Source organism: Pinus tabuliformis, chromosome 8, assembly GCF_031772625.1.
Source record: "Pinus tabuliformis cultivar Carrire ecotype Pingquan chromosome 8, CPIR1, whole genome shotgun sequence".
In the NCBI taxonomy this organism is placed as follows: domain Eukaryota; kingdom Viridiplantae; phylum Streptophyta; class Pinopsida; order Pinales; family Pinaceae; genus Pinus; species Pinus tabuliformis.
The window spans coordinates 1,425,082,789-1,425,154,877 of record NC_142294.1 but is presented as its reverse complement, the minus strand read 5'-3'; positions in this window follow the sequence as shown (position 1 = coordinate 1,425,154,877).

Here is a 72,089-nt window from a genome sequence, read left to right as displayed (position 1 = left end):
GAAGCTTCTAACAATAAATTGTTACATAAATTTTATGAATCAGGTAAACTGACATAAGATTTTAATATGCTTGATCAAATGGTGGAAAAACATCACATTCCCAATGCTATAACTTGCAGCAAAGTTATTGATGCCCTATGCAAAATGGGAAGAACAAATAAATCTAGCAAGGTACTGGATATGTTGATTATATTTGGGGGTGTTCTTGATATTATATAATATAATGTTTTGATTAATGGATTAAGAAAAAAAGGCTAGATGGAATGTGTAATGCCTTAAACAATGTAAACTTTGAAACGGGAACTCATACTGTTACCCGTTTTGTAGAGATAGCAAAAAGGTGACCCGATTTTGAAAAGGGGTGATGCAGAACACACGTGTTTTTTAGAGCTTAATTTTTGGCACTATAAATTTTTTTATGTACATTGCGTTTTATAATGGTAGTGTTTTTTATGCTGATTTAAAAACGTGGTAATTCTACACCAGGCCTTTTTTTTAAAAGGCTTTTTTTTTTTAATATATGAAATGTAAATAATTATTTTGTAAATTTAATAATTTTTGAAGTGGTCTTTTTCTTCATATTTTCTTGTTTTTATTTTAATTTTATTTTTTTTGTAGTGAGGTTTTTATTGTTTCGCATATTTAAAGAAGAAGGTCGATATTTTGAATTTTCGATATTCTACATATTTATACATCGTTAATTAATTTTTCAATCCACAAGAAATAATTGTTTCTGAAAAACAATATTTTTGGACAATGGACATAAAAATAGCCATTTTTAACATAAATATAATTAAAAAACTACAGGTTTTGATAATTTTTTGCTACAATTGACATGCAAAAATCACAATTTTTATACGAAAATTTTAACTAAAAATAGTTAAATAATAGTTTTTTTTATGAATTTCATGTCAAAAAAATAATAATAATCACTTTTTTTTTTCAAAAAATAATGATTAACTTAAAAATTAATGCGAAAATCACATATTACAAATATTGAACGCATAACAACCTAAATTGAGTGTATATTCCTCTCATAAAATGTCAAAGTCAAAACATTGCAAGTATAACTACTTAATAGTTACAAAAAATGAGCTTGATTTCCAAGCATAACTTAAATTTAATCAACAATGTCACGTAATCCAAACTCTTCATCCTCTAGAGTTTCATCATTGTCTTCTTCCACAATATTTTCTGCTTCCTTTTGCTCATTTTCGTCTTCTAATGGATCTTTGATATCTGCGAAGCTCCCAATATATGTCTTTCCAAACATCCCATGTGATGGTGGTTGAGGTTCCTTTGCCTTTTTTGCCACACGTGATTCACTAAAGTCCCCTTTCTTCAACCCAATTTCTTGCATTGCATCTGGAAGAAATTGAAGAGCATTAATTCTTTGCTGAATGAAATTGCACTGTAATGGATCTTTTTCAATTGCAATGCAATTTCTTCCTTTTTGAAGGCAGCATGCTAGTGTTGTACCTAATTATCAAGCACAAAAGAAATAATGAAGTAAATTAGTACAATGACATATTAATTAAAAAAATAACATATTGAAATTCAATTCTATATAATAAAACTTACCTGAGCCAGAATATAAATCCAGAACCCAATCTCCTTCAATTGAACATATGTCTATAAGATAGTTAATCAATAATTGTGGTTTTTGATAAATGTTAACTATCTCTCCTTTTGCTTCTTAGTCTTCATATGCTAGTTTTCTCACAACAGCATCATAAGTCAATATTTGGTTATGACTCTTTCTGTCTACCTAATTAAAAATCATAGACATATAGGTATCATCTTTTGCCCAACTATCAATATGAATGAACTCACAATCATTTATAAATACTTGATTGTCACGATTAAGAAGATTTGACTTTTTCCTGTAACATGAAATAGTAAAAGTTCAATCAACTTGTACATAAATGAATTTTTCAACATTAATCAAATATACATTTTAAACGTCTTACCATGTAAGCTGCATCCTTGAATTTGTTTTCCCTTTGAAGCTTGACAATATCATTGCCAATTGTGTATCTGAATGATATATCACAAATCTCCATAATGGTGATGACGTGACTTCTACAAATCCCGCAACCACTTTACTAAGAGCTTGATAAGTATAAGGGTCACTATCATAGTCAATGTTTGGAATATTGAAACCATGGGGAATATCTGCAATAGCTAGGGCATACTCCCTTTTAGGTATGAGTTTAGCAATGTCTGCACAATCGCCTTGTATTACTTGATATTGAACAGTGTTTATCCCATTCCAAATAAAATGAGTAAGAGTTGGATCAAGTTCAACATTCTTAACACGTTGCTTCCTCAGTCTTTCAATCTTTATTTTTTCAATAAAGGTTCTGAAGCTAGTTGGCGCTCCATTATCATCCTTCTTCATCTTTTATAAAATAAACAAATATATGGGTAAGTTATAAATAAAAAATAGTACACAGATGAATAAAAATGAATGTGTAAATCAAGATACCTTTTTAAATGCAAGATAAAAATCTTTTAATGTTGATGTAGAACTTGAATCTGGATAGTTGTGTACAACATCATCCCAACTATCTTCATTCAACAATTTAACCATTTGTTCTTGAATTTTCATGTAAACTTTCTGACTGCATAGATAAAGTAACAAAAAGTTAATATAATGATATGTATAACAAATACTACCAAGAAAAACATGGTTTATCTAAAAGAAAATTATAATCTAGAAATAAATAAAAATAATTCAACAAACTTACTTTTGAAATTCCTCAGACATTTCCTCCAATGATAATTCCCCTGACTTCACACGAGATAATATTGTTTTGATAATTTTTTCATCTTTCACTCCTTGCATTGCTCTCCAAGGTGTGATAGTCATATCTTCTGGAAGCTGCTTCAATTCAATGGTTATGGCTATCACAATTGCTGATTTACTGCCACCACATATCAATGGCTTAGACTTTTTGACCTTTTGGTTTTTAATGCCAATGTTTTCCCACATGCTAAAAATCTCATCAATCAACTTCCAAACATCTCCAGTTCTAAATGCCAATTGGAAAATGTTATCAACACCTCTAAATATATCACTAGGAAGGTTGCGTTTTCCACCTTTTGAATTGAGTTTCTCTTCAATTTGATAGCCTATTTCCATACAACATTCCCTTCGAAAATCTGCAGTAACATTTATCCTACCCCCACCACATTTTTCTTGAAATTCACTATGAATAAATCTAACCCTTTGGATAAAAGTCATAGACATCCTATATTCATTATCTAAATTATGATCCCATGCCACTAACTTTGCTTCTGTATCTGATAAACCAACATAAATGATACATTTAATTGTTTCAAAACGTGGGTTATTGGGATATTCCTCCATCAATTGTCTTTGAGCTTCTACAGAATGGTTCCCCCCAAACACATAATAATTGTATTTAAAACATTTTGACTTATCAAATGCTTCTTTGTTGGGAACTTGAACTGGATCAACAAGAAGCACATAATTAACCACATGAGCATATGGATTGTACCTCATCAATGTCTTCAAGTTGTGAACATGTAGATGGTGTGGCTTTCTGACTTGATATTGACATTGTCCTTCACTTGCCTTATAGGTTTGTCTGACATTAAGCTGAAATGTACGACCACCATCAATTAAGTTTTTCTTTGTCAAATTCTATCGAATGGAATTTTGTTTTGTTTTGATAATGCCATCCTCTAAATCAGCTCCTGGTGTAACGATTTCTTTGCTTTCTTTTGAAGTTTCACTAGGTTCTTGACTGCTGGTAATGACTACTTCAAAATCTTCAACTTTACTTTTCTTCGTCATAACATTCTCAACAGATTTATTCTTGGGCATTTTTACTTTTTGTCTTTTACGACTCTTCTCAGTTCCAATGTCATCTTCAGTAACGACAACATATGCTTCATTGTCAGTTTCAACTTCATCGTCCTCAAAAGTAACTTGTCTACCCTTGCTAGATTTATCCACTAGAGGCCTTTTTTTCTGATCCTTTGGATGTAGTTTTGTAGCATCATCAATTACTACATTTTGCTTGTTTTCCATATCTTCTTCTGACACTTAGTAAAAAATGCTGACAACTTTCATGATATCATGCTCTATGAAATGAATGCCTCACAACCTAATTGAACAACTTTCAACAAAATTCTGCCAAACAAAATATCATATGTCAATAAAAACAAAATTAAAAAAATATAGCGAGACACTTTCAAGAAAGCAAAATACAAATATAAATAACAATACTTACGATGTTTTGTTTCATCTCATTTACGATTTGTTTACACAACTTTGTAGATACCTCTCTTGTGTCATACAATGAATATGATAGTTGATATTTAATCCTTTCATGTGACTTGGGAGCTTTTGTAAGTATGTAAACAACTTTAGTGTCCGGTACCGAACACATATCTATGACTCTTCCCATCAACTCAAAAATTCCATTTTCATTCGGTATATCAATATATAGATATATATTCACATTTTGGCTTTCTCTTTCTTTCACATACCAGATTCTTGACGGGAATTTCATTTCTTTTGAATTCTTCCAGTGTGAAATCATCTTCTTATCATTTGAGGCACTTGAAAGATTTGTAGCCATGAGCTCAGGTGGAGTTCGTTCACCAATGTTTTTTGAAGATGCACCTTTATGAGTCTTTGGTCCAGAAAGATTCACAGAAATCTTATTTGATGCCATTTTCCTGAAAAATAGAAACACATAAATCAGTAAATAATGAAAACATATTAACTTAAATCCACAACGAATATATATCATAAATTTTTAATTTGTATAATCAGATTATTGAAATTAAAAAAATATTAACACTAAGAAATGGCAGAAGCCCACCAAAACCACCCCGTCCATCTGCAGAGTGGCGGGCGATTTCGCCACCCCCTACCCCCCACACTCTCCCCTACCCCTCTTCCCCCCCAACTGACCCACACCACGCCACCCCACCCCACAATCGGACGACCATCCAACCCCACCCTTACCCCACTTCCACGCCGCCCCACTACCCCTCGCCCCCCAACCTCCACGCCACCCCACCCCCAACCACTTCCCCCCCACACCCCCTCTCCCCTCTTCCACCCCTACCTCCCACCGCCTGCCCCCCAACCCCCACGCTACTCCACCCCCTTCCCCCCCATCCCCCAACCCCCTATAGCCTACCCCCCCTTGCCCCCCTAACCGAGCCACCCCACCCCGCAATCGGACGGCCACCCCACTCCACCCTTACCCCCCTTCCACCCATTCCCCCTACCCCCCTCGCCCAACCCCCCAATCAAACCACCCCTCCCCACAATTGGACAACCACCCTACCCCACCCTTACCACCCTTCCACCTCTTCCCCCTACCCCTAACCCGTCCCCTCAGCACTCCCTCCTACCCGCCTCCCCCAGCCCAACTCACCCCTAACCCCACACCACCCACTTCCCCCCTAGCCCCCCAATCCACCCCGCTACCTCCCCCCCTCTCCCTCGGCCCTCCCTCCTAACCCCCGCTACCCCCCACGCTCTCCCACCCCCTCTCCCCCGGCCCTCCCTCCTACCCCCCTAACGCACCCCTTATTCCCCCCTCTCCCTCGGCCCTCCCCTGTACCCCCCTAACCCAACCCCCTCTCCCTCGGCCCTCCCTCCTACTCCCTCCCCTATCCGCTAACCGCCCCCTACCCCCTCCCCTATCCGCTAACCCCCCCCTCTCCCCCGGCCCTCCCTCCTACGTCACACCCCTCCCCCCTCTCCACCCCTATCCCCTATGCCGCCTTGCCCCTCCCTTTACCCCAACCCCCTACCCCTCGGCACCCCTACCCTACCCGGCCTACCCGTCCCCCACCTGCACCCCCTGCCTCCCCCCTCCCCACTCTCTCCCCCCCCCCGCCCCCCCCCCTCCCCCTACCCCACCTCCCTTACCCCCCTCAGCCCCTACTTGGCCCACCCACCCCACTGCCCTACCCAGCCCGCGCTCTGCACCCCCTTACCCCCCTTAACTCCCCCACCCTACACCCTACCCCCTACCCGGGCCACCTACCCGGCCCCCCTGCGCCGCCCCCCTACCTCCACCTGGCGCCCACCTACCCCCCCTACCTTCACCCTCTCTCCACACTCCCGTCCCCCCTCCCTTCCCCCTCCTCCACCCCACGCCACCCTCCACCGCCCCTTCTCCCACCTGTCCCCCGCCCTCACCACCACCCCACCCGTCCCCCCTTCTACCACCCTTCCCCACCCTCCCCACCACCCCACCCACTCCCCCTCTCCCTCGGCCACACCACCCCACCCTCCGCTCATCCCCACCCTACCCTACCCTCCGCTCCCCCTTCCCCACCTTCGCCCCCCTCCACCACTCCCCCGCCCACCCCTACTCCCAAAATCGGACAGCCACCCGGGCGGGCCGCCAGGGTGGCGCGGGGTGGGGCACCGCCGCGCACCCCGCGCCACCCCGGCGACCTGCCCGCTCGCTCGAGTGGCCAGCCGAGGGGGCGGAGGGCGGGTGGGGTGGGTGGAGGAGGGGGAAGGGAGAGGGTGCGGGTGTGGGCCGGGTAGGGGGGTATGGTGGGGCGCCAGGTAGGGGGGTACGGTGGGCGGCTGGGTAAGGGTTAGGGAGGCGGGTAGGGTGGTAGGGTGGGAGGCCGGGTAAGGGGTGGGGTGGGGGTGCAAAGGCGGGCAAGCGGGGCCGGGTAGAGGGGTAGGGTTGGGGCGCCGAGGGGTGTAGGAGGGCCGGGTAAGGGGGTGCGGTGGGGGTGCCGAGGGGTGTAAGGGGGGCTAGGTAGGGGGGTGAGGTGGGGCCGGGTAGGGGGTGGGGTGAGGGGGTCGTAGGGGGTAGGGGGGGATGAGTGGGGGGGCCGGGTAGGGGGTGGGGTGAGGGGGCCGTGGGGGGTAGGGGGGACGGCTAGGGGGTAGGGGGGGTAGGGAGGTGGGGTGGGATGGGGGTTGAGGGGTGGGTCTTGAGAGGGGGGGAGGGAGGTAGAGGGGAAAGGGGTGGGGACGTGGGGGGCAGGGGGTAGGGGGGAAGGGGTGCGGCGGGAAGGTGGGGGGGGTTGTTGAGGGGACAGGGTGGGTGAGTTTGGGGAGGGGGCCGGTAGGGTGTGCGGAGGGGGTGGGTGGTCGACCGATTGCAGGATGGGGGTGCCCCGGGCCCACCATGCTCACGACGAAAATATTGGTTAATTTGGCTGACAAAAAATATTAAGTTTAAAAAAAAAAATCTACTTCGTTAAACTAATTTAATATGAGAATTTTCAAGGAAAAAATTTAACTGACCTTTCAATTGTGAGAATTCTTCATTGAATATGTTGTTGATACCAATGTAGCTGCTCCACAAATTCACTCCAAGTCTTTCAACAAACCTTAGAAAACCTTGATGTAATGTGAGTAATAGTGATAATGGAATTTAGTATATAGGTGAAATTACAGAGATGTTTTACCGTACGGTGAATGCAGGATTAATCAGTTTTAATAAATTTTAACATGTTAATTTTTTTATGGAAATGAAGGAAAATATGATAAAATGAATATTATGGAAATGTTTTACAGCGGGGTGAATGTGGGATTAATTTGTTTCGGAATGTGTTATAAAAATTAAAAAAAACATTCAATTATTTAGTAAATATTGTATACTTTGACTATTAAAATAATCTAGGTAGAAGTTGTAGTTTACAATTTTAACTTTAATGATCTATTCCATAAAAAAAATTAGTTTACATTTTTCATTAAATTGTAGAATAAAATAATGAAGAGAAATAAATCTCACAAACTTTTAGGAGGGAAATATTTTCGCGAAATTTTTTAGGAGGAAAATTTTTGGAGGGAAATATTTTCGTGAAATTTTTGGAGGGAAAATTTCATTCTCTAAGCCATATAATATCTTTAGGGGACTCTCCATTTGTATCATTCAACATCTTCTATTTGAAAGGGATGGATTGTCCTGATAGTGAAGTTTCGATTTATACAGCATCAACATCTTCATCGCGTAACAACTCTATTCATATGGATGAATATAGTGGGAATTCTTCCACTATGAATAGGAAGTCAATTCTTCCACTTTTTCCTGATCCTAAGGACTATGAGAGTAGCACTGATGAAAGAGGAGATGGAGAATTTCAAATAAATAAAGAGTCACAGATTCCACTTAATCCGAATTCGAAGGACTATGAAAGCAACAATGATGATGAGCTTGATAACAAATTTCAAAAGAATGAAGTCTCACGGTGTCCACTTAGTCCTAATTCTAAGGACTATGAAAGCAACAGTGATGAAGAGCATGAAGGTGAAGTTCAAAAGAGTGGAGTGTCACGGTGTCCACTTAGTCCTAATTCTAAGGACTATGAGAGCAACAATGTTGAAAAGCATGATGACAAATTTCAAAAGAGCGGATTGTCACAGTGTCCACTTAGTCCTAATTCTAAGGACTATGAGAGCAGCAGTGATGAAGAGCGTGATAACGAATTTGAAAAAATGGAGTGTCAAAGTGTCCACTTAGTCCTAATTCTAAGGATTATGAGAGCAACAGTGATGAATTGCATGATGATGAATTTCAAAAGTATGGAGTGTCACGGTGTCCAGTTAGTCCTAATTCTAAGGACTATGAGAGCAGCTTTGATGAAGAGCGGGATGATGAATTTCAAAAGTATGGAGTGCCACGGTGTCCAGTTAGTCCTAATTCTAAGGACTATGACAGCAGCAGTGAGGAAGAGCAGGATGATGAATTTCAAAAGAATGGAGTGTCACGGTGTCCACTTAGTCCTAATTCTAAGGACTATGAGAGCAACAATGATGAAGAGCGTGATGATGAATTTCAAAAGAATGGAGTGTGACAATGTCCTCTTAGTCCTAATTCTAAGGACTATGAGAGCAACAGTGATGAAGGACAGGTTGATGCACTTAGTCCTAATTCTAATGAGTATAAAGGTAGCAGTGATGAAGGACAGGATGATGCACTTAGTCCTAATTCTATGGACTATGAGAGCAGTGCTGAAAATGCACATGAGGAAGAATATCCAATAAACATCGAGTCAAATTTTCCATTGACTCCGAATTCTAAGAACTATGACAGTAGCACTGAAGAAGGGGAAGATGAAGAATATCCTCCAAGTTAGTATTTGAAAAGCACAGTTGATTATAGTGTGGATAACATTCCTCTTAATGATGATGAAAATCCTTATACAAATGATGATCCAATGATGAATATGTTGCTAAGAAATATTGTATCGAGGAGTAGGAGCGGACCTTTTCGTATCAATGGAAGATGTTCTAGCTATACAAGGGGTAGAGCAGAATATCTGATGAGAAGAAGTTCTATCAGTGCACTCATTTCAAGTGAATGTTGCCAAAAAGATTGCTTGAAACATATGGATTTCAAATTTGCATTAGAGCGTAGGAAGAGATATTTGTCAATGTATAAAAGCATGCAAAATTCATATTTAGTTGGGTGCATGCAATCTACATTGTCAGGTTATGATTATCATATTAGGACTTTATTTATCTGTAGAAAACTTTTCAAAATGTTTCATTCGATTGGGAATTTTCGTCTCTCGAGAATTTAAGAAAATTTGGAAAAGGATCCCACATTTTATTCTGAAGTATGTCATAAAAGACAATTTGGGCCATTATCAAATACTGCAATGTCATGGATGAAAGATTTATTTTCAAAGCATGGAGAGTGTATGTCAAATAGAGAGACAATACATATTCCAGATAACATTTCAAGACAAGAAATCTACAACTTATACAAAGAATATGCAGAAGGTGTTGAGGGACATGGCCGGTTTATTACATATCAATATTTTGTGAAGGTATGGAAGAAAGAATTCAACAATGTCTGTATTCCTAAGAAGACAAGGATGGGGATTTGCAGTACATGTGCTTCTCTTAAATAAAAAAGGGACAAATGTGAAGGGTCAAAAAGAGGTAGGCATTCATAACTTTAACTTTTAAAATTGTATATTCATCAAGTATGAAAACATATTTCTTAATGGCTTTCTTTTATGTTGTGTAGATTCAATTGTCAAAGAACTTCAAGAGCATCGCGAAAAACAAACAAATGAAAGGAAAAAGTTGTACAAGCATCGAAAGAAGTGTTATGATAATCCAAATAAATATTTGGGTTTGATAATTGATGGTATGGACCAGAAGAAAACACTTTTACCACATTTTGTTCGCACACCCAAAAATTTACAGGAGGAAAATTTTATTCAGTATCACTTGGTCGGTTGTATGGTCTTCAATGGGAAAATGTTGCCAAAGGTGTAATTCATAGCTCCAAATATTCATAATGATGCAAATCTGACCATAACCATAATTCATGATGTGCTTTCTCATTGGTCTGGTAATCTTCCTAAAGTTTTGTATCTACAATTGGACAACACTTGCCGTGAAAACAAAAATCAGGTTGTTTTTGGATATCTAAACATGCTTGTTGAATTGAGAATTTTTCAGAAGGTAAAGGTTGGTTTCCTTCTTGTTGCGCACGCTCATGACCATATTGATCAGATGTTCAGTCATTTTTTAGTCACATTGAGGAGGAAGGAAGTTGGGAGCTTGCCATCATTAATTGAATGTATTAAGAAATCATACATGCCAGAGCCTACTTTTGATGTGTTGGAAGAAACTGTTGACATGCGAAGATTTATTATGGGATCATATGGTGAGGGGAAATGCATTGTAAAACTTAATGACATTAGCTTCCAACGTCAATTTCGTATCAAAAAATTGATGGGAAAAGACTAATATGGGGCAAGAAGTATTCAACTACTGCAGAATGGGCACCGTCATCAGGTTTGCAATTTTTGAAGTTCATTCCAGATCATCCAATATTTGCATCAAAAATATTGTTATTACAATCAGTTGGTGAAGTTCATAATGCACGCAAAAAAATAGAGATATAAATTATTCTGATTGCCTAGAAGAAATTAAAAAATGTATTGGATATACATATGAGTACTTTGACATTGCTGATTCGGTTTGGTGGGCGTCATTTTTCAATAATCAAAGTGATATCATTTCAACAACAACAAATGAAGATATACCTTTGAAAAATCCATTTATTTGGCCACAAAATGTGTCGAATGCACATGAGGAAATAAACATTGTTGAACAACAACAATCTCAAGGTATTATTAATTCTTCACAGGCAGAGGAAAGAGAGATGTATATTGGTTCCAGAAGATCTCGTGCACAACGTGAAGTCATGGAAGACCTTTACAGGGGTTCAGTAAAGGATATTAAGGAGGGTTGCATGATCGCAGTGCTAGCAGATGGAGATCCCAATGGCTATCCATTCTAGGTTGCTAAAGTTATAAAGGTCTTTACAGAAAATGAGGATGTTACAAGTGTTGAAGTACATTGGTATGCCACAAATACACACCCATTCAATGGTGTGTATAAGCCAGAGATGGTAGTTGACAAAAAAAATGGTGGAAAGAGAAAAAGAAAGGGTATGAATATAAATCGTCGCCGCACAGACATATTGAAATTGGAGGATGTTGACATACTTGTTTATGACTTCAATTTAACAAAGAGAGGAACTCTTCGCTTCAAGACGATAGAGATTCTGAAAAGGTTGTTACCAGAAGGAACAGTGTTGAGATGGGAGTCTGCTGAAACCAGTCGTAGATCTAGAAGAATTTTGAAACCTGAAATGATGGGCATGCATGTGGACTCAGATGGGGCACTAGTTGATGAAAGAGAAGAATATGGAACATCTTTGTCAGCATCCAGTCACTCATCTGAAGATGTGAATTTTGATGGTGTGCAAGAAAATATGAGTGATTTTGAATAATTGTTTAAGACAGTTTATCTAATTGATGTATGCATCGTATCTTGAAATAAAATTTTTGATTTCCATATGGTGTTAAATGAGAAGTTATGAGTCATTTTTATGTTGTTGGATCATTTTACTAGCATTTTTTTTAAATTTTGAAGATTGACCCTAAAAAAAAAAATCATCGTTCCAGTATAATCACTTTTTCGTTTTCAAGCTGTATTTTGCACGAAATTTTTGTTTTCACTACCATTTTTAAAACATGTTCAAAATTGTCCATAAAAAAAAAACCATCATTCCAGTATACACACTTTTCGTTTTTAGCACTGTTTTTGATGTTTTTTTGGCATTTTTTGGCCAGAGTTCCCGTTTTGAGTTTATAGTTCACGTTTCAAAGTTTACATTGTTCTTATTTTAATGAGATGAAGGAAAATGGGTTCCTTCCTAGCATAGTTACATATAATACAGTGTTGAAAGGTCTCTTCCATAAAGGTAAATTATGCCTTGCTTTAGAGGCTCTCAATCATCAATTATACAATGGCTCCCTGCCTAATATTGTTACCTATAGTATATTGGTGGAAGCAACTTGTAAGGATAGTGGAGTGGATGAGGGTACCACATAATTCATTGACCTACCACCCAATAATCATTAGGTTCTATAAAGATGGATGATGGAATTGAGTGTGTATATGGGATGGTTTCCAAAGGTTGTTTTCCTAATATGGTCACCTAAAGTACTTTGACAATGGTTCTCTGCAAGGATGGGAAGGTGAACAAAGTTGTAGATATCCTTAACTTCCTAGAACATCCGGGTTTTCCACCTCTACTCTTAGCTTATGATACAGTGCTTGAATGGATCTCAAAGAATGGCCATTTAAAGAAGGCATTTGAGGTTCTATATGCTTTGATTAGGAAAATCCTAACTCCCGATGGTACTACTTATGCATTAATGGTAGAGAGTCTCCGCAAAGAGGGAATGGTGAATGATGCACTGAAGTTACTAGGTTTTATAGAAAATAAATCATATAAGCTTAAGCTTAATGTGGCAACTTACAATTCTTAGATTCTTGCCTTATGTAAGGCACACAGGACACATCTAGCTATTGACGTCTTGGGTAATATGGTGGAAAAAGGGTGTAAACCCAATGAAACTATGTACATCACGATGCTTAAAGGTATAGCTTATGAAGGCAAGGAAAATCAATCTACGAGGATGTTGAATGAGTTGGTTGCTAGAGGAGTTGTTACTCGTAGTTCTATCCAATGTACAACCATACAAAATGCAGTGTGGGTAGAATAGTTTTCTTCCATGGTCCTTTCATAGGGTATAAACATGGCCTTCTTCTACAGGGTTCATAAAACAAGCACAAAATTGCTTGTAAAATATTAATATGCTTTACAAGCACTTTCAATTTGAGTATATTTTGACATGTATATGTTATGTGACCTGGGTTAAGATTCACAAAGGAAGGCATTGTAAAGTGAACTCTATAGATTGGGTTTGGCAGGAAAGATCTGTTATTCTCAAATTCATCACTAGAAAGCAATGACAACCATAATTTCTGAGATGAAATGTTTGTTGGGTAAGTAGTTGGTAAAGTGGTGGGCTAATTTATGGTTTAAGATATGTCATAATGCTCCATGTGTAGAACATGAATTAAGATTCATAGAGAAATTTCAAGCAAGGCTCACAAGAAAACTTTTTCCATTTCAATTCCAACTCATAGTAGAAATAAAAAAATGTAACAATGCTTATGTGGCTATCAAAAAATGCATTACTCCTGGTAGAGTTTGGAAACATTTGGAACATTTAATATTCACAAATTTAATACTTTTTGGCATCCTCTAGAGGAAAACCTATTTTATAAAGGCTTCACATTGATTTTTTCATGAAATATTTTTGGTATTTTTCTATATTAGGGAAACGAAAAATCTGTGTTCACATTGAAAGTTTTATTATTTCAAATTTAGAAGAAATGTCTTTTGAAATAAAAAAAGTTTTTTCTTATGCAAAGAAATATAGTACACATGTCAGGTAGAAAATTGTCTCATTTTATGAGGGATAATAATAAATAAGTATGTAGCCCGCAGAGGTTTGGTCTCGTGGCCAGCGAACGATCTGCTAAGTCATTCATGCCGCTGTGCAGGTCACGAGTTCGAGTCTCGTTTTAACCGAGGGCCGTTCTTGTAGGCTGGGTGGTTCCTCCTAGAGGTTATAGTGGTAGCCAGTGGGATTCAACCCCGTGTAACGCGAGTACGATACCACCGCCGTTGCCGATTCCGCTAGTCAACAAAAAAATAATAAATAAGTATGCTCGGGAATATTTTTTTATATGACCTCATGCTTCTAGGATTATCTTAGCATTGTTTATTTTTTCCCCATAATCTTCTGGCAGGCAGACACATTGTTCTCATTTTTTTTGCCAAACAAAAATTCATTGCATGGAAGATTCAATACAACTTAGATTTTGAATGAGAAGCCTTATTTCATTCAAATATCAAAGTAAATCAGTACAAATTGAGTCGATATTTGACTGAAACATTTAATTTTGGTTGATTCATAAAATATTTGTGTTAAAGGGTTGATGCAAATTCTTAGTATTTGTTAGCCAAGAGTTGGAGCTCCACAAAATTCAACATTAGACCAAGGTTAGAATTGGTTGTAGCTAGTGAGAGAAAAATATTTGACATAAATCCTAAGATTTTTTTAAGTGCTTACACCTTATATTAAGTATTTTATCAATGCCCATGCCAAAAGTATTTACCAACGACTTAACACAATGTTGTGTCAATGACCAAAATAAACACTAATCTTCCTTGCATCAAGAAGGTGTCAAGAAACCAATGTCGAGGCCACAAGAAACATCCAAGCAATGCTAGATTTGGTAGCATGAAAGCTACACATGCGGTCATGGAACATGTACCTAACACTCAACAACATACATTAGACATGATTATCATATATTTTCATAGCTTGTGTTTGTAGTTGTTTATTTGGGTGAATATGAGGGATTGATAATTATGAATTATGGAATTTATGAGAATATACAAAATGCATTTAGCTAGCTTGGGTAGTGGACAATCACGATATATTTTATGAACGCAGAATAATTGTAGTATTTGCAGGGGATGCATCAATGCATGTTGCTTGTCTCTCACTTGAAGTAACAATGCTCAGAGGACATGGAGAAATAATAAAATGGACTTGGATATGGATAAAAAAATAAAATTTAACTCATAAAAATGAGAAATTAAATGGGGTATGTCACAAGGTTGACAATATAACAAGGATAACAGTAAGAATGGAAGGATAATTTTTGGATGAATAGTTGACAAACGAAACATGAAGTTCATCAGCACAAATAAAAAGATCTATTTAAAAACAAGGGCAAATATTTAATTTTAAAATAACAAAAATTATATAGGGAACACAAATTTCAAGGCCATGGCCAAATCAGTTGTATCATTTTTCTGATGGCATAGTCAGAGATAGAAACAATGATCATTTGACCAAATCACTGAGCATTTTCTTAAGAAACTTTTTGTTATATTCATTGAAAAAAAAGGATTGAATTGACAACAGAACCATGTTGAAATATGCATGTGGTTGGAGTATAGAAATTTATGAATACTTGAGGATAATATGAATATACACTATCACTGTCACAATTGATTAATAAAGTTTTCTTTAAATTTTGGTAAGCAGTAAATTAATATTTTCTAGAGAGAATAATACATACATGGACCAACTGTCCTCACTAGAGTCAAAATAAATAAATGATCAATGGACCAACCTCTATGGTAATTGTTACACAGTAATTTGTCACCATTGGTCACCGTCCTTGTTACCCCTTTCCCGTACTTTGGAGGACTCATTCCGGGACTTGTGAGCAGTGACATAACTTAAAACACTTGCATTATGTTCCCCTAAGTATGGACTTCATGTGCCCTGAAGACACCTCCTGCAAAATATCTCTGAAAAGTGCCCTTTTTCCATTAGTGCGGGTCCACAATGTACTACCCGCGCCAATGAATGAGATCCTCAAAAGAAGGTGCGACCATTGGCGCTCTGTCTTAGAGTAACACCCGCGCCAACCAAGTTTGGAAAAGATTTTTAACAAACGCGCACCCAGATGTTTTTTCCCTTCAAGTCATGAAGTCTTTTGAGGATAAAGCTCATCTTCTAGATGTCGAGAGTCATCATCTATCCCTTACATCTATCCACAGCGGCTTTTTGGAGATAATGCCAATCCATAATGGGTGTCTTGATTCATTGTATTTTCTTCCCCTTCTCCATCTATAAAAGTCTGTCCTCATGCATTTGACAAGCTAGTTTTTGAGTAGTAGTGATAACGCTTGTCTCGAGTGATAGTAAGAGTTTTGGAGCATGGGAAGGTTATGCTGCCGGAAGTCTGAGAGAGAGAAGGTCTATTGCAAGACATGTATAGCTGCTCGCCCAGCCAGAGGAGAGATTCAACGTCAGAACTTTGGTTGTATCTTTCTCTGTTGATTATTCATTAATAAACGACTATCATTATGGTTCCGATCTTATTGTTCATTATGATAATGTTTGATCTATTTCCTTTCTGACTGATATATGGTTGTATTTAGTGGATTTTATGCTTGTATTCGCTTCGTTCTTTGCATGTGCAGGTATCCATTCGCGGAGATCGTGAGGATCGTGACCTGCCGAAGCAAGGGAACGTGAGTATCAACTCTTCTACGACACGAGCGTTGGACTCCAGGTTGGTTCTCATAATCCACTTTCAATTTGCAACTAGGAACTTGCATGGTGGCGTTAATTGATTGTTGCTAGACCCATTTTGGGCTAGTGGGATCGCCTCTGTCCGCAGAGGGGATTTACCTCTCCAACAATAATGGATATTTTTTGGGTTGAAGTCATTTGATTAATCAACCGACCTATATGGTAGTGGATTTCTTCTAGCATTAAAATGTCATAAACACTTTATTACAATGATATTACCTTTTTAATATTATCCATGCATGTCTCTCTGGATTATTCAGTTATGTTTATAGACAATTCATTTCCAGTTACAAGTGCACTTGGTGGCTATGTCATGATAAACACGTAAATAAAATGTTGAAGCTAGGGATTTTTCTATGAATGGAATGATGGCTAGTGAATTAAATCTTGTATGATAATGATGATTATGAAATATCATCTATTGATCTTTGTGGCTCATCTAATGCAAATTCTGATACTGGTGAAATACAACTCTTAAATTCCAGATTAAATATTAAGACACAATACCCATCTTGATTCTATCCTCTACTTTTAGATTACAACATTCCTTGCAATTTATTCAAACATTATCTTTCCAAACATTAAACCTATTGTTTGGGGTTGGGCAAGAGTTGTTTAGCTGTATAATCTGGTGTTCTATTTCCCTTTGAATATCTTATAGTTTGTTTTCATTGTCTTTATCTCTTTCCTGCAATGTTCAATGGGTTCATGCTCAGCATATATTCCATGGTCTTGAGCCACCTGAAATTCATTTATTCAATGAAAAGAGTAGCTACTGAGAGTTTTCAAACTTGTTCTTGACTTGTCATTGCATTCGGTTTGTTAAAGCTACTCCAAGCTCCAAAAGGAGGGATGTCTTATGCTGCTTGTATTTTGTCTGCATGGTTACATGTAAGACTAGTGGATGGGGGTTGTCATTACTTAAACTATATGATAGTGCATTACAATATCACACCTGGAGTGGAGTATTATAGAATTTATCAAGAAAATGCTAATGAAGGATGATGCATCTATACAGATTTGTTTCTTGGTGCCTGTAGAACAGATGAAATTATAGATTTGTGATAGTATATGGCAGAACATATTTTCAAGTTGGACCCTACAAAATCCTACACCTTACGTGCTTCTATTGAACATCTACACTATAGATTGCATGTGAAGGGCACATTGAATGATAACCAACCTAAATTCCACCATGAGAGAATTTGACAATTGAAATAGACTTTTAAATGCCACCATGAGAGAAGTTGGCAATTGAATTAGACTATTAAGGTGTTTTCTATAGCAATTGTTTTAGTTATTGTGTTAGGTCCCTATAATACTAGTGATTCCCCCATTACTATTGTCATTGTAGCCCTTATTGTTATTGTTGTGCCCCTATTGTCCCCATATTGTTATTATTGTGCCCCATAGAATCCCGCTAGTGTTATTGTTGTGCCCTTATATTATTATTGTTATGTTGGCTTTGATTATATTGTGACCCCTTAGACTCCTATATATAGAAAGGAGGTTTTGTCATTTGTATCATCTAAGAATTGTTCATTTGTGTAATTTAAAGGAGGTTTTCCCCTCAAATAGGCTGATTTTGAAGTCGTTGATCTATCTTTTCTTCTATTTTGTGAGCTGGTTACATAACGTTTGGTATGAGAGGCTTTGGATTCTAGGGTTTCGCTGCTATAAACAGATCATCATGGAATTTTCGTTATAATAATTTTTCTACGACGTTTCAGAAGCTGAAATTAAAACCCATTTGAGCTGAAATGTCGATGAACCTCGTGTACAAATTTCAAATCTTTTCTCACTATATTTTCGGAGATAGGATGCAATGAAGTTGGAGTTTTTGCAGGCTCCCAAATTATATCTCAAATAGGTGACCTGGAGTTAATCGTCATAACTTTCTCTCTGAGCATCATATTGAAATTTTGTAAGAAGTTACAGAAATCGGATGGCCTGTAGTTTTTTGTGTATCGGCTTCAAGTCCTAAGGTCGAAAAAGTGACACGTGGAACCTCGTACAAGTTCACTCTACTGAACTAGTCTATAATCAGGTCATCATGGGAGATTTGGCATAACTCTTCCTTGGAGAATCCAATCTTGATCATAATTGTGGGGTCGGAAACGGGACTCGGAGGGCTATCCCAGGACGACATTTCAGACCTTGGAGATCCGAAATTACAGAGATACAACGTATTCAATATCGAGCACCTACAAAGTGAAGAAATGTGTGTAGTTTTTTTTTAATTTTGCATAATTTTGGTTGAAAGGTTAGTTTGAAGGAATTGAAAGGACATAGTGAAGCATTATTATCATTAATTGATGCCCTGAAGAAAGAAAATGGAAACACCTAGTAAGCAACCTGAAATCTCTAGCATGAATCATGAAGAAGAGGAAGAAATACAACATGATGTATCAAAATTACGAGACCAAGTGCAACAAAATTCACTCTCACAAAAAGTAACAGAAGCTAAGATGGATAGTTTAAAGAAAGGCGTGGAAGCTAATATGGATGGTTTAAAGAAAGGTGTGGAAGCTAAGATGGATGGTTTAAAGGAAGGTGTGGAAGCTAATATGGATGGTATAGAAGAAAAACTTAAAGGCAACAAGGAATATTTGAAGACAGATTTGACAAAGTTGCTACAAGAAATGCTTACTAATGGTGAAAGGGTAGTAAAGGAAACTCATGATGAGAACAAAAGAAATTTTAATCGTGATTTCACATACTCTAACGTTGGATTGAACACCCACCATGTTCCAAAGATCGATATGAGGAAGTTTGATGGCAAGGATCCCATAACATCGATACTACAGATGGAGCAATATTTCAATCTCCATAATGTGCAAAACACACAAAAGGTAGGCATTTCAACTTTATATTTGTAACCAAATCAATTTGTATAGTATCAATGGCTTTTCTCTCATAAAAAAATTGTCACTTAGGCAATTTTTACGGAAGAAATGATAGCACATTATGAGGATACAAAAAGCAACACATTTTTTAGCCAATTGATAAATCTCAGACAGAAGGTTTCAATGATGGAGCACATTGAGGGCTTCAAATAATTAAATATAAGGGTAAAAGATATTCTAGAGGAGCATAGGATTTATGTGTTCATTGGGACTTTAAAGAATAACATCCAACATGAGGTTCGCCTTTGGGAACCTAATTCGTTGGAGAAGGCATTCAGGTTGGTAAGAAAAATGGAAAGAAAAATTATGGCAACAAGGAAGCCTACCACTCACAACTATAAATATGGAAGTGTTTTTTTCCCTAGTCGTCCACAACCTACAAGGTTGACACCACAATAATTGGAAGAAAAAAGAGCAGAAGGGCTTTGTTACAGTTGTGATAGAAAATACATTAAAGGTCATAAATGTGCTGAGAAAAAATTATTTTACATAGATTGTGAAGATGTGGAAGAAAAGGAGAAAGAAACATCAAAAGACAAGGATATACACCATGAAAAAACCCTAGAGAAAGAAGAAATGAATCCTACCATATCTTGAAATGCATTGGTCAGAATTACCACTCCTCAAACTATCAAGATAGAAGGACATATCAAGAAGAAAAAGGTAATAATTTTGATTGATTTGGGGAGTACCCATAATTTTATTCATTGTAAGATAGCCAAGGAATTGAATTGCTTCCTATATCTAGCACCAGAGTGTCAAGTGATGGTTGCAAGTGGAGGAGCCATAAATTGATATGGAAAGTGCCATAATATCAAGCTATCCATGGGAGAATATGTATTGAATAGCCCGATGATTTCCATTCAAATGGGTGGTGCTGATGTTGTACTAGGAGTCCAATGGCTACAATCCTTGGGTACAATAGCTTTTAATTTTCAAGAAATTTTCATGAATTTTTTTCGGAAGGAAAGGAAGTTGAATTAAGGGGTATCATAGGAAAACCGAGAAAGATAATAAACTCTAACAGAATGACAAAGCTTATAAGGAAATAAAAACAAGGCGTAATTGCACAATTATGTTTGCTAGAGGTTCCCACATCGAAATCATCTATTTCTCCATATCTCCAAAAAGTCTTGGACAATCATTTCAAGGTATTTGAGAATTCCAAAGGCCTCCCACCTATTTGTGATCATGATCATGCTATTAATTTGATTACAGGAAGTGTTCCTCTAAACATCAGGCCTTACAGATATCCCTATCCCCAAAATAGTGAAATTGAACGTATGGTTGTAGAAATGCTAGAGGATGGTATAATTAAACCTAGTCAAAGTTCTTTCTCTGCTCTAGTAGTATTGGTGCACAAGAAGGATGGATCATGGTGCATGTGTCCAGATTATAGGGAGCTCAACAAGATCACTATTAAAGATAAATTTCCCATTCCTGTCATTGATGAATTATTGGATCAATTTCATGGATCAATTTACTTCACAAAGTTGGATCTTCATTAAGGATATCATCAAATCATAATGAAGACTAAAGACATTCCGAAAACAGAGTTTAGAACTCATGAGGGTCATTATGAATTTTTGGTCATGCCTTTTGGCCTTACTGATGCACCTTCTACATTTCAAGGTTTGATTAATTCTATTTTCAAACCCTTAGAAATTTTGTGTTAGTATTTTTTTATGATATACTAATCTACAACAAGTCTTGGAAGGATCATGTTCAACATGTTGACAAGGTGCCCAAACTATTGTTGGAGAAACAATTATATGCAAAAATCTCCAAATGTTTCTTTGGATTACAAGAGGTGGAATATCTAGGTCATATTATATCTCATGAAGGTGTTAAGGTAGACCCTAGAAAAATTAAAGCCATTAAGGAATGGAAAATCCACACACCGATAAAGCATATGCGAGGATTTCTCGGTTGGACAGGGTATTATCCCAAGTTCGTTAAGAATTATGGGAGAATAGCAACACCTCTAACAACACTATTGAAGAAAGATGCATTTTTATGGACTCCAGAAGAAACAAAGGCCTTTGAACATCTTAAAGAGGCAATGTGCCAAGCACTAGCCTTAGTTATGTCGGACTTCACAAAAACCTTTATTATGGAATGTGATGCCTCAGGAAATGGAATTGGTGTTGTTTTAATGTAAGAAGAAAGACCCATTTCTTTTGAAAGTCATCCAACCAAAGGAAAGTATTTACACAAATCTATCTTGAGAAGGAAATGTTGGAAATACTACATGCACTTGAGAAATGGAGACCCTACCTAATGGGAAGACACTTCAAGGTAAAAACAGATCATGATAGTCTTAAATACTTTTTAAAACAAAGATTATATTCAAAAGAGTAGCAAAAATTGGTGACAAAGATGTTTGGTTATGACTTTGAAATCATCTACAAAAAAGGGAAGAAAAATGTTTTGGCAGATGCACTCTCAAGAAAGGATGAGGATGTGTCTGAAGCATTGATTTGCGCCATTTATATTATCCAACCAGATTGGATAAACAAAGCAAGGGATGAATGGAAGAATGACGAAGAAGTGTGGGCACTCATTCAAAAGATACAACAAGATCCCAATACATCTACTACATTTAGTTGGAAAAATGATTCGTTATGGTACAAATATCGCTTATACCTATGTAAGAATTTTGAACTCAAACAAAAGATTCTTATGGACTTGCACACCTCTCCCTTAGGAGGGCACTAAGGATTTTTAAAAGCATACCACAAGGTTAAGAAGGAATTCTTTTGGGATGGCCTTAAATCAGATATTCAAATTTTTGTGGCAGAACGTTTGGTTTTCCAACAAAATAAAGTTGAAACAAAGAAGACCCAAGGTCTATTACAACCTTTATCCATTCCAAGCCAACATTGGGAGGAGTTTTCAATGGATTTTATCACAGTTCTACCCAAGTACGAAGGAAAGAATGTCATCATGGTGGTAGTTGATAGACTTACCAAGTATGCACACTTTTTGTGCATTATCTCATCCATTTAAACCCAATACATTTTCTACTGCATTAAATGAAATAATTCAAAAGATACATGGAAACCCAAAGATTATTGTAAGCGACAGAGATCCCATTTTCATAGGAAATTTTTTGACAAAATTATTTTATTGTCTTGGTACTCAGTTAGCTCATAGCTCATCTTATCATCCTCAATCTGATGGGAAAACTAGGATAGTAAACAAATGTTTGGAAGGATATCTTCATTTCTTTGTATCTAATAAACAAACACAATGGGTCAAATCATTGCCTCTGGCTGAATGGTGGTATAACACATCCTTCCATACTGCAGCAAAAATGATCCCATTTATGGCACTTTATGGATATCATGCACCATCCATCACATCATATTTAAGAGAAAATTTTAAGGTTCAAGCAGTGGAAGATCACATCAAGCATCAACAACAAGTTCTCCAACTCTTAAAGGATAACCTCACTTTGGCATAGAATATAATGAAACAACAGGCAGATCAACATCGCAGTGAAATAATTTTTGATGTAGGTGATTGGGTATTCCTATGACTACAACCATATAAACAAATGTCCCTCAAAAAAGCTAAGAAGAATAACAAATTATCACTAAATTATTATGGTCCATACAAGGTGTTGCAAAAGATTGGTACTATGGCATACAAATTAGAGCTTCTTGGAGCTTCCGGAGTGCGCCCAGTTTTCCATGTCTCATGCTTAAAGAAGGTTATAGGTGACACGCTCCCATTTCAAACAATATTGCTAGAACTTAATGACAGAGGAAAAATAATATTGGAACTTGAAGCAATCATAGAAACAAGAACTCAACAACTATGAAATCGATCAATTTTGGAGTATCTCATCAAGTGGAAGAACTTACCTGCTGAACATTCCACATGGGAGGATGAGAATTTTATACAAAATCATCCATAACTACTCAAGAATTGAGGGCAACACTTTTTCGAAGGAGAGAGGCATGTTAGGTCGCTATAATACTATTGATTCCCCCATTACTATTGTCATTCTAGCCCTTATTATTATTGTTGTGCCCCTATTATCCCCATATAGTTATTATTATGCCCCATAGAAGCCCACTAGTGTTATTGTTGCGCCCTTATATTATTATTGTTATGTCGACTTTGATTATATTGTGACCCCTTAGACTCCTATATATAGAAAGGAGGTTTTTTCATTTGTATCATCCAATAATTGTTCATTTGTGTAATGTAAAGGAGGTTGCCCCCTCGAAGAGGCTGATTTTGAATTCGTTGATCTATCTTTTCTTCTATTTTGTGATCTGGTTACATAACATATTGAAAACACTCCAGTCTAATTATTATGATGATACACCGATGTTACTCTATCACTCTCCAAAATTTTCTATAGGAGGAATTGCAAGGTATGTCAACTGACCATTGCATCAAGGATGGGCAGTGTCACTCAAGGGGTTAGTAGTGACATTGAGTGAAGCAAGTTATAAATGGCATGTGAATGTTGAGATTTTATGTTTGCACGGGACTACTGGCTGGGAATGGAGCAATGAATACTGGAATGAAAAGATCACTATTAAGGTAACATCAAAAATAATAATCACTTACCTCCTCACTTAAAGCATCACTCCAGAACTTGAGACAGGAAGACAAGATCAAACTCAATCTCTATATGGACCCTGATCATGCTTAAAAGGAAGAAAAACTTTTTATGATTACAAATTCTAAGGAATTTAGACCCTGAAAAAGCTTCAACACCATTTAAAAGAAGATTTACATCCTTGGAGAAGGGGTTCTTATTTTCCTTCATAGTTCGCGGCCAACATAGTGGAAACAATGGAGGAAATGATCTCTTCAATCATGCTTCATATATATTAAATATATTAACAAAATATTGTAAAAGATATGAATAAGCCACCAATTTTTTTTTTAAGAAATATAATTAGAAACCCCTGAGTCCTGATGGAATAAAAGGAGTGTGGCCATCATTCTGAGAACCCACCTGCATGCATTACACATGCTTTGCATAACCTTGGATAGTTCGATACCATAGACTCACGAGGCATCCATGGTCATCTCGTAGACCACTTATAAAATCTGTTCGGGTGTGGAATCATTTTCTCCTTCCTGTAGCAAAGCTCCTACATTGTAAGTTTCGAAGCCCCTACCTAATAACACTTACAACATCCATGCTCATCTCATAAGCCACTTATAAAATTAGTTTGGGTGCGAAATCATTTTATCTTTACTGTAACGAAGCCCCTACCTTGTAAGTTTCGAATCCTATACCAAATAGCACTTACAATAATAGTGCTTATTTTCTTCCTTACTTTCTTGAGTTTAGGTCTAAGTTTAGGTCATCCCAAAAGAACTCCTTATGAACTAGGTTCCTCCATTCATGACAACATAAGGGATTAGTTATGCAGATGTTTCAAGAGTTGGTGTGCGTTGGGGGACTACCCCAACGAGCTGAACTAGGATCGCCTCTCTCTCCTATCTCTCACCTCTCTTTTCTAGGTTATCCACTGATCACTCAGACATATTCCTAGTGGTAGTATCTTGATTTGATTTTGGTTGTGTTTTTAGTATCTATGTGGTAATACATAGAGAGACTGGCCCGAGAGACTGACTGGGCTTCCTACCTGGTCAAAGGTCTCAAGAAGCAGTTATTTCGATGAATAAAGGTGGAAAAAGAGAAGATTTGAGGTTGACGTTTAGTGCTCTTACACTACAACAAAACAGGCAATTTGCGCCAGATTTAGCACCAGATTCTAGTGCATTTTTTTCTCAATTGGGATGAGCAACCTGGCGCTAAATCTGGCTCTATTGTACAATTTTTAAAGCGTCCTTTTTTGCACCAAATTTTGCATCTTTTTTACGCCAAATTTTCCATCATTTTCTGCATCATATTTTGCACCAATATTTTCATTTGGTTTTACAACAAGTTTTGCTTCTAGTTTTGTGCCTTTTTTTGCATCATTTTTTGCTTCCTCTTTTGTGGAATTCTTTGCTTCTATTTTTGTGTCATAATTTGCATCGATTTTTACACCATCTTTGACATCTTATTAGCGCCTTTTTTTACATCCAATTTGTGCCAAATTTTGCATCTGGTCTTATGTCATCTTTTGCTTCTAATTTTGTACTTATTTTTACATCTATTTTTGTGCCAATTTTTCTACCTTTTTTTACACCATATTTTCCATCCAATTTTGCACCATATGTTGAATCTGATTTAGTGCCAAATTTTGCATGCATTTTTGCACCATTTTTTGCATCCACTTTTGCATTTTATTTATCTCCATTTTTTGCATCCTATTTTGCACCATATTTTGCATTTAATTTTGCATCATTTGTTGCATCCAATTTAGCATCATTTTTAACACCATTTCTTGCATCCAATTTTTCATCCTTTTGAGCATCTAAATTTGCATCCTATGTTGAACCATATATTGCATCCACCTTTGCATCCCATTTTGTGTCTATTGTTACGTTCACTTTTGAGCCATTTTTTCGTCTACTTTTGCATTTGTTTTTGCACCAAGTTTTGAATGATTTGTTGCATCATTTTACATCCAATGTTGCATCTCAATTTGCATCCAAAATTGAGCCATTCTTATGCCCATTTTTGCACCATTTTTTCTTCTTTTGTGTCCAATTTTGCACCATTTTTTATGTCCAAATTGGCATCCTTTTTGGTATCTAGTTTTTCATCCTTTTTGGCTTCCAAATTTGCATCCTTTTTTCTGCCACATTTTGTGTCCACATTTGCATCTCATTTTGCACCTAGATTTTAGTTGGAATTTTCATCTAGTTATGCATCATCTTTGACATCCTTGGTTTCACCATTTTTTAGTCCCATTTTGCATCTTGTTTTGTGTCTTTTCTTACATCCTTTTTGCATCCTAATTTTACACCATTCTTTGCATCCTCATTTTGGTGTCCATTTTTGCATCCTTGTTTGCACCCAATTCGGTATCCTTTCATATGCCCTATTTTGTTCCCTTCTTTGTGTCTAGTTTTGCACCCTTTTTTAATTTTACTTTAAAAACCTTTTTGTGTCATTGTTTGCATATTGTTTTGATGGCTAGTTTAACATCCAATTCTACTCCTAATTTTTCATCCATGGTTAAATCCACTTTTGGCTTCTTGTTTAGAGTTTTACTTTTATTTCCATTTATGACCACCTCTATGGGTTCATTTTACTAAGTTATTTACATAGTGTAATATATTAAATTTTCTAAATATCATTTTGCTGTAGGATTTAATGCATGGTTAGATGAAAACAAAACCCTCTCAGTTTATCTCAGAAACCTAGGACAAACCAATTAAGAGAAAGGTTGTTCTAAGGCTTAGGATTCTTAGTAGATCAAGATGTAGAGTATAGATTAAGAAAAAGAGAATGAATTCTTGTGAGTCCTCGCATGCAGGTCTTCTTGGAGTTTTTCGTATAGCCAATAAGCGCTCCTAGCTAGCTCCAAAGCTTGGTCCTACACATAAGAGAGAGAATAAAGAAACATTCACAACATAATATCTTAATAATCAAAACTATAAAAAACATATAAATATTATTGAATAAATAAATATAAACCAAAAACCCATGCATACATTAGTTAAATAGAAGAAGTAAAGAATGAATAGAAACATATGGAAGGAAGAACAACTGATCTATATGAATAAAGGAGTTGGAGGAAAGTTACAACAGTCAGATATAGTTGCAACATCACCTCCCCCAACTCATAGCTCCAAAACTCTCCCTCTCAAGACAGATCTCAAGAGCGTGAAAATACAAAATTCCCATCACTTTTTCAATGGCCAAGCCTCTAATATATAGGAAAGTGGAGGCTATGAAGATTTCCAAAATTCCTCATTAGTTCAATTTGGGAAAAATATTTTGGGTGAATAATGTTTCCTCATATAAAAAAGGAATTTTCCACTTTTTAGATGCTTTTGTGCTTAGGAAAAAGCTTCCCCATGCTTTATGGCTCTTTCCCACTTTTGTATGCTTTTATTTTTTAGGAAAAAGCTAAAGATGAGGATAAAGAGATTACATTCCACCATATGTTTCCGAAAGTGACCAAGAATGTCAAATTCAAATTCTGGTTTGCTTATGTTTTAATTTTTTTTTTAATATATATTTAGTTTTAGTATTTTTTTTTTCTAGAAAAATATATTTAGTTTTTGGTATATTTTTCTATAAGAAAAATTATATTTTGTTTTTATAAAAATGGATTTTAAACATTCCATTCATGCTAAATTTGTGATTTTATGATAGGAGTTTAAATTATATATAGTAAAGTAACTTAATGTCATGTGTCGTGTTGCTGAGATGGGTGTTATACATCTCTTTCTTGCTAAGTTATAGAATGTGCTTGGGTTTTCTTAATGCAATAAAACTAATTATGTTCTTCATGATATCTTGAAATGTTCATCTTGAACCAGGCTAATAAAACAATAAAGTTAAAATAGGTTTTCCTTTGTCCTTTATAGATCTTTGTCCCAATTAATCTTTGTCTTAATAGATTAATTGTCTTGTGGTGGCCTTGAGTGGTCACTTCCATTAGTTGCATGCTTTGTAGTTTTCAGTTAGTGACATTTTTTAGGCTTGATAATATGTTATTTAATTTATCAAAATGTGTTATTGTCCATATTATTGTTAAATATTAATATTAAATATGCTGATTTTTAAGCATGTTTTAGCAAAACTTTCCCAAAATGTTTATAGATTGTATTTTATAATGCAATGATTCTTTGCTTGATGAAATTGTTTTGGATATTTTTTTTAATGATTCATTGATTGATGAAATTGTTATGGATATTTTTTTTAGTATATTAAATTGTATGTGATAAAGTCAAAAATCACCTCTTTTTTAGATTTTCATTGATCAATTTCCCTTAAGGCCATCAAGTTCACCATTTGGTCCCAGGTTAAGGAAATATAGGAGTCATGAATTGGAATTGTCCAAGCACTTAAATCTTGAGACATGTTTCTTTTTAGTCACTTTATACTTTCTTTCTATGTAAATTTTTGATGAAAATAGTCTTGGAACATGAGGGGCATCAATAGTAAGCGAAAACAAACTCCTAAAAGAAAAATGGTATGAAAAGCACCCATAAATAATGTTGATATAAGAAGCAAAAATATTAAGTGAGGTTCAACCTCATATAATTAGAAAATGGGGGAGGAATTTCCAAGTAGTAGTGATTGATGCTTAGAGATACTTGGGTGGAATGGTTATTATTTGAAATGATTAAGACATCAAGGTTACCAATATGTTTACCTCTTTTCGCATTATGACAATACAATTTTAGTTAATTGACATTGAGGACTACTACCATGTATCCAATGTCTATGACTCCAATATCGCAAATGGAAAACCTCTATTTCTCAATTCTATTTCTAGCACAAGTAATTTATACTCCCCATCTCCATGGATTGTTGGGAGTGACTTCAATATTATAAGTGTCTCGAGGAAAAGAAAGAATGAATCGAAATTTTTAACAAGATATTTTGTAAGCTATACCATTAAAGCCACAAAGTAGTCTCCATTAAAGTTGTCAAGAAATGAGTCTCCAACCCACACATGTGGATCAATGAGATGTAATACATGTGTGTGTGGTTACGAACTCAATACACCTCTATAATAACTCCACAAACTTATGTATTTCACTCTGTCACATAAATTGACAGTAGTGTGACATAAGTAAACCAAGAGTAGACATGAAAGCCTTAGGAAACAAACATTCCTTAGATCCTCAATTAGGTGCTTAAATGATGAAGTGAAAATGCAAGGAGAAAAGAAGAATTCATGATTTAACCATCACATACATGTGATCAAGTGTGACTAGGAGTGTATATATTCATATATTTTCCAAAGAGGGAGTGAATACATGAGTTACCATTTATTGGCCCTTATTTTTCTTTCTTTTTCATTTTCTTATATATAGGACTTAGGGAATAAGATTTTCATAAGTTTGGCACAACTCATAGATATAATATTTACATGAATTTTCACTTCAACCTTAGAGTTTAGACTTAGATAAATCAATATAGTGTATGTTTAATGATTTTGGCTTTCACTTTTTTATTGTATTTCATCACAAATACAAAAGGGGAAATATTTTGCCACAAATCTATGAATGCTTAATCATAAAGTCGTCATGTGATGAAAACAAATTAATGATGTTATTCTCTACGAAAATGATGGGTATTCTTGAGAAAATCTTATGCTTGTGGATGTTTCCTCCCTGGTTGAGAGGGAGTGAGGGTAGACACCATGTTATCCATGTGTCATGTACTATGGCTAGGATTAACAATCGTAAGCCTAGTAAAGGCACTAGTAGGGATAATGGTGGATTGGATAAACACCTGGGACCAATATTCTTTGAGAATTTGGACATTGACTAGGACTAATCGCCATAAGTCAAGTACATTAATCCAAGATAAGAATAGTCATGAGGATTGACATTTTCTGGTGTCAAATATTATGATAGTGGATTAGGAAATGATCATGTGAGGACATACCTGGTAAACATCTTGGTGGGGTAAGTGCCTTGAAAGGCAGTGGTGTCCAAATTTATGCCTCCCAACATTGTGCTCTGATCTAATTGAGAGATAAACTTGTTAGTCAAGGCCTTACTATTTTGAAAATTTTGGCTATGATGATGTAAATCATCATTGATGCTTATCAATCTAGATCCCTTCTTATATGAATATTTCAACTTGAGAGTACTTTTTTCTCTCATTATGAGTACCTCTCTAGTTTAGAGGGAGGGTCATCATCTTCATTATTGCCATCATCACCACCATCAATGTGATCATTATTGTCATCATTTCATTATCATCATAATCACCATTCATGTCTTCTTCATGATCATCATCATCATCATGATTTTGTATATTTTCGTCAATTGTTCATAATTATAGGTATCATAAGAAATATCACCAACCTTAGGACACATGATATATGAAAGAAAAATAACCACTTTATTTTTTAGAAATGATCGATGATCATCAACATCACTACCATTATCATCGTCATTATAATTGTCATCATCCCCATCATCATAACTAATATAAGTTTTATCATAATTTTTGTCATCTTCATCATGAACATCATAATCATCATTCATGCCATTATTGTTCTTGATTATGACCAAGATGAAAATAATGATAATGATGATCAGATGATGATGACTTGGAAGATGACGCCAAAGATAATTATTATGATTTTTACCATGATAACATTTAAAAATTGGGAGGAATGGCCAAGTTCATTAGCATCATCATCATTGTCATTGTAACTCCCATCGTCTTTATCATCATTGTCATTATCATAACAATCGCAATTCATGTCATCGTCATCATCTCCATTATCATCATCGTTATAATTATTGACATTGTCATCAGTTGTTCATAATTTTCAATGTCATAAGAAATATAATCAATGCAAAAGATATGATGTGTGTTGGAAAATGGATGCAAAGTAAACAAAAAAATGGGGGTAAAAATAGACGTAAATTTGGATGAAGAGTGGACACAACATAAGTAGATGCAGAACAAAACAGAAAAATTGAACAAAAGTGGATGAAAAAGTAGATGCAATAGTTCATACAAACTTGAACACAAAATAGGACTCAAACATGGATGAAAAAGTGGAAGAAAACATGGGCACAATAGTAGGCATAAAACTTAGCATGAATTGTGGTGAAACAAATGTGGATACTCCAATGAATGTAAAAAAAAAGGGACACAAACTTGAATGAAAAAAGGAGGAAAACTTGGATGAAAAAAGGGATGTAAACATGGGCCAAACATGGGTGCAATAGTGAACATAAAATTAGTTGCAAAACTAGACAAATCAAAAGTGGATGTAAAAGTAAATTCGAAATGGGATGCAAAAAACATAAACAATATTTGATGCAAACTTGGACACAAAAGAGGATGCAAATATGGATGCAATAGTGGAAGAAAATGTGGGTTGCAATGATAGGCATAAGATATGGCACAAATAATAGCACAAAAAAGGTGGATGTAATAATAGACACAAAAAAATATGCAAACTTAGATGCAAGACAAGATGCTATAAGGGATGTAAAAGTGGATGCAAACACGGGTGCAGCATGAGAAACAAAATTGGATGCAAAATATGGATTAAATGGAAGTACATGCAAAAGAAGATACAAAATCAGATGCAAAACCCAACACAAAAGTGGATGCAAAAATAGATGAAATATTTTATGCAAAAGAGGATGTGAAGATGGATGCAAAATTGGAAGCAAACATGGGTACAACAGTATGTGCAAAACATGGAACAAATTTTGTCACAACAAAAGTAGATGTAATGATAGATGCAAAAAAAGAAGCAAATGAAGATGAAAAATAGGATGCAAAAAGGGATGTAAAAGTGGGTGTAAACATGGGTGCAACAATGAATGTAAAATAGCTTTTGCAACTTATTTGAAAGAGCAATTTTGTCCCAACAATTAGACTTGTAGCATAAAGAACATGGTTAATACATATGATTCGACCAAAAACTAGTTACTACCAAAATTCAACCAAAAAAAATATTACTGCATAAAAATAGAATTAAAAACAAAAAAAATAAAAACAAAAATTTCCCAAATTAAAAATAAATAAATGATAAACTTGTTTTTACCAAAATTTAGTGATTTTTTTAGTGCTAATACTAACATCACCATTACAACAAGATATTTTTTTAGTGCTAATACTGCCATTACAACAAGATATAAGAGGGATATAATGCAAAAAGTTTAATAATAATATGTATGTAGAAGATGGTCTTCAGACTGGTGAATTCATGATAATCAATGGGACTACAGTCAAAATAATTGGATGTTATTTACTTTTTTACATAGATTGTCAAAATAATTGCATAAATTGATTTTTTTTAACCAAAATTTAACAAAAACTTTGCTAGTGCTAACATTAGAACCACCATTACAACAAGATATCTTTCTAGTGTTGACAACACCATTATAGTAAGATACCTCAAGAGAGACAGAAAATTTAAAAAGTATGATAGTAATATGTATCCAGAAGATGGTAGTGAAACTAGTAATTGTTCATTCTCATTATCATCATCATCACCATCATCCTTGTCATCGTTATTGCCATCATGACATTATCATCATAATCACCATTCATTCCATCATCATCAGCTCCATCATCATCATCATTATGGACATTGTTTGCAATTGTTTATAATTATAGACGTTGTAAGAAATATCATCAACCCAAAAAATGTGATCAGTGCTAGAAAAGGGTTGTTTAGGACACATTGATATACGTAAGAGAAATAACAACTCTATTTTTGAGAGATGATCGATGATCATCATCATCACCACCATTATCATCGTCATTAATGTAATTTCTATCAACATTGTTGTAATCATCATCATCATTCATGCCATTATTGTTTTTGATGATGACCTAGATGAAAATGATGATGATGACACCAAAGATAATGCTTATGATTATGACAATGACAACATCTAAAATTGGGAAGATTCGCCAAGGTTATTAGCGTCATCATCATCATAATCATTGCCATCATCATCATTAATGTCATTGTAACCACTATCGTCTTTATCATCATAATCACAATTCATGTCATCGCCATCATCTTTATTTTCATCATTGTCAATATTATTGACATTGTCATCAATTGTTCATAATTGTCAATGCCATAAGGAATATCATCAATGCAGAAAATATTATGAGTGTTGGAAAAGGGATGCAAAAGCGAACATAGAAATGGGGGAAACAATAGAAGTAAAATTGGATGAAAAGTGGATACAACATAAGTAGATGCACAACAACATGAAAAACCTAACACAAAAGTGGATGCAAAAGTAGATGCAGTTGTCAATGCAAACTTGGATGCAAACATGAAGGAAAAAGTGGAAGCAAACATGATTCCAATGGTAGGTGTAAAACTTGGCACAAACTGTGGTGAAACAAATGTGGATGCAACAACGGACACAAAAGTAGATGCAAAAATGGATGAAACAAAAGTGGATACAATAGGGGATGCAAAAACATACACAATAACTTATGCAAACTTGAACACAAAAGAGGATGCAAATGTGGATGCAAACGTGGAAGCAAATGTGGTTGCAATGGTAGGCGCAAGATATGGTGCAACAAAAGTGGATGTAACAATAGACAAAAAATATGCAAAATAAGATGCAAAAATAGATGTAAAAGTGGAAGCAAACATTGATGCAACAGGCAAAACAAAATTGGATGAAAAAAAATGGATACAATGGAAGTAGATGCAAAAGTAGATACAAAACGAGATGCAAAACCCAATGCATAAACCTGACACAAAAGTGGATGCAAAAATAGATGCAATATTTGATGCAAAAGAGGATGTGAACATGGATGCAGAATTGGAAGCAAACGTGGATACAATAGTGAGTGCAAAACATGGTGCAAATTATGGCATAACAAAAGTGGATGTAATGATAGATGAAAAAAAGAATCAAAGTATGATGCAAATGAAGATGTAAAAAGGGATGCAAAATGTGAAATTTAAAATGGGTGTAACAGTGGATGCAAAATTGTATGCAAAAGTGGATGCAATAGAAGTCGATGCAAAAGTAGATGCAAAATGAGACACAAAACCCGATGCAAATCCTGGTCCAAAATTGGATACAAAAAAGGATGCAAAAATAGATGTAGTAGTTGATGAAAACCTAGATGCAAATGAGGATGCAAATGTGGATGCAAAATTATAATCAAAAGTGGGTGCAAAAGGAGGTGCCAAACTAGGCGCCAATTGTGGCACAAAAATATTAGATGCAATAGTGGGTACAATAATAGATGCAAAAGAGGATGTAAATATGGATGCCAAACAAGATGGAAAAGTGGATGCAACAAAAGTAGATGCAAAATTATATGCAAAACTAGACACAAAACTCGATGTAAAATGTGGCGCAAAAGTGATGCACAAATGGATGAAAAAATGGATGCTAAAAATGATTTAAAAAAGGATGCAAAAAAGGATGCAAAAGTCGATGCAAAAGTTGATGCAAGTGTAGGTGCAAAAAGTGGATGCAAATGAGGATGCAAAAGTATGTCAAACAAAAATAGATGCCAAAATTGATGCAAAACCTGGAACAAAACCTGGTGCAAAGGATGACACAAAACTTGGCATAAAATTTGGTGCAAAACCTATTGCAATACCTGGTTCTAAACTTGGTGTAAGATTTGGTGCAAAACTTGATGCAAATTTTGTGTCAAGTTTTGCACCATATTTGATAAATGGATGCAAATAGCACCAAAAATGGGCTCTAGATGCAAAAAAAGAAGTAAAAAGGGACGCTAATCGCTGGTTTTGTTGTAGTGTTATCGAGTGAAGCATAATCATTGTTGCTCGAATAACATCAGTGTGCCAGAGTACCAATAAATGAAATACCTAGCAGATCACACTAACCCGATACTTATTTTCTTATGAGAGGGGCACACAGAAGGAAGAGGATTGTGTTATCAAAAGTGAGAAACTAAAGCTATTTCAACTTTCACATAAGAATAAGAAACTATGAACATTGAAATAAACAATATGATTGAGTGAAATTAACAGGTATTATAAAAATTATGGAAACGAGTGGTTACTAGTTTATTGCAAAATCATAATATGCTTTCAGAAATTGTGTTTTTTAAAACGAATTTATGGAAAAGAGTGGTACCATTTTTTATTCAATGTGAACATCAACAATATGGACTCGATTCAGCGTTATGTTTGTGAAATCCGCAAAAATCCAATGAAGGTTGACTCTTGGCAAGCTACGATATATGGTTTTCTTAAGCAATGAAAGAAACATGTGAAGAAAAATAGAAAGTCATGTAACAATACAACAGGAAGGAATCCACATGTACCTTTGCTCAGAAGTATGTGGCTAGACTCAGTGAAGTTGTGCATCCTAGGGGTCAGAAGATTTAGATTTCCCTCCATCGAGAACTTAGTGTTAAGAATTTAATTTTAGCTAACTAATTTTACAGCAACGGTAGAATTATTCAAGAATGACAGGAATTCTCTTGTTCATATGCCTTTTAAACCTAACTTATGAACCTCTTGACCTCGAAAAAAGGCCAAAAAAGACCTCCAATTTTTTGATTGGTTAACAATGAACGCTTTCAATGTTCAATAGGCTCAGCAAAAGGTGCATTACGACTCAACAAAATGTGCATTACTAAAATTTTGGTTAAAGACATTATTAGTCCCTGCCACTAGCTCAGTTTTCAACACAAATCAATTGCAATAGTCCCTGGTGCCTATGGAAGGGACTAATAAGTTTAATATTGGAGAGATAAATGGTAGTGTTTTATGAGAAAGAATTTCGTAGGTCACCATAGGGTTATTATTAATAAGTAATATTAATAATTTTAAGGATAGAGTTAACATTAATAAATTTAATAATTTAAATAGTTAAGGTTAATTTTAATAAGATTAATTTTAATTAGTTTAATATTAACATTTAATTATAAGTTAATATTAAATTTTAATAATATTTGTATTACTAGTAAACTTAATTTAAATTTAAATAATTTTATTAGTAATATTATTTAAAATTTAATAAATTTATAATAATATAATAATATTTATACATTAATATATTAGTCTATAAATTAACACATTAATAATATATTAATTTAAAATTTAACACATAATAATCATGATTGACTTGGTCAAACATAGTTAACATGAACATCATGTTCAACCACATTTAATCATAGGCATTTTATGTTTAACATGTCTATAATTAACTATAGACGCATATCTATAGCCAACATGATGACATAGTCAAACAAAGTGAACCTTTGTAGTCAACATTTTTAATGAACCTTTGCAGTCAATGTATAAATAATTAACCATGGTCATCCTTAATCAATCATATGTTTACCATAGTCATAGAAATTCAACCTTATTCACTCATCGTCATCCTTAGTCAACGTTGGTTGACCATATTAAACTATAGTAAACCATGCCTATAGTTAACCACATACATCATGTTTGAAATACCCAGAGTTAAAATGATGACATAGTCAAACCATGGTCACCAATAGTCAATGTTTAATAATGTTAATATCAAAATTATTTAAAACACATTTGTTTGCTAATGTTGTTGACTATGTTCAACTATGTTTAACTATATTCAAAAGTCAACACTTTTCAACTTCGGTCAAATATAATCACTTATTATTATTATTGATTAATATTAATAGTCAACCACATTAGTCAACATAGTCAAACAAAGTCAACCTTTATAGTCATTATTTAAATAGTTGACAACGATCAAATTTGGCCAACCCTACATTTACCATATTTAACAATAGTCAACCTTATTCATTGATTGCCATCGCCATTCAATGTAGCTCAATCATATTAAATTATAGTCAACCATGGTTCACCGAAGTCAATCATTTTCAACATTAGTCAACTAAGGTCATCCTTGGTTGGTCATAATAAATATTTCAAAATGTTTAACATTAACAATATTATTACTAATAAGGTTGACTAATAATAATAGTAATGTTGTGACATCAGACTGCTACAAAAATCTATCCAATGTCACATGTGACAAACATTGTGCCAATGTTACATTATATTTCAATTTACCCATTATCATAATGCAACATTATAAAATTAGTCAACCACATTTACCAATGCGACTGCCTATGTTCAATTATATTTTACTATGTTTGATAGTTAACACTCCTCAAATTTGGTCAAACATAATCACTTATTAATATTATTGATTAATGTTAGTAATAAAACAAGTTGTGACATCTGAATTGTATGGATACCATCACAATGTGACAAACATTATCGCAATGTGACAATCCTTGTGCAGTTACATTACATTGCAATTTATCCAATGTTGTATTGTGACATAACAAAAGTAGTCAACTGCATGTACTAGTGTTGATGACTATGCTCGAATATTTTTTACTATATTTGACATTTGACACTCCTCAACTTTGGTAAAACATATTCACCTGTCATTATTATTGATTAATATTAATAGTCTGACATAGCCAACCACATTATCCAACATAGTAAAACAAATTCAACCTTGATAATCACTGTTTAAATAGCTGACCATAATAAAACTTGGTCAAACCTATGTTTACCATATTTAACAATAGTCAACCTTGTTCACTCATATTCTTCCTTTGTCAGCTTAACTCAACCATATTCAACTTAAATTAACCATGGTTGGACAAAGCCAACATTATCAACCATACTCGACTAAGATCATCCTTGTTCGGTCACAATCATGATTGAAAAGTCTTTAATACTAACAATATTAATATTAGAAAAGTCGACTAATAATAATAACAACAACAATTTCAATAATAATGATGATAATAATAATAATGTTGCAATGTTTCATTACATTGCAATTTATCCAACTTTGCAATGTGACATTATAAAATTAGCCAACCACATTTACTAATGTAATTGACTATTTTTCACTATGTTTGATAGTCAACACTCTTCAATTTCAGTCAAACATAATCTTCTATTAATATTATTGATTAACATTAATAATCAAACATTTTGTGACATTAGAATGGTACATAAATCTATCCAATGTCGTGTTGTGAGAAACATTGTTGCAATGTGACAATTATTGTCACAATGTTACATTACATTTCTATTTATCTAACATCACATTGCAACATTATAAAATTAGTCTACCACATTTACCAATGTGGTTGAATATGTTCGACTATTTGACTATTTTTGACATTCAACACTCTTCAAATTCAATCAAATAGAATTGCCTATTAATATTATTGATTAATATTAATAATCAAATATAGTCAACCAAATTAGTCAATCATAGTCAAACATAGTCACACTTTATAGTCAATGTTTAAATATTTGACCATGATCAAACTTGGTTAATCCAATGCATACCATATTTAATAATAGTCAACCTTTTTCACTTATAGTTCTCCTAAGTCAATGTAACTCAACCATATTCAATTATAGTCAACTATGGTTTACCAAATTCAAACATTATCAACCTTAGTCAACTAAGGTAATCCCTAGTCAGTCACAATCAAGGTTTAAAAATGTTTAATAATAATATCATTAATATTAAAAAAGTTGAATAATAATAATAATAATAATAAGGTTGACTCTATAATTATTATTATATGATTGAATATAATATTAATAGTTGATCACAATCAAACTTGGTGAATAATATAACATTATTATTAATATTAATAAAGTTGAATAATAATAATAATAATAACAAGGTAATAGCTATGATGCAACATGTCCCTACCTCTGCTGCTACTTTATTGATTAAAGGTTGTGCGGAGTGCGGAGAAAACTATATGCAATGAAATCTATCCACACAACGAAAGCTCTCCACAAAGTGAAAATTTTCCATGCAAATCTCTTCACATGGTGAAATCTTTCCACACAAAGAACTTCGCACAATATAGCTCCACAAGCTCTCCTCCACATTTTCATTTCATAAACATTCTCTGCATTAGCGATTTCACAAGCCTCTATAGGAACTATCCTTTGCATTGATCTCCAATACGACGACCTGTAATACATTTATACAACAACCTATAGATTCTAGGGCAATTGGAAAACTTGTGGCAAGTAAATAACCATAGGCATCAGTTCTCAATTGAACTAATCATGACTTGTCAAATAACATTAAAGCTATTGATAATGAACTTTTCAATTGGTTGTGTTTTTTATTTTCTTTGTAATGAACTTTGTAAACCTTCAAATGAAAATTTCATTTTGAATAAAATAGTTTTCAATTGGTAAAATTTGTTCTTTAACAGGTAAAAATATTGTTATTTTTTTCCCAAATTCTTTTTATTTGTGTGAAGCCTTCAAGGAAATTTTCCATATGGTGAAAAGTAACTTAAGTTAATAAATCTATACACCAAAAAGAATTAACAATAGATTTGTAGATTTTCATGGAGATTCACAGCTCATATAATGTACTAAAACACAAGGCAAGAATCCACTCTACTCTTTAAACATCAAAAACCAATGATTGATGAAAATAATAATCGACACAAGGAACATAATCAAAGACAAATAACACAATTTTTTCTCTGGGGAAAGCCACTACTCAAAACCTTGACTATTTATTGCATTAATCAGAAATCTGAGTGATAATACAAAGCTTGTTCTAGCAAGAACAATTCCACACAAGTATGATCAACTCTCTGCCTCACAAGCCCACACTGAACAATACTTAGCCAATTTATGCTGCCTTCTGAGCCGCTAGTTCCTTGCGTAATTCCTATGAGGAACAACCCATATTTAATTGGGAATTCCTTCATAACTGCACAATCCAAATCTAGGTCATCTTCTGATTACATTCATGATCTGTACAACTGAGATCATTCTACAACTGATAGTACACTGTCCTTGCACTCTAGTCTCAACTGGGTCTTTCTCTAAATCGATATGCATGAGTTTCTCCTGAGGGAATATTCAGTTAGCTAGAGTAGCACTTAGGATGCACCAATGCACCAACTCACTACTAGACCTCTACTAGTTCCATAAACAATAGTTTAACTATCTATAACTCAGTCAAACTCGATTATCCAATTACAACTCCAAAAACTCAATCCGGACCACTAAAATTTAGGGAGAACATATACATGACTACAGAAATACTTCCAACACAAAATTACTAAGCTAATTAAGTCTAAACCTAATTAAATATTTACAAGTTGCTATGAGAATAGAATTCGATTTTAATTCACAGTTTAATTCAAGGACAAATTAAACTAGAATTTCTTGTTTCCATTTCTCAACACTCCCTCTCAACAAGAAATGGATTATCAGCTACCCCATTCCTGTCTCTATGAAACTCAAATTTACATCTTGACAATGCTTTTCTCAAAATGTTAGCATTTTACTTCTCCATGGGAACGTACTCCAACAACATAATCTGCCTCAATACACAATCTCTAAGATGATGATATCGAATATCAATATGCTTGGACTGATCATGAAAAACTATATTTTCAGACAGTTTAATACAACTCTGGTTATCGCAGTAAATCACAATTGGATCCATTTTCTAACCAAACAAACCAACTAGAATCTTCCTCATCCAGATTGCCTCACATGTTGCCTGACTTGCAGCCATGTACTCTGCCTCTACCGAACTGAGTGCAACCGATCTTTGTTTCCTGCTGTACCAAGGAACTGTTGCTGACCCAATATTGAAGATCCCTCCTAATGTGCTCTTCCTGTCGGATGGAATCCCTACCCAATCTTCATCTGTGAAGCCCTGAAGCTTCTCTCCCTCTTTTCTTCTATACCACAATCCATACTGAGTAGTTCCCTTGAGGTATCTCAACACATGCTTTTATGCCTTCCAATACAACTTGGTAGGCCTAACCATCACTTGACTAAGTTTGTTAACTGCATAGCACATATCTAGTCATGTGTTCACCAAATACATTAGTGAACTCAAAAGTTGCCTGTAAACAATAGCTTCCACTACTTCCCCTAAAGTAACATCCTCCTTCCTCAAGTTACCTGCTAGAGGAGTCTCCATGGGTTTGTCGCTCTCCACGCGGAACCCCCTAAGTATCCCATTGGCATACTTTCCTTGAGACACAAAAAATTCCCCATCACCCTACCATACTTCCATGCCCAAAAATTAATGCATCAACCCATGTCCTTCATCTCAAACTCTCTTGCAAGGTCCTCCTTGCAACGCTTGATCAAACGATTATCACCTATCAAAATAAAATCGTCGACATATAACACAATGATCAACAATTTACCTTCCACCACTATGTGGTACATGTTCGCATTCGCTTCACTCTTGGTGAAGCCCATCCCGGTGAAGTAGCTATCAATCCTGGTGTACCAAGAATGGGGTGCTTGCTTCAGCCCATAAAATTCCCTATTGAGTCGGCACACATGTGACTCATGGTCAAAGGTCTCAAAACCTTCAGGCTGCTCTATGTACACCTCTTCCTCAATCATGCCATTAAGGAAGGTTGTCCTTACGTCCATCTGATGTATCTTTCAACCCATCTACACTGATAGTGCCATTATAGATCTGATCGATGAGTACCTTGCAACAGGAGCAAAGGTTTCATTATAGTCAATCCCCTCTACCTATGAAAAGCCATGGGCCACAAACCTAGCCTTATGCTTCTCCACACTACTATATGAAGCTTTCTTTAACTTGTAAAGTCATCAGGAGCTCACCACTGACTTTTCCTCCTATATCGAGACCACATCCAAAACACTGTTATGAACTATGGAGTCATACTCCTCCACCATGACATCAACCAAAACCGACTGTTGCACTTCCTCCTCAAAGGAACATGGCTTTGTCTCAACACATCCACTCATAAGAGCCATGTATCCAATGTACCTCTCAATTCACCTCCTTTGCCTGCGCTAAGATGTGGGTGCTCTCACATTCTCCCGTGCATCAGGCAATAACCTGTCAACCTCTCTAGTGCACTTTCTCCCATCTCTGGAAGACTCTATCTGGGTGGATGTCTCCACTCCCTAATCATGTACATGTGAATAGTCCACATAAATCTTAGGCTCCTCAATCTTAGGAGATAAAATCTCCTCAACTGCATGTAGCTCAAGCTCCCTCCCAAGGGAAACTTGCATGGCCTTCTCATCAAATCTGACATCCCTGTGAACCACTCTCATCCTGCTGGTCGGAAAGTACACCCTATAGTTGTGAGGTGTATTAGTGTATACCACAAATATCCCCACTCTGTTGTTGGCTCAATTTTTTTCTGTCCATATTTGGTCACATGGCAATATACCGATGATCGAAAAATCTTGAAGTTACTAAAATCTGGTCTCTTACCAGAATAAGCTTCCTCTAATGTCTTCATCCCAAGAATCTAATGCGGGCTACGGTTCTGCACATAAACTATTGTGTTGCATGCCTCAACCCACAAGTGTAACGGTAGGCCTTGATCATACAACAGTGCTCGTGCTTCCCCTACAATGCTTTTGTTCTTCCTCTTAGCCACCCCATTCTTTTGTGGGTTATGGGGGGGCGTTAACAAATTGCAGAGTCTAAATTCTCCACTGTAAACCCAAACCATCACTAATAGTGATGGAGATTTGAAAGTGTGTGGATGCCCAGTCATTGGATCCATTGCAACAATAATTCCCTCACTAGCCACATCCATGATTTGGTGGGGAATCTCACCTGGATCCCAAAAACTATCTTCTTGCATCTCAAGTATATGGTAGGAAGCCCCACCTAGATCCCAATGCCAACTTGGGCTTCTAGTATCCCCAATATCTAGAAGCTCCTACTGAGATTCACTCCCAACTACCACCATCTCCATAAATCTATCCCACTCTACAGGGTACTAACTCATAATCTCACACCATCCAATCCCAATTCCAAGGTCGAATGCATGTGTACCCATACGCGCCACAATTGTAACCTATGAATGTTGCTTCCTGTAGTACTCATGTCACCTCATCTCATAATCCTCGTCAACATATGAGATCTATCTAGGTAGCTCTGACTCTTTGTCCTCAATGTGCAGAGTTAACCTAATAGTGCTATCAACCCTACATATGTATGCGAGAAGAGGAATACTTAGATTTTATAATGTGTAGTCCTCTAATTATACCATTAGGGAATCCAACCATTCCCCAACTCAAGTCATCTTCGTCATTGTCTCGACACAAACTGATTTCATGCCATCCAACTCCTCATTCTGCTATAGAATGGTCTCTCGAACTATAGTGGCCTTCTTTTTCAATGTTAGAAGGACGACCTAGATCTGATGAAATTGTTGTGGGTGGCTAACATCTGTAAATTCATTCATAGCTCTAAGTACCTCTATGTCTCCTGACATCTCATCAACTGGGGATATGTCTCCTAGAAACTCATCAATGGTGGGTAACTTCCAGTCCCATGGCACCTCATCAATAGGTGTATCCTCAACTGTCTCCACAAATGTTACATCCAAGGCTACCAAAGGAAACTCCAACAAGGGTGGCTCCTATGTCACACTGGGTGTATCCACATACTCCTCACAATATTGTGTGCCCTCAATCTCCTACTCAACCTCCTCCTCAGGCTCACTGCCAGTGTACCCATGCCCTAGGCGCCATGATATGATGTAAGATCTCCTTCTAGTCCTATCATCCAACTACTCTCGTCTTGGTCACTCCTCTTGAGGAGGTCTAGTGCCTTGATTTTGCTGACTTTCCCGACATGGTGTAAGTGGCTTCATTACCATTGCATACACACCTCTAGTTCCTCTATTATCAGGATGAGTATATCTCGGTTTGATTCCCTTATTGATACATAAATTGGCTAACATCTCTATCATCTCCTCATTGTTTTTGAGGATCTCCTATATGATTCCCTGTGTACTACTCACCTTTCGTGCCATTGTAATGTCCATAAATTTCACTAATCACTATGCATGCATGTCTACACCTCCATGATCATGCTCTAGATACGACTATAATGTCCCGATTTATAATTTTTCCTAATTTCCTTTGGAAATTGCTTAAAAATTTCTATGATAAATATCTCCTAGCAATTGCAGAACAAGAACCATGAAATTGCTGGAAAAATACAATAACATTTCCAAATAATCCCATAAATGACACAATTACAAATAACATAAGAAATGGAGAATCGACAAACTTTATTTATTTATTGGAGCAATTACATACAAATTTCTCGATAGAAATAGTTTCAGTGATGGCAACAAAAGATCCACTGCAATAATAAATCAGGTGTCCAAAATAAAATTTGAAATCAATAAGCTTTACCTAGAGATTACTGCCCATAAATTCTATTATTCTTTTGGTTGGAGGTGTACTATGATTTATGCCCTCAAATTTTCTCCAAAATTTGTGAAAAATTAACTGGAGGCCTCTCTTAACAAAATCTACCAAACCCAGAAAAATATTGTCATAATTCTAGTTGGCATTGAAAGCCCCAAAAGTGTGATTTACCCTAAAAATATTGTTGTTGTCGTTGCTACTATTGGAGAAGAATTGGAGTTTTTTTCCTTTGAAACTACTTAGAAAATTATGGAAATTTAACCCAGAGCTCCTCACACCAAACTCAAAAAACCCCAGAAATGGTTTGGCTTAACTCCAAGCCAAAATTGAACCCATAATGTGGTGAAAACTTCCCAACTAACTAATAATACACCCTAAAATAAGAATGCATGATTCTGGCATGAATGCTTACCAATTTTTTTTTATAAAATTAGCTATAGGCCCCACACACACAAACCCAGAAAATCCAAAAATTGTTTAGGCTAATTCTAATTGACTCGAAATGCCCAAAATAAAGCAGATTTCCTACTACGCAGTTTTGTGCCCAACCAGAGAGAAACCAATGAGAAATAATAAAACTCTCCAACAAATGGCTGATATATTGTGCACAAATATCCCCCGACAAATAACTATCACTCCCAAGTAAAAACGCCCAACAAATTCCAACACCAAACACCAACAAAAAATTTGTTCTCAAACCCCTACGCAGACTCTATAAGAGAAAATTTGGCCCAGGCTAAAGATACAGGAACAAATCTGAAAAAATTGGTGCCAAACTCCTCCTCTAACTAGTGGAAAATATCCTTCAAATACCTGAAACTTGTAATAGAAAGATGTTTCTCCAAATAACCTCCAGGGTTTGTCTTATGCACCCAGAAATAACATATATCTGTGTGAATTTTCTGCAATAAACTCCAATGGAAGTCTTGAAATAGACTCCCACAAATACTCATTATGGAGACACTCAAAGTTCTCTGAAGTTAGAGGTGAAATTTCCAGTTTGAAATCCCTTGTGCTAAGCAGAACTGGTTGTCTTGGCTGAACAACTCAAGAGAACTCAAGTTTACATGTCATATAGAAATGATAAGATAGAAAGAAATCTGATTGAGGTCCTCTTCCTTTTATAATTCTTGATGGAGACTCCCTCTGGCTTCTAGATCCTCCCTTTTTCTTTATTATTTTATTGGTGGGGGCTATTTTCCACTTTTTTCCACCATTTGAATAAAATAATAAGTTGTCACCATTCCAATAAAATAATAATTTTCATCCATTCTCCAATAAAATATTATTTTTTTATCATTCTCCATAAAATAATAATTTACCTCTCTTTTCTAATAAAATATTACTTTGTCACCATTCTCCATTAAAATAATAATTTTCACTTTTCTCCCACAAAATAATAGTTTTTCCTTTTTATTAAATATCTTCAAAATTGGTAAAACACCTTAGTGAATTTTGGCACTCATAAAAATTGGGTACATGACAGTCCTCCCTGCCAAAACTTGTTTATCCTCAAATAGCACCTGAACAAGCTCCCACTACTATCTGTTGGCCCAAATGGTCACTACAAATAATACTAGGGTCCCAAATATGTCATTAGGTCATCCTTGTCTCATGCACTATCCTGTCATAAAGGAGTCTCTCGATACTAGGATCTAAAGCCATCTTGATCAACATGAACCAACCCTTGCTCCACCCACTGTCCAACTAGGTATAAGCTCTTGAAGCCCTCCACATACTATCAATAAGTAGAGCATCACAATAATATAAAATATTGATCAATTCCTCATGAAGTTACCCTACTATGTAGTAAATCTCATGCACTTCAAGAGTAGGATCCTGAGGATATAATCCAACCGCCATGGAGATGAATCTTTTCCCGCATGGGCTCCCCCTTCTCTCCTACTGTTGATCAACCAACCATGTTGGTGAAGTCACCCATGCGAACAAAAAACTACTAAAACCTAATTGAATATTTGAATGATATTCCCATGTAGGAACCAACTCATCTAAGGGTAGTTGAATTACCAAATCTTGTGATGCGAGGATCCCATGCCCATCGTAGTGTGAAACTACCTTGCTAACATTGAAACAACCTAGTAATTACTAGCTGCCTAACATGCTCATATTGGAGGCTCCTCTCCTATAATACTCGACCATAATATTTGCAATGATCGAAGCAATGCCCAAGTTGCAAGGGTAACTCATTAGTGCTAGAGTCTACCACTCCAAGTCCAACCTCGATACTGAGAAGCAACCTACATTACCATATAATGAGGACCACAATGTTTGCCCACGTGTTAAACAAAAAATGAGTTGAATCACCTGCTATCATGGTTATACTCACCATGAAGTGCAACAATCCATCAACCAACTGAATCCCTGGATCCCAAAACCACACTAGAAGTTCACAACTCCCACTCCTCACTAGCTTCTGCTGTGAAGCATTGCGATCTGTTAGAACTGATATGTGCATTGTCTTTGGCTCATGTATGTAATCAGATGACCACCAGTCATCAAGAATCAACCCCCTACATGCCAAAATTCTCTTCTCCTCGCAAACCACACAGTGGAATATGCTATCCCAACTACTGATGATAAACCTGAACAATGCTTGGAGTTGGAACACCCTCCTGTAGATGAAGCCTACCATCCACTGACCCTCATGCTCATGTAACACCTTAAGCTACCTCGCCAAAATTGTATCATGAAACTCCCTCGTAATTACCTCCCCAAGTGTTATTCGAAGAGTGGAACATATGATACATTGGTTGTAGACCACACGATCCCTCAGACTGTATCTATTAGATTTTTCACCCCCCAAATGACTCAACTTAAGAGTCTGCCTCCTTCGCATAATGCTCGGTGTGTCATCAAAATTTCTAGGGTGAGCCTCCCATCTCGCGTTTCCTCTAATAGTTTGTATAATAAGGGGCCCCATATGCACCCATGCATACATCACTCCACTAGAAAACTCAATGTGGTGTAATTTTCTCCTCCCACTCCGTGATGCACATCCACACACCGCAACATACCAACATGCATCTATGTGATCGCCTATAAACCACTACTTGACGTTGCATGCTCCTACATGCCACTTGATTCCATGATCTAAAGCCGAGATAGTACACATTGACCCACACCCTACGGGTATCTCCACCTCCACTATTGCATCACCATACCCTCTTATGCATGGGCCTCGCCTCCAAAACCTCCTTGCGATACACGAGAGGTGAATCACCCTATGTACAAGTGGCAATGCTAACAATATGCCCCTCCTCCATGACCATTGTACACCACATAATTGGGGAGAACCCTCGGCCCCATACAAGGCACTTTCTGGTAGCCCACAAATGCCAACTCCCCTGAAACATTCCTATCATAGTATGTTGATCATCTTGAGACTCCATGTGCAACAAACATGCTCAAACAACTCACAGAGTCTACCTGCTCCCATGTTAGCCCAACCCGTTGATGGGCCTCCAAATTAGACATAAATTAAGGCCAATATGACCATCCTTCAGCACATTAAAACTCTCTTTTTGCATTAGATAATGTATTTTTAACTTTAATATGTTCATTAGGAAGGTTTATGGATAATTGCATATTTGTGCCTAATATTATTTATTTTTGTGGAATATTGTGAGAATATTGTGCATATTATGAAGATTTGGAGGAGGCGATAATTTAGGGACTTGCTCCCTACTACAGGAGGATCAATATTGAATAATAAATCAACAAGATATCATGAAATCATTCACAAATTATGGAGCTCCAATGATTGAGAAAATCTAGGAATGTGTTCCCTGTCATTTAATGTAGATTCCTAGTGTTGGGAACCAAATCCACTATTTGAGGGATTTTGGAGGGGAAAGCTTTCTCCTTTCATGGGAAATTCTTCCTAGTCATTTTTTATAAGTACCAAGTCGAATTTTCCTCTAGGGGTTAATTTTTCTTAGTCTTCTTGTGGAGAGAACTCATATTTTTCCAGCTCCACTTTAATTTCTTGTAGAGATGTAATTGTATTAATGGAACTAATAAAGATTGGTATTATTTTCATCTTCTAAATATTGGTATCCCTCATAGGACTTTGAGTTTCCTTTGTCTTGGCCATCCCAAGAGCCTCAAAGCCCTTTTGTATAATTTAATTTTCTTCTTTTCACTTCTTATTCACATGCATCTCTTGTTCTTATTTTTTTCTATTTCCGCATTGATGATTTCTTGTTGTGGGATTGGGTTAAATGGTTGAATTAAGTTCTTTTGCAGCATCCCAAACATGATTTAAACCTTGGAACAACTTTGTAAGGTCATAGTAATCATTGAGCTACTTGGATTAGATTTCTTATTCCCAAATCTAAATTTCTGGAAGTCCCTTGTGGCAAATAGTAGTAAATTTCTAATATTTTTTAGAACATGATAACAAGCTTCAATTGAGTTGATTCCACTTGAATTAGATAAAAAAAACATTCCAGTTAATAACAAAATTCACCCCATTTCATTTTCACTTTATTAGCTTAGGCATTTCATAGATTAACTAGCTCACTAGTTTTCAAATTTCTAGGTTTTAGACTAGTAATTTTCTGCTATTTTTTAGCATGTGTTAACAGGGGTATTTTTGAGTGATTCTACGTGGAATGGAGACCTAATAAATCCTAGTCAATAAAAAAATTTGTCCCATCAAATTTTGATTTTATTTGATTTGCCATTCGGTGAATTATATCTTCCTGTAGCAAATTTGTAACTTCATGTAGCACTCTTCCATCATGTATATACTTGCCCATATTCTCTCAAAAAACTTGGTTTGTGTCCCATAGGGTTGAATCATCACTCCTAGGCTCTCAATAAATGACCAACAAAAACTATAGACTACTTAATACTTTCCTTTTTACCCCTCCAAAACATCTCAACAATTTGGGTTAATGGATAGATTTATGAATTGGATAATACAATAATGATTTTCTTGATTGCCACATCCAATGAACTTTGTCAATGGATCTAATAATGATACTTATTTTTTGATATTTACGTTATGCAATTAGAATAGGTTTTATTTCCTTGTATTTTCTTTCCTACATTAAGTTAAGGTTTCCATTTCAAGCATTTCATTTTCTGCAATTAGTTTAGGATTTGATTTCATTACGTTTACTCCATTACATCATGACAATTAAGGAATGACACTATGTATGTTGCACATATTGTGCCGATACCTCTTAAGTTTGTACGAACTCCGGGTTGATAATTAAAGTTGGTAGCATTGGGAGTTGCAACATTCTTGTTGCAATACTGAGGCTCATCACTTTTTGGCGTTGTTGTTGGGGAGGTGTCAAAGTATGCATCGTTTTCTTCCCTATTTGATTCATTTCTTTTGCTTTATTCAAAAAAATAAAAAAATTGCATTAGAAATCTTTCATTCCAAGAACATAAAATTGCATTGCATTAACATTTTTATTCAAAAATAAAAAAATTCTGCAACACCAACCCCCCCATTTGATCACGTGGTGCACTAAGAGCCACATCACCATTCATTTTTGCAAGTAGAAGAAGAAGAGGTGGTAGAGAAGGTAGGATAAATGGATGAAGAGGATGACAATGAGGAAGATCCTCTTGGATTTCCCATTCAAGATATTTATGTTAGTGTGCACATGAAGAACATCCCTCCATCTTTTCTTCCAAACTATCATGGTCTAAGGTCAGAGGATCTGGAAACATTTCTCTTTGAATTTGAAATTTTTTGTAGATCTTATGGTTACTTATTCAATAAGGTCAAGGAATGATATGCAAACGATATTTCTAGAAAAATATAAAGACCATGATCTTAAGGAAGAAATCTTTAGAATGAATGAAAAAGAAGATGAGATCGTTGAGGATCTAATAGAGAGGTTAATGGATAATGTTAAGAGGGGAAAATTACATCATTCAGGATCTGACACGCTAAAAACCCTCTTACTTAGAACAATTAGAGATGAGTGGATTTATCTCTTTGATCTCATGAGTAGAGGTGATGTATAACAGTTAGCATTTGAATAAATTTGTGATATATGCAAGCACATCTCAAGAGGAAGGGAAAGAGCAAGTGAATCAACATCAAGATCGGTAAGTCAAACTAAACTTGGGAGTTTGTTTGATGACTTTAAAACATAAATTCTTAGAAATCTAAGCAAACAAGAAGAAATATTAAGAATACAAGATGAGAAAAAAGAAGATGTTGATATTTGTGTTGTCCATGCAGAATCACATGCTATTAAATATTTCCCATCATTACCAAGTTTGAAGGAAATTTACCAAGAGGACAATGGAGAAAGTCAATTGGAAATGCATCTATGTTATGTAGCTCCAAGAGGACCATGGCAGCCTATTCAAACTGATATGATGCAAGAGCCTAATTCACAATCTCCAGCTTATGCACATCCATCTCAAAGTAATTGGAACACACCCTTTCCTTGGCAACCTTGGCCATCTCAAGCCCAAACTCAATCTTGACAACAAAGTTGGCAAGGAACTTATGGGAGCCATCCACAATATCCTCAATATTTTCCTCAATATCCTTCATACCCAACTCCATGCTATCCCTACCATCCACCTCCACCACAACCACAACCCCTACCACATACATCTCAAATATCCAATCCCACTCAACTACCAATACCACCATTTCCAAACTCACACAAGAAAGTAGCTTAGCCCACTTACAATACTAAGATACAATACTTCCAAAAATATCCTCTTGATCTAAATGGTATTCATCCTAGATCAGGAAAGTATTGCAAAAAAGAGGTTCTATTGATTTCATTGGAGGAAAACATTCAGAAAAAGAAGATTCAAATGAGAAGACCAAAGACTCATGGGCTACACTTGATGAAAAGCAAACATCAGAATCAGAGACTTAGAAAGTTGGATCATGCACACCATTAGATCCTCTATGTGTTTAAGAGAATAATCAAAAAAAATAAGAAGATATGAATTTCATGGAAGAAGAAGACTTCCAAGATGATTCAAATCAACAAGTGGATCAGGGGCATCACAACTATATTGAAATATGGTTACCAAAAATTGTTAAGTTGCAATAACACACTCTTCTTCAACAATTTTTAACCTCATCTCAGTCAAAGCAGTTGGTATCTCACGTTCAGGTACACGTCAAAGCATATGTTTCGTGCCTACACATGATTTAATATATCATCTTGTTATGCAAGTGGCTCCATTGGAAGTATTCCTACACTTGAAAATGATTTTGTTTTTTCAAGTAGAGTAAGATAGGAAAAGAAATAGAAAATGAAAAATAAGAGAAAAAAATAAAATATTAGGTGAAAACCTCCTTTGAGGCACTTGATATTGGCTCATTGATTGAAAACCTCCATGAGGTGGTCAATGGGTTGGAAAAAAGGAAAAAAAATAGAAAAAACAAAAGATCCTAGGTGAAAACCTCCTTTGAGGTGCCTGGGAAAACCTACTAGTTGAAAACCTCCTTAAGGCGACTAGTAGGCCTAGAAGAAAAAAAAATAAGAAAAATATTTGCTTCATGTATCTCTCTCTCATTAATGCAGGTTCTCTCCGACCTCTACAAGCAACAAAAACAGGTTAACTACCAAAAGAAAAGTTGATCACAATCCTAGTCAAAAGAAATCAAATTCAGACTTTCTCCTCCTTTTCTCAGATGCTACAATAGGACCAAGGCCATACCAATACATCACCCTCATCTATTTCCACCATCCACCCATAATTTCCAAGCTTTTCTCATTCATTTTCCTTGCTTTCCTAAAATGCTATAGGAACGCTCTGTCTTGCTACAGGAAATAAAAATACACAGGGAAGAAAATTGTTTTTATCATATCGTGAAAACTGTGCATCCTATTGCCAATCTATTTCAGGGGGAGATGCATATGGATGATGGTAACATGCTCAAGCAATCTCAAAAAATTCCATTGCACACTTTTCGAGAAATTAGCCTCCACCACATACAACTATTTTTAATTTTCTCGTGATTCGTGCATCCAATGGCCAAGATGTTTTATGGGGAGGTGCATAAGGATGATTTCAACATGCTCAAAACATTTCTGATCAATCCAGTCTATTGTTTGAGAGATATACATAAAACAAGATTGCTACAGGAAGACTGTAATTGCTATAGGAAGATCCTGTAGCACTACAAGATGGCTGAGAAGAAGCTATAGAAGGCAATTTGGTTGGAGAAAGGGGTCAAAAGGTCATGTATTCTTTAGGGAAGGTTGAGAGAGGTACCTCAACACCACTTTCATCACTCATCCACTCCACGAGTAGTAGAATGGGCACTGGAAAGAAACTTGCACACAACAACCTTATCAGTCAAAGAATCATCAAGCTATGAAGACATGTGCAAAAGAAAACAAAGGAAATTATCACCTCCAGAGAAGCATGGATCTATCAGCAACTCAACAGCAGTATGCATGCCTCTCCAACAACCATTAGGTAGGTACAGGTATGCAATATTATTCACCTCTTCTCTTGAGCATATTATAGCTAGAAATTTGTTGTCAATGCATGAGAGACAAGGTTTTATAAGCTAAGGATGGGTCAGAAGCCTCAACCTCCCTCAGCAAACCTAATCACAATTAAGCAATCGACCTATCAGCAAAAAGAAGAATTAGAGGGAAATAAGGAGCATATTGAAGGAATAACCTCCCTCCAAGCTAAGGGTAAGCAACCCAAGCCTCATTGAGAAAGTCAGAAACCTGGGGAGCCAAGACTAACCAGCTGCAAGAAGATTTTCCCTACTCCAAGAGAAAACATAACTGCTACAGGAGAAACAGGAAGGCAAAAATTGTTGCAAAAGACCTTGATTTTGAGGAATTTCACTCCTAAACCCTAGGATTCGAAGGAAACCATAATAATAAAGGGTAAATACATATTTATCCTTTCCATACGTGAACAAGAATCCTGCAAAAATTTTCATTTTTTCAGTAGTGCAACCTATGGGAAACTTTTGATAAATATTTACAAATAAAAAAAATGAAATATGGATGTTTCCTTCAAATTAAGCCTAATAATAAGGGGAATTGCAATTATTTTTGTGAGCATGAAATCATACTTCCTCCAGGAAATATAAGAAGGCTCGTTCTTTTCCTATGTCATAAAAACCTTCATTACACAGGAATATCTAAAACTTCTAACAGAAATAGACAGTTGCCTTGGCAACTTTGGAAAGTTGTATTGAAGGCTATGGGGGGTGTATCTAACCATAGAAATACCACAACCAAGCAGAAGGAGAAGAAGAAGTTAATGAACAACTAGAAGAATATGGAGAAGAGGGAAATTACCCAAAATAAAACTCAAGGAGCAAGAAGGAAGAAAGGAACAAATTGTGCTAAAAACCAAAATAGTAGTGCCTAAGAGAGACCTAATCAAAACAGAGAACTCCAAAGCCCATTAGGCAATCATCTAGGCCACAAAAGAGAAGAATAAGGAAACAAAAGGCAAGAGGGCATTCACCATCAAAATAGAACTCAAACCGTAATGATGAAAAGAGGCTTTCCAAGAGGTCTCTAATCTCTTTCTAGCTTTTGTCCAAAGCCTAGAAGATGTTATAGAAAGCTAAGAGGCAAAAATTAAGCATAAGGTGAAATTTTAGTCAAGATTTGATATATTTTGTGATGTGCTACATAATGCTATAGGTCTGCTACAGGATGCTCTGTGTTGCTACATGATCTCATCTAAGGGCGTTTTGAGGGTTTTAGAGGTGTCCAAATGGTTGAAAAAGGTAGCAGAAGATTGGAAAAGGATGTGGAAGACCTTGCCAAACTGAAAAATCTTCAAGAACCCATCTTTCATAAGGGGAAAATGGCAAGAATGTACAAGAGAGAGGCCACGAGGGCCATGAATGAGGCATAATGAGGTCACTAAGTTTCTCAGAGGATGAGACACACTTTCAGCATAGGGGTATGATGGGCCTCCAAATTAGACATAATTTAAGGCCCATCTAACCATCCTTCAACACATTAAACCTCTATTTTTTCATTAGATAATGTATTTTTAACTTTCATATGTTCATTAAGAAGGTTTATGGATAATTGCATATGTATGCCTAATATTATTTATTTTTGTGGAATATTGTGAGAATATTGGGTAGATTATGAAGATTTGGAGGAGGAGATAATTTATGGACTTGCTCCCTACTACAGGAGTATCAATATTAAATGATAAATCAACAAGATATAATGAAATCATGCATAAATTTGGAGCTCCAATGATTGAGAAAATCTAGGAATGTGTTCCCTGTCATTTAATGTTGATTCCTAGTGTTGGGAACCATATCCACTATTTGAGGGATTTTGGAGGCTAAAGCTTCCTCCTTTCATGGGGAATTCTTCCTAATAATTTTGTATAAGTACCAAGTCGAAGTTTCCTCTAGGGGTTGAATTTTCTTAGTCTACTTGTGGAGAGAACTCATATTTTTGCAGCTCCACTTTCATTTCTTGCAACGATGTAATTATATTGATGGAAATAATGAAGATTGGTAACATTTTCAGCTTCTAAATCTTGGTCTCCTTCATAGGAATCTGATTTTCCTTGGGCTTGGCCATCCCACGAGACTCAGATCCCTTTTGTATAATTTGCTTTTCTTCTTTTTTCTTCTTATTCATATGCATCTCTTGTTCTTGTTTTTTTCTATTTCTGCATTTAGTATTAATGATTCCTTGTTGTGGGATTGGGTTAAATGGTTTAAGTAAGTTATTTTGCAAGATCACAAGCATGATTTCATCCTTGGAACAGATTTGGAAGTTCATAGTAATCATTGAGCTACTTGGATTAGTTTGCTTATTCCCAAATCTAAATTTCTAGAAGTCCCTTGTGGCAAATAGTAGTAAATTTATGCTATTTTTTAGAACATGCTAATGAAATTCAATCAAGTTGATTCAACTTTCATTATATAAAAAATTAATCACAGTTAATAACAAAATTTACCCCATTTCATTTTCATTTGATTAGGTTAGGCATTTGATAGATTAACTAGCTCACTAGTTCTCAAATTTCTAGATTTTAGACTAGTAAGTTTCTGCTATTTTTTAGCTTGTGTTAACAGGGGTATTTTTTAGTGATTCCACTTGGAATGGAGACCTAATATATCCTATTCAATAAAAAAAAACATCCAATCTAATTTGTATTTGATTTTATTTGTCATTCAGTGAATTATATCTTAATGTAGCACATCTATAACTTCCTGAGGAAGCACCTGTAACTTCCTGTACCAATCTTCCATCATGTATATACTTTCCATGTTTTTCATAAAAAAACTTGGTTTTTGTCCCTTAGTGTTGAATCATCACTCCTAGGCTCTAAATAAATCATTAGGGAAGACTAAATACCACTTATGACTTGCCTTTTTACCCCTGCAAAACATCTCAACAATTTAGGTCAATGGACATATTTATGAATTAGATAATACAATAATGATTTTCTTGATTGCCACATACAATGAACTATGTCAATGGATCTAAACTCTTTGAAATATAATGATTGATACCTAGTTCATGATCTTTACTCTATGCAATTAGAATATGTTTTATTTCCTTGTATTTCCTTTACTGCAATAGGTTAAGGGGTCCATTTCAAGCATTTCATTTTCTGCAATTAGTTTAGGATTTGATTTCATTACATCCACTCCATTACATCATGACAGTGAAGGAAGGACACAATGTATGCTTCACATGTAGTGTCGATACCTCTTAAGTTTGTATGAACCTTTGATTGATAACTAAAGTTGGTAGCCTTGGGAGTTGTAGAATTCTTGTTGTAATACTAAGGCTCATCACCCTACTGAGGCTCATCACCCATCACTAATGTTGATGGAGATATAAAAGTGTGGGGATTCTCAGTCACTGGATCCATCACATTGCCAATGCCCTCACTAGCCCCATCCATGATATGATGCAGAATCCCACATGGATCCCAAGAACCGTCATCCTGCATCTCAAGAATCTAGTAGGAAACCCCACCTAGATCCCAATGCCAACTTAGGCCACCATTTCCCCAATGTCTAAAAGCTACTTCTAAGCTTCATTCTCGACTAACACCCTCTCCATAAATCTAGCCCACTCCACTGCATACCAACCCAGAATATCACGACATTCACCCCCAAGGGTAGGGTCGAATGCATGTGTACCCATACGCGGAACAACTCCAACCTACGAATGTTTCTTCTGCACAATTCATGTCACCTCATCTCACAATCATGGTAAACACATGAAATATTTATAGGTAGTTATGCCTCTCTCTTTGCAATGTGCGAAGGTAACTTGATAGTGTTATTAGCCTACCCTATATTTCCTAGAAGAGGGTTACTTCAATGCTCCAGTGTGTACTCCTTTATCTATACCATTAGGGAATACAATCGTTCCTCAACACGAGTTAGCTTGGTCGTTGTCTCTACACAAACCACTCTCATGCCATCTAGCTCTTGGTTCTGCTCTAGAATGGTCTCTTGGATTATTGTGGCCTTCTATTTCAATCTTAGAAGGCGAACCTGGTGCTAATGAAACTATTGTGGGTGGCTAACATCTATAAACTTAGTGAAAAATCTGGGTACCTTTGTGTCGCCTGCCACCTCATCAACTGCAGATATGTATCCTGACACCTCATCAATGGCAGGTAACTCTATGTCCACTGACACCTCATCAACAGGTGTATGTTGAACTGTCTCCACCAATGTGTCAACCAACTCTACCAAAAGAAACTCCAACAAAGGTGGCTCCTGTGTCATGCTATGTGTATCCATGTGCTCCTCACAATCATGTATTCCCTCAGTCTACTACGCAACCTCCTCCTCAAGCTCATTGTCAATGAACCTACACCCTAGGCCCCACGATATGAAGTAAAATATCCTTTTGGTCCCATCATCCAACTACTCCCGTCTTGACCACTACTCTTGAGGAGGTCTAATGCACTGATTCTGCTGACTTTTCCCATATGGTGTAATTGGATTCATTTTTGTGGCATGCACACCTCTAGTGCCTATGTTATAAGGATGAGGATAGCTCGGTTTTATTCCATTACTAGTACATAATTTGACTAACACCTTTATTATCTTCTTGTTGTTTCTGAGAATCTCCTCCATGATTCTTTATGTACTCCTCCCCTTTCGTGTCATTGTAGTGTCCATAAATTTCACCAATCACTATGCATGCATTCCTACACCACCATGATCTTGCTAGCTTCCCGACAACTAGAGAAGATCATGCTCTCATACCACTTTAATGCCCTATTTTATAATATTTCCTAATTTTCTCAGGAAATTGCTCAAAATTTTCTACCATAAATGTCTCTAAGCAATTGCAGAACAAGAACCATAAAATTGCGGAAAAAATAAAATAACATTTCTGAATAAACCCAAAAATGCCACAATTGCAAATAACAAAAGAAATGGATAATTGAGCATACTTATTTTTTTACTAGAGAAATTACATACAAAGCTCTCGAGATAAATAGTTGCAGTGATGGTCATAAAATATTTACTGAAATAATAAATCGGGCCTCCAAAAAAGTACTAGAAATCAATAAGTTGCACCTGTAGATTACTTCCCAGAAATACTACTTCTACTACTACTGGAGTTGAAATATGATTTGTACCCTGAGATATACTCCAAAATCTTTGCAAAAGTAATTTGAGGCTTATCTCAGCAAAATCTACAAAACCCAGAAAAATATTGGGCTAAGTCCAACTGACACTGAAAGCCCCAAAAGTGAAAATTACCCAAAAACACATTATTGTTGTTGATGCTACTACTGTTGTAGAAGAATTGGAATTTTTGCCCTTGAAAAAACTCAAAAAATTATGCAAATTTAACTTGGTGCTCCTCACACCAAACCCATAAAAACCCACAAATGGGTTGGCTTAACTCCAAGCTAAAATCGTACCCATAATGTCATGCAAATTGTTGAGCTAACTAGCGATTACCCATACAATAAGAATGCATGATTATGGCTTGAATACTTCCCAAAAAATTCTATAAAATTAGCTATAAGCTCCTCACACCCAAACCAACAAAACCCAGAAATCATTTGGGTTAATTTTGGGTGACCCAGAATGCCCAAAATAGACCAAATTTCTAGCTACACAGTATTGCGCCCAACGAAAGAGTAACTATTGAGAAATGATAAAACTCTCCAGCAAATGGCTGAGAGATTGTGCACAAAGATCCTCAAGAAAATATCTATCACTCCCAATTAAAAATTCTCAACAAATACCAGCACCAAACACCAACAAAAATTATGTTCTCCAACCCCTGCACACGATCTATAAGAGAAATTTCAGCCTAGCCAAAAGATACATGAACAACTCTGAAAAATGGCGCCAAACTCCTCCTCTGAAGAATAGAAAATCTCTTAATTCATAACCTGTAATAGAAAGATGTTGCTCCAAATAACCTTTGGGGTTTGTCCTCTACGCCTAGAAATAACAAATTTCTCTGCCATTTTTCTGCAATAAAATCCAATGGAAGTTCTGAAATAGACTCCCCCAAAGCCTCACTAGGGAGACACTCTAAGTTCTCCAAAGATAAAGTTGGAATTTCCTCTTGGAAATCCCTTGTGCTAAGCAACAATGACTATCTTGGTTGAACAACTCAAGAGAACTCAATCTTAGATGTCAAATAGAAATGATAAGATATAATGATTTGCAATTGAATTCCTCCTCCTTTTATAATTCTTAATTGAGTCTCCCTCTAGCAATAGATCCTCTGTTTTTCCTTATTATTTTATCAATGGGGGCTATTTTCCACTTTTTGCCACCATTTGAATAAAATAATAATTTACCACCATTCCAATAAAGTAATAATTTTCTTCCATTCTCCAATAAAATATTACTTTTTCGCCATTCTCCATTACAATAATAACTACCTCCCTTTTCTAATAAAATATTATTTTATCACCATTCTTCATTAAAATAATAGTTTCCATTTTTCTTCCACAAAATAATATTTTCTCCTTTTTTATTTAATATTTCCAAAATTGGCAAAACTCCTTAGTGAATTTTGGCACTCACAAAAATTGGGGACATGACACAATGAGTATCTACACTTGACATTTCAGTAAACTTATAAGGAGATAAGACAAAAATAGAACAAAAAAAAAGTAGTTTCCTTTCTTTTTCTTCAAAAATCAAAAATCATATTTTATTATTTTCCTTGGAAAACCCAATTTAGACCTCAAAATTTCTCTAATTACATTCTATAAAATTATGATTTTGGGTTGATTAAGATAGTGACCAAATTCCATGCAAAAGCACAATGGGTTGTTGTTTTGAATGTGTTTGAAGAATCTGTAAGTAAGGGAACCTATGAGGTTATGACTCATAATCATAGGTATCAATTTAGAGTGAAAAAGAAGGATGTTGCAACATCTTTTTTTCTTTTTCAATGATAATTGGATGACAACATCCTTACAAAAATTACAAGACGAATAAGGGCCATAGAAGCCTGAAATACTCTGGTGATGGTATATAGGTAAAGGGAGGGAACCATTGATCAATAGGGTGTTGGATGTGTTGATGAAGTGATTATTGTGACACAAGAACTGCAACACATTGTTATTGATCAAGTAATTGGAGAAGTTGTGGAAGAGCCTACTGATACGAGATACAAAGTGTCACCATGGTTAAGAAATATAATTCTAGTGTGTATATACACAAGTGGAAGATGAAATTGAAATTTCCTTTGCAACAACAGTAGAAAAATGTGAGAAGAACCTAGTAGTGAATGTTGAATTTGATGATCAAGCTAAATTAACATTTCTTAAGGAGTAGCTTGCAAAGCCCAAGTATAATATAGATGAAAGAGGAAATGGCAAAATTATGCTAGCTACAACAGAAAAAGGAACAAGGAAGATTAAAAAAAATCATCAAAATTGTTGATAATTTTGTGATAGTGGAAGAGGGAATGAAAGAAAACAAAGATGTTTTTGATCTTATAAAGATTGAGAGAAAAGTTTAATCAACATGTAGATGAAAAACCAAATATAGACCACAAAGTAGAAGAGAAAATATTGAAGAAGATGAAGCTAATGGACAAGAAAGGCTATGCATAATATAAAATTTGGAGTGAAAAGAAGAAATGACTTATACAACATACTATGAAGGACAACCTGCACTTGTATGCAAAAGAAAAATAAGTTTTTTGATTTGATCTAATTGAGACCCTAGCTAATATTTAGACAACCATGCAATAATTGTCATAATTAAAGAAAATGTTGAAATATATTAATTAGTCTAAGTTATCACATAATTTTTATTAATTTATGTAGAGTATAAATTTAAAACTAGCTAATCATACATATATAAACTAAAATTAGTATATTCATCATTAAACATTGTTAAAAAACTTTGAGGAGATCTCTCCATAATATTGTGTGACTATTTAATCTTGTAACCTCAATAACACCATCTCTATTATGTGTTACTTGGCATTTTAAGTTATTCTCTAACCATCAACTAACTTTTAATCCATTAAAACCATTTAAATGCTATCCCAAAATCCAACATACGATGAAACACTTGCAAAGAAGATAATGCTCCTCATTATCATTACCAATACAATTTTTTATTTATAGTTTAAAAATCTCGTAGAAAGGATTGCAAAATCTAGCTTTTTCAATTGAAAATTAATAGTTTTATTTCCTAAATAAGATGGATAATGTCTTATCTTAATGAATTTAGATAACATGTGAGAGTAAAATGATATATTTACTTCAATTATCTGCCCATTTCCTTTATTAATCCAAAGATGGGCCTACTTTTCTTTAAATCATACCTCTAGGCGTTCGTTGCGTATTGCAGTACGTCACCGATGAACTACGAACAATAGGGACGATGGGACATGAATAACCTGAACAATCTCTTTATATTTCAACTAGAGAGGACATTTTGAGCTGCATGTGGTACTTATGTTATTTTGTGAGCTCTGTTCACATCGCGATCAGCTGCGGATATTGCTATTAGAATTTCCCAGTGGTTTTCGAGCTGAAGTAAAAGGCGCTGGAATGATCATGTGAAACACGGCCGAAAAAAAAGGAAAACTTTATGGCGAGAAATCACAGTCACCGTAAACTCTTTTTATTAACCCTAATTATTGGTTGTCTTTACCTTGACCAGAAAAACAATTAACTAGTTTAATCATGAGTCATGAAAATAAATAAATAAATGGAAAAATTGATTTAACGGATAAATATTCCAAGATGCTTCAATAAACTAGTCTAATCATGAGTATTGAAAGATATCAAAAGGAAAATTTGATTTAACAGACTAATATTCAAAGATCCTCACAGTGTTATAAGATACCGACGACACTGAAACCGACAAAGACGTAAAAGTGGAATTTAATTTTCCACAGAAGTTGTTTTGTATTTTTAATAGGACGTATTTTGCAGTCGATGACGGCGACCGGATCGTATGCAAATTCAAGAAGATGCTCACTCTATGGGACCATAAATCGCTGTCATGGGGCCGGTCATCATGACCAAAGCGGTGCTGCAAGGCCTTATTGTTTTCTAGATGCATCTCTTTTATATTCTTCAGACTATTATTCATGAATTAAATTCCAGTGTTGCTAATTTTATTTAGTCTGGTACACACCCACAACAAAACTTAACCTTGTGACTCTTAGCACAATCTCCATGCCTATTAAGTTGGGTGGTTGGGGCATCCTAGATCACATAAGATTCAATATTTCTTTCTTAACCACGAATCTGTGACCGGCTTTCAGCGAAAGGGGCCTTTGGCAGACCATTCTATTCACTAAGTACATCCACTTTAAGGCTCTGGAGGAATGGGTGCGGTCGGGGGCGCATCGAATCCCAATGCATCATATATCTGGCTTAGTTTCAGACATGCTGTTCCATGGCTCTGCAACAATCTCCAATGGTTGGTGGGTGATGGACAACAAATTCTTGTTGGCAGTGATGCCATTAAAGGTATGCTACGCTGCCACATATTATCAGTGCCCTTTATCACACTTTCATCAAGTTGGGGTTCCATAATCTAGCCAGCCTCAGATCAGACATTCCCTTCCCTTTCCATACTTCAGTTTGGCCTCATGCTTGACAGTTAGGCATTTCAGATGCCTTGGCCGCTGAATGGGAATCTTTCCGCAATCTTCTCACTGAGGCTGGCATCTCATTCACTATGTAACTTGATCAACTCATTTGGGATGGTTGGATTCTAAAAGGGCGAATTGTTGCCAAGAATGTGCATGAATATATTTCCTCCAGCATCCCCCCTCTTCCTCTTGCAGGTTGCACCTCCAAATTCTGGCTATGGGAAACCCCTTTAAAAAATAAATGCTTCTCCTGGTTGGTCTTATACAATTGCGTCCTCACCTGGGATCAACTACTAAAAAAAGGGTTTGTGGGGCTTGGTAGATGTTCTCTTTGCCAGTTGGATTCCGAGGATTGTCTCCATCTATTCCTACACTGCCCCTTTGCTGCTGACATCTGGAATACGGTCCCGTTCCTCCTTGGTATCAATATCCATTCTGAGTGCTCCTCCTTTCTTGCATGTTTTGAATCATGATCTCTTCAAGCCATTGTTTATAGAGTTGTCCCCCTTTATGTCTTGTGGGGCATTTGGTTATCTAGAAATAAGTTGATCTTCGAAGGCATTCCCTCAGATACTATGTCTGTCTCCCTCCGAATCGTGACTCTTTTCATGGAGGTCGGCCCCTAGTACCCCAAAGCCCCAACCAGATCCATTTCATTCATTGACTTGGATGACAGATTCCTGAATTGCCTCTTTGATGGTGCTTCCTCGGATGGGGACTATGGTTGTGGTGTATTACTCAAATTGGATCTCTCTATCCACTACAAATTCTATTAGTTCGCTCGTGTTGGGGATAATTGTCGAGCTAAGCTGTTGGCTTTATGTGGTGCCCTCCAATGCTCCAAATGGCTAGATTTAGACAATTTTCTGGTTGTTGAATATTCCCTCTTGGTGATGAGATGGATTCAAGGCCGACGTACTCTAGATGTCCCCTCACTTTGCAACTGAGGTCTGCCCTCATGGAGGTCTCTTTCCAACATATCTACAAAGAGCAAAACTTTGAAGAAAACCTTCTTTCCAAATGTGGGGTGCCAATGCTTCCTGGTTATATGTTCTTCAATGTCTTTCAAAGTGGAGCGATCTGTGGACATGGGTTGTTTGAGCTAAAAGCTTTGCCCCTTGCTATTTTCTTTTTTCCTTTTAGGATTTTGCATGCGCTGAAGCCACTTCTCTATTTCTCTGTCCCTATTCTTTTGTCGTTGTTACTCTTAGCAATGTATACCTCATTGAGAGACAGGGTATTTTTCACTGGCACTAAGATCTATGTCGCTTGCTCCGATGGACATTAGTAAGTTGTGTTGTCACCACTAGTTAAAGATCAATCGAATATGTATATAAGACTGTTTTACTGAATAAAAAAAAAAAACAAAACAAAACATTTTAAAACGTTAACAAGTTAAAGATATTTCGCTGATTGCAAATATGTAGATTCCATCAAGTTTATTTCAAATCAAGCAATTTCCTCTTTATCCCAAAATTATTTTTTGTTATGACAAGGAGTCGTGTCTAAGGATAGCTTATTATATTCTCAACCACTTATGTTTTAGGGGATTGGCAATCAATGGCCATCCTTTTACGCTGATTGCAAATATGTAGATTCCATCAAGTTGATTTCAAATCAAGCAATTTCCTCTTTATCCCAAAATTATTTTTTGTTATGACAAGGAGTCGTGTCTAAGTTGATTTCAAATCAAGCAATTTCCTCTTTATCCCAAAATTATTTTTTGTTATGACAAGGAGTCGTGTCTAAGGATAGCTTATTATATTCTCAACCACTTATGTTTTAGGGGATTGGCAATCAATGGCCATCCTTTTAAATTTAGTGGCTAAAAGAAATTCTCTTTTTATTTATTTAATTTAATGTCAAGATCTTGTTCTTCATATTGTCTTCATTGTCAACTACACTGAATGGTTCGAAATGCTTGGACAAAATTTTGATAATGTAATTTTTACTGAAAATTTTCTTATTTTTCATAATATAAATAAAAAAGAAAACCTAAATTCAATAATTTCATATTTCTTAGATATTAATAACAAAACTATTCTATTTTTTTTCCAGGAGAAAAAGCTGTATATATAAACAAAACTATTCTATATTTATTAATCTAAATTTCTCATTTGATGAAATTAAACTTTATTTAATTTGTTTCAACCGAGTTTATAGATCTTAAACTTTGGAGATTTTTAAAATCAAAATAGTGGTATATCCCCAAACGAAATGGAAATCTTTCATTTAATCAGACTTCTTTTACGTTAACCATGGTATGCTGTTATCTATAAATTTTGCATATAACAAAGGGAAAGAAATAATACTTATGTGGCCGCATAATACTTAAAATTACAGAGATGAAAAACAATGAACGGTAATCAAATTTCGACTTGACTGGGGCAAGGAATTGAAAATTCTAGGCCTGAGCCAGGGAGATAATTTGTTAATGTGTGAAAGTGCACTGCTGATGTCTCATTTTTGTTTCCAACAAGAATATTGAGAACTCTTTTTTGGTTACTGACACCAGCTCGATCGAGAAAATCGGCCCCAGAAAGTGCATTGTGGGTTCCCTCTTTTGACTGGATCGAGAAAATCGGGCAACTCAAAACCTTACTTTTCTACAACAGTGTTGATTGTCCCCACACGTATCCGTATTCTGGTACTCGAGCAATCACCGCTGATCTCTGCCAAGAAAAAGCTATCTAATAAAGAGATTCGAAATTCGACGTCATGTGAAACTGAATATGAATGACGTTTAGATATGACACTAGATTGTCGGAGATGACAGGTATACCAATCGGAAATCATTAACCTGCGGTAATGAATACATTCTTCGACTTTGAAATTTCGAGCAACATAACTTACCGGGATTGCTGAAGCCTGGCTGAAAGGAAAGATACCTTACCGGGATTGCTGAAGGCTGGCTGAAAGTAAAGCGTGCAGACCAAATTCGTGTCACAGTAAAAGTTTCTCTAGATTGTAGAGTCGGGTTCGTGTAGGCCCGACAGTGAAAGGTGAGCGTGTGAACCAAATTCGAGAACCGCATGAAAAGGTTATCTAGATTGTAGATTCGGTTCTGCGGAGGACCCCGCAATGTCAATATGATTAATGGTTGGCTTTGTCACTGGACCTTCCGTGAACAAATATGACCGAAAAATTTGGCAAAATAAATTCAAGTAAAAAACTATAGAACTTTTAGGCGGTAGTTTTTGGGCAGTATTGACTTAGTTTAATTGTCTAAGTCGAGTGAAAATGAAGTGTTATATAATTAACTTAAATTTATTTTAAGTATGTATCTGATCAAATTTTTCAGTGTAATTTTTTGAAAGTGTAAAATACAATGTGTTATTTTTCATTGTTTAAATTGTATTTTTGAATACTAAATAGAATATATATAGGACCAAATAAAAATTGTAACAATAAATTTTTTTTGAAAAGTATAAAATTTAAATATGTGATTCACACACTTTTTTTACTTTTAATTACTTTACAACATATTCATTTTTTAAATTATATTAGACATTATTTTTCTATTTAAACAAGCATAGATCCATCATGAGACCAGAGGGATCTAATTTCTTCACTTGCAAATTTTTTTATGAAGTGACATTATTTAAATTATTTAAATATTTTCTTTAGTTATTTATTATTTTTTAAATTTTTTTAAACTTTTATTTAAGTAAAATTTCAATTTTGATGATGGACAGACAGAGTTACACATTACACTGGACTGTAGAATAAACATCTAAGCTCAATAAAACATATTTTTTATTTTTTATTTTTATTTTTATTTCAAAAAAATATAAACAAATGAACAAATTTACTTATGTCTTCCTAAAAAAACCATAAACTAAAACTCTCGGCTCAACAAAAAGTGTTATGTAACCAGAAATTTGAACCTAAAATATCTGAGATTCACATCTCACTTGCATATGCAGAAAAGACATAAGTAAACATGAAGAGATTATAATAATAACGTATTTACCCTATATAAACGGGACAAAAAGGACCAAGTCTTTATTGGGCTTCAAAGTGAATATATGTGAAAATCGTGGGTGATATTAAGATGGTTTAATTAATAAATCTCGTTAAAATTAAAATGAAATGTTATGCGACAAGAAATTTGAACCTAAAATTTAAAAGTTCAGTACAAACACTTGAAAATGAAACGTAATGTAACCATAGATTTAAACCTAAAAACTTAGAGGTTAAGTAGTAACACTTGAAATGGACACTTACCCCATTCCCCATATTACTTGACGAAAGGGACTTCTTACCAGGGTTGGAATTTGGATTACCTTTTATTCATCATATAATTTTTTTTTTTTAGGTTTTAGATCTTTATGTTGCCTTTTAAGAAATGTTATGTTTAAAATTTTGCCTTTCAAGATTGATGTTTTGATAATAAATTAACCCTTCACTAATAAAGGTTTCATTAAAAACATATATCTATCATAAGAAAAAAAAATGACCATAACACATAAATGACTTATTGAATTCTCAATTTTTGTTTGAAATTGTATGGAACGCTAACAATAAAATATCCATAACTCTGAAATCAAATGCCCTTCACTCATACATTCCATGGCATTTGTATATATGAGATATTACTAAGGAGATCTTATGGGATGTAAAGATGACCAACAAAGTAAAACTATAAGATAGACTATCCTCTACATCCTCTCCACTATCATAATCACATGGAATCAATGTGGGGCTCCACTACCGAGAGTTTGTAGTCAAGAAAGTACAATGTATTAAAAGTGTTTTATTATTTCATAAGTGGCAATAGATGTCGTTCTTCATAAGCCATACATTTCAAAGCTTTTAAGCGATATGTTGAGACACTCGATATCTGGTGCAGATTGTAGTCGAAGCAACACTTTCACTGTTCCAAAAGTGACATTGTGACATAGGATAAATTTCATAAGTGAGAGGTGAGTCAGTGATATTGTGACAAGCCTCTCGCCCAAACAATCCAATAAAGGTGGGTGGCCAATACACTTAGGGAGAGCTAGTGGCAACAAGCAAGATTGTGGTCCAAATTTATTATGACAAGGAAGAAGTTTTGTTCTTTCAGCTACATATGTTTAATGATGTACTAACACACTCATGGATTGATTGTTTGTTTCATTCAAGTGGGAATTTTAATGATGTTTGCATAAGAGATAGATGCATATTCATTGGATTTCAAGGAAACTATTTGGACTTGGATTCTAATCCAACTTACCCTGATCAAATGAACGAATTCAATGTTATTGAACGACATTCCTTCTAAGGAGTATGAAATATATATTTTTTTCTTCCCCTTGTCCCATCTAGGTGACACCTATGGGAATTCAATCATATTAAGATTGACCATCTGATGAGATCTCATCATGACAAAAACATTTCAAACCAAGCCAAATTTGTTGTGTTGTGGGTATATATATATGTATGTCATTATTTGATATATTATTTGATATAAAGTCTCTATTAGACTAGATGCTTATTGATCACTTAGTTTTGTAGACTTATATTTAAGGAGACTAGGTAAGAACCTTTGTTGAATGGTCTCAGATCTATTTTCCGTGGTTGTGTGTCCTTAGGCTATAGGTGCTTTTGTGCAAGTTGTAAATATCTTAATTCCTACTTTATTAAAAATATGTTTTTCTTTCTATGTGTGTGCATATTTGAATTCACTTGGGATGTCTCCTCAATTGGGATGGTCCATTCACATCCACCTCAAGCTGCATCAACAAGAAAGAAAATCAATCAAAGGTGAAAAGGGGCCTAAATAGATTTACCCATTGAAAATTGAAAGCTTGCAATATTAATGGCACAAAAGAAAATAGATAATGACTAAAAATGTGAAGCCTAGGAATAAAAATACCCAAAATTGTTATCTATAAGTTTATAGTTTCTATTTGTAATAATTCCTAAAGCATAAAAGAGCCAAACAAATGCCATTTATAGATAGTTTTGTCAAGAAACGTTTCCAAGATAAGATATCTACATTATTATCATGTTTACAATTGAGTTCTTCAACACCATTTCTACATTTATTAATTTTAATAAAAAAATAAATAGTTTCCAGTGATGTTTTAGATTCGTTTCATTGAGATGGTCAAATTGTACAATTAATAAATTAGATTTTGGTTTACTTGAATGCTTAACCCACTTAATGTATTACAAGTATGTGTTTAAGTAACACACCTTGTTGGTGATGGATAGAGTAAAACATAAACGACACTAATAGTTAAATATATACACACTTCTTACAAATTTTATAACAGAATTGTGTTTATAAATTGGAATTGTTGACAATTTTCTTTTTAGCTTTATAGTATGTTTTAAAATTGCTTTTGTTTGGCTAAGAGTTTGATTTCATGGAATGTAAGGAAATAGGTTAATCGCCCAAGACTCATTTGGAAAGAGTGAAAGCCAGAATCAGACTACTAGTAGGGTATTCTAGGGCGTGGTTTTTCTTGAATAACCATGATGAGTCAACGTGCATTATGGATAGGTGTCAATGATTATTGTCCCCAATGTGAGTTTCACAACTGAATTACAATCATTTTTCCCAATATCTTAAATATATATATATATATATAGAAAAAATATTAAAATACCAGAACAATTTACTAAATATTTTTCAAATATATTTTTAACTAAAACATCATTAAAAAAACACTATTTAAAAAAAAATGTATTTATCCAATTTTAAGTGTTTAAGACTAGAAAATTTTTTAAACATACTAAATTGATTTATACATTAAAAAATGATTTAATCCACACAAATCTACAATTTCTTTAAAAGATACTATACTTAATTCCAATCGGAAAAAACAAAAAAAACCTAAAATAGTTAATAATAACCGAGCTAAAAGCCGGATGGTCATAAATAATATCTTTCAGCAAGTCTGGTTGAAGCCACAATCACGGAGCTTATGGTCTACGCGAATTTTAATTTCAGCCCACCGTTTATGTAAAATAAAGTTAAAAAACTGTCTTTTTGGAAAATCATCATGTGAAAGCGCCCAGGTTTTTCTTCTCTAACCACTTTTCAAACCCTTATTCACAAATTAACACAGCCTCAACAATTATACAACACTTCAAATATTATGGTTGGAACGGCAAGACTATAATAACTAGGAGATCCTATAATTATGAAGATAAAATTATAGTGCAAGCAAATTGTTAGGATTTCAAACTATAATTATGAAGATAAAATTACAGTGCAAGCAAACTGTTCGGATTTCAAAATTAAAATTATAGTGCAAGCAAACTGTTCGGATTTCAAACTATAATAACCCAGAGATCCTATAATTATAAATATAAAATCACAATGCAAGCGAACTGTTGGGATTTCAAAATTAAGTATTGTAGGGGCACTTTGTTCGAATTCCAAAGATCCTATAATTATGAAGCTAAAATTAAAGTGCAAACAAACTGTTCCGATTTCAAAATTAAGTGTTGCAGGAGCACTTTGTTAGAATTCCAAAATTCTGTAGTAAACATTTTTGGATTTTGAAATTGTACGAGGCAGGATTCAAAATTAAAGTTTATTGGTTGATAAGATCATTATGGACGTATTATAATGTCCGTTTCAAAAAACTCTTAGCCGTCAAAAATACGTTCTGGCTCCTTCCAAACACGTCATGCCCGACGGCAATGTAAAAAATTTCAACGTATTTTACGGGCAAAATGGCCTCTGACGTGCAAAATGCCCGTCAAATTCCAACCCTGCCCCTTACCCTATATCACGCGACGAAAGGGACTAAGTTGCTGATTCCTATAGTCACAAATAGGAAAAAAAATGTCAAACTGTGGACCGTAGCCTCCGACCAAGGTTGCCCGGAAAATTGGCAAAAATTTATCCGCTGCAATGAAGAAGAAATGTGGACTCTGTGGCTGAACCCTCAGACCAAGAACGCCCGAAAAGTTCCAATCAATGTAATAACTGCAGTGAAGAGGAAATAGGAAGAAATAACATGAAGCCGTGGCAAAATTATATGATATCTCCCTGAAATGAGTTTGTAAAGCCCTCACAATTGGGTCCTCCTCTTCTGTTTTGTATGCGTCGTCTCCACCTTCTACCCAGAAGATTTTGTGTCAATATTTCCTGGAAATAGCTTGAGAGGAGTGCATTTCTTGTTGTTGTATAGAGGGGACTGCAAAATATATTGCTGTTTGTTAAGAGGGGAGGGAAGCTATTTAAAAAATCATGCCTGATCCGGGTTTCGTTTCTGGCTTTATTAGTGTGGCTATTGATAATACAATCCAGCAGATTCTTGATAGCATAACTAGTGCGGTACGCTGCAGCGATGAGCTGCAGTCCCTGAAGGATCTGGTGATGAAAATCAAGCGTATCATCAGGGATATCCAGCAACATCGCCGGGAATTCAACAACAAAGGAGATGGTAATGCTTCATCTGTTAACGATTGGCTTAAAACGTTGGAAAATCTTATACGACAAGCATCAACAACGGTGCAGCAGTGCACGATACCAACGTGGAACGTGTTTTCTTGTTATCAGACGAGCACGCGAATCAGCCGTTTGATATCAAAAATCAACGCACATCTAGATTTTTCATCTTTGATTCACATAGCCCAAATTAAGGAAGGGCAGATGAGAGCAACCATGGAAGCTGATATGGACTCAGCAGGCTCTTCCCAAGGCAAGGCTTTTTTTATAAATATTATGTGTATGTTTAAGATTTAATTAAAAAGAATTATCAATTATTTTTACCGTTATAATTTAATGAAAATTTGTGATTAATTTTATTAAATTATTTGTGTTTTATAAATGGAGATTTCTATTGTGTTTTATAAATGGAGATTTCTAATGATTTAACTTATTGAAAGGTTGGTTTTTTTTCCCAAGACTCCCAATCCTAAGGTTTTGATCCTTTCCAACCTTATTACCACAATTATCTTCCTTGGTTACATTAGTATCTTAAGTGATTAGAGTTTATCTATCATTTAGTTTATATGACTAAGCTAATAAAAATAAAATACTATTTAAATAATGAAAGATGAAATATTTTTTTTCTTGAAATTGATAATCATATATATATATATATATAATTTAAATTTTATAAATATCATAATTAAAATATAATACAATATTTAAAACTAAAATTAAAAATATAATAAAAATTAATAATATACTAAATATCATTGAACATTATTTTTAAAGAAAGAATAATAATAGTCGCTAAATGTGATTTGAAATTTTAACAATATTATTCTTATAATAAAATGAAATAATTTTATTTAAAATATAATTTGTTAATCATAAAACTTAGTGTATAAAGTAACTTAGTGTATGAAGTAATGGTGATGTATATATTTGGTATATCTTTTTCTTGGTTAATATCATCAATTTATTTAATAGCCATGTTTTGTATTTCACATTTAATTTAATTGGCTAAGTTATTTTTCTCTATTTAGATACTTAATAATTATGTTTTTTACATCATGCCATTTTGTATTGGTTGTATTTTTTTCTTTTTATTTCTTTTTATTTTTTTAATTAATTGCTTCTAAATTACATATTATGTTAGTCAGTTACGACTACCTCTCATGGAAATGGCCATACGTTTGAATGACTTACTTAACGCAGTTGAATCCCAAAAATGATATCTAATACATATTATGTTGTTTAGTATTTTACTCTTTCCATCTATTTTATTTATTTAATTTTTTTTAGTAATACGGTTTTCTTCCAAAATAGCAACATTACAATTTGTGTTGATTTTGTAATGTAACTTTGTTATCATTTTGTCTAGCTATTTCTTCAG